Source organism: Myotis nattereri (assembly GCF_964212035.1).
Source record: "Myotis nattereri genome assembly, chromosome: 18".
Classification (NCBI taxonomy): Eukaryota; Metazoa; Chordata; class Mammalia; order Chiroptera; family Vespertilionidae; genus Myotis; species Myotis nattereri.
The window spans coordinates 13,021,851-13,082,798 of NC_138093.1; the positions used below are offsets into that span (position 1 = coordinate 13,021,851).

Genomic DNA, 60,948 nt, shown 5'->3' on the forward strand with positions numbered 1-60,948 from the left:
ATATTTGCAACCATAGTAAAACAAAGACTTATATTTTTGATACTTATTTTATATATTTAAATGCCATTTAACAAAGAAAAATCAACAACAACAAAAATGAGTTCGCGTGTCACCTCTGACACGCGTGTCATAGGTTCGCCATCACTGGGCTATGATGTCACTAGGCATTTGGAGTTTTCCAGCTCCTTTACAACCTTATGGGACTGCTATGGCATATGTGGTCTGTCATTGACAAAAACATCATTATATGGTACATGACTATACACACGTTTCTTCACAGGACTGTTGCAAAGTACAGGGAGAGCTAAGGATAGGGGTCTATGGACCAAGTAAGTACTTGACTTCAGTAGGGAGCATTTCTTAAGATGGACAGGATCCAGGGTGTAGTTGCAAGTGTAAGAGAATGAACTGTGATGATGATCTGTAAATTGGAAGAGGCCACGGCAGTGGCCGAGTCATCCTTGTGAACACTGAAGTCACCCAGTTGGCACGCAGAGGACCAGAGGACTGGGACACAGGTCCTGTCATTACTTGATGGGCAGGCTCTGCCAGAACATGATTTTGCTTGGGGAACCACACCCAGGCCCAGGAAAGCTGAAGTGACCATTCCCTTTATAACCAACAGCTGAAAAAGATTTCTAAGCCCTAGAAGGGCTGCTGCTTTCAAGTAATATTTGATTAGTCTCCCCCTAAATTTAGACACAAATATAGTGTCGAAATGGGACTCATCCACATGATGTAAGCACAAAATAAGTTTTCTAGCTTCATTTTGTAGAACCGTGTTTACATTCAGGCTTTAAGGTCTGACTTTGGGATATTGGAAAAGAAATTCACAGAATCTTGGCCCAGACAGAATAGCTCAGATCACCGGGGAAAGATGGGATTTCTCAATAAACAGTGTTATAACAAATGGTTTTCCATGTGTAAAAATTGAAATTAGATCCATGTACACAAAAATCGATTTTGGATGGAATAAGAAATTTCTATGTGAAAGTGAGAGATAATAGAAACAATAAATATTGGTCTCTGCCCCTGGTTCCTGGCACAGAACTCCTAAAACCCTTTTCCTAAGTGATAAGGACACTAGGATGCCCTGGCTGGGTATCTCAGTTGGCTAGAGTGTCACCCTGACACACCAAGGTGGTGGGTTTGTTCCCTGGTCAGGGCACATATAAGAAGCAACCAATGAATGCATACATAAGTGGAACAGCCCTGGCCGGTGTGTTCAATGGTCAGAGCACCAGCCCACATACCAAAGGGTCCCAGGTTTGATTCCCAGTCAAGAACACATACCCGGGTTGCAGGTCCAATCCCTGGCCCCCGTGGGAGCGTGTGCAGGAGGCAACTAATCAATCTCTCTCTCTCCCCCTCTACCTATATCCCTCCCACTCTCTTTCTGAAAAGCAATGGAAAAAATAGCCTCTGGTGAGGATTAATAAAAAAATTAAATAAATAAATAAATAAAGGACAACTTTTAAAAAGTGGAAAGATGGCCGAACCGGTTTGGCTCAGTGGATAGAGTGTCAGCCTGCGGACTCAAGGGTCTCGGGTTCGATTCCGGTCAAGGGCATGTACTGTGGTTGCGGGCATGTCCCCACTGGGGGGCGTGCAGGAGGCAGCTGATCGATCTCTCTCATCGATGTTTCTGACTTTCTATCCCTCTCCATTCTTCTCTGTAAAAAATCAATAAAATATATTTAAAAAAAAAAAAGTGGAAAGATGCCCTGACCGATGTGGATCAGTTGGTTGGAGCATCGTCCCGTACACCAAAAGGTGACCGGTTCAATTCCTGATCAGTGCGCACACGCAGGTTTCGGTTAAGTTTGATCCCTAGTCAGGGGGCATGCAGGAGGCAGCCAATGGATGTTTCTCTCTCACATCAATGTTTCTTTCTCCCTCTCTTACCCCCTTCCTCTCTCTAAAAAAAAAAAAGAAAAAAAAATCAATTAAAAAATTTTTTTAAAAAGTGAAAGGACAAGTAATAGATAGGGAGAACATATTTACAACATATATAACCAATAATGATTTAATAAAGCATTCCTTCAGAACATCAATATATAGACAACCCAAAAGGAAAATGGGACAAAAAATATGAAGAGACATTTCACAAAAAATGGAAATAAAAAGACTTATTTAGAAATATATGAAAAGATGATCAAGCTCAATCTCATTAGTAACCAGGGAAATACAGAGTAAGACCACAATGAGTTCTTCTATCCTCACTAGACTGGCAGAAAGTTAAAGCCTACCAACATCACGGTCTGGAAACAATGAGAACAGGAATTCTTACACTGCCGGAGGGCAGTTCACACAACCACTCTGAGGAACCATTCGGCATCACCCTGTGAAGGGCCCTGAAGAAACCTGTGCACAGGTGCATCAGGACAGATGTAAAAAACCCACTGTAACCCTGTTGATAACAGAAATACAACTGGCAGCAATGGAAATGTCCAACAACAGGAAAATAAAGACAGCAGTCTATTCACAGAATACTATACAGCCATGGAAAATGAAGCAACAGCTTTGATGAAACTCCAGAAACAAAACAGTTGTTAACAGACCAAGTCCCAAAAGTCTCACAGTATAAAAGTGTTTTTTATAAAGCTCAAAAGCAAGCAAAGCTGAACATATTCTGGTCAGGAAGCTATGTGTATATGAGAAAACTGAAAGGAAAAAATAAAAATTCAGGCTAATAGTTATCTTTGAGGAGGATGTGGAGAGGTGGCATAGGGGCCCAGCTGGTGTGGCTCAGTGGGAGAGTATTGACCTATGAACCAGGAGCTCAGGGTTCGATTCCCAGTCAAGGCACATGCCCGGGTTGCGGGCTCAATCCCCAGTGTGGGGCGTGCAGGAGGCAGCCCATCAATGATTTTCTCTCATCATTGATGTTTCTATGTCTCTCTCTCTCTCTCCCTTCCTCTCTGAAATCAATAAAAAATATATTAAAAAATAAAACAAAAAATAAAGGCAGAGGGCCCTGGCCAGTGTGGCTCAGTTGGTTGTAGCGTCGGCCTATCAAAAGATTGCAGATTTAATTTTGTCGGAGCATGTATGGAAGGCAACCAATCGATGTTCTCTCACATCTGTTCCTCTCTTCCTTCCCTCTCTAAAATCAATAAGCATATCCTTGGGTGAGGATTTAAAAAAAAAAAAGGCCTAGATATGTGACAAGGAAATATTCTAGCTCTTAAATTTGAGTGGCTTCAGGTATGTTCAGTTTGTTCTTATGTTTCATGCTTTATACGGAAGCATTTCATGTGTCAAATATTATTTACCTCTTTCATAAAATAAAGGGGGTGGGTAATGTGAATTCTGCATTCCATCCCACACAAAAAGCTTTCCTCTACATTTGGTGCTCCAGGGCGTCACAGAGCCCTTTGTGAGTCAGGCCTGAGGACCGCTGACCTTTGGTATTGACTGCTGCCTACTTCTCCATCTCTGCTGCCACTCACCCAAGCAGTCCTGAGCTACTCAATTCCTCCGAAGCACCTGCGCACCATCAGCACATCTCCATCTGTTCCTCGAGGATGAAAATCGTTTCACCATTAGAGGGCTCAAATGTTACCCCAGGAGCCTTCAGAGGCTGCAAGAGTTTGGCCCTTTCTTCTTGCTGACTCCAGAGAGCCTTGCTCACGCCGCTTTGGGTACATAGCAGACGTGTCTAATCGCTCATTTATGCGCCAGCCCTGCCCTAGACTCAGAGTCCCCAGAGGCCAGTACTGTTTTCTGTTCACCTCTGTGGCCCTAGAGCCCAACACAGCGACTCTCAGCAAAGCTTCTCTTAATACAAGTAAAACAGTCCCAGGGCAGGAGAAATGTGAGGAGACGGTCATGGACAGAGATGGGAAGGGGAGTGGGTCAGGATTTAGAGACCCCACATTGAAGACACTGAGAACTCAATAGGGAACGCGCTCCTTCATGCCATATCCTCTCTCTCTCACTCAGAGAACTACTATTTGAAGAAAAAAAAAAAAAAAAAGTTGCCAAGCTTTATTTAGTTGTATTGGTTAACATCTAGCCCTATATCCCACCCACCCTGTGCAGCCCCCGGGTAAACTCAGCTACCCTTCCCTCCAGTCTCATTTCTTGTCCTCCTCCTTCTTTTCCTTCTTGCCATCCTTGGTGGCCTGGGAGGCCAGGGAGCCCATGGCGTTTCGAATGGCCTCATTGTTGGGGTCCACACCTGGAAGGTTCTCCAGGACGCTCTGCAGGAACTCGGGGTCCTGCATCACGTCGTAATCATCCTCCTCCTGGAAAAGGGCAGTGTCAGCGTGGGGCGGGGGGGGGGGGGGGGCGGGGAGCACACTGCTGCCTGCGCCCCTCTCTCCAGTCTGGGGGTGAGCGACACCTCTGGCCAAAGGCAGGAAGGAAGATTCAGGAAAACACCCAGTATCTATATAGTATGAATGCAAACACGTGTCATCTCCATAGAGGAGAAACCTGAGAGCTTTGCTTCCCGGGCTCGAAGGGTAAAAACGCACCATCACTTTTAGGTTTCCGGCTATCACACACCCACTCCTCCTTTTTCTTTTTCCTGGACCCGCTTTTCACTGTCCTGGGAAGATGACATCCTAGAGAACTGTCCAGCCTGCTCCCACCAGCAGGGGAGGAAAATTACAGAGTACTAGGACCCTTCTCCAACCCCGATCACTAGCAAGGTTTACACGCAAGAAATGTTTATCCACGTGTTTGTTTCCATGTGCTCCTCAAAGAGCTCACCAATAACCCCAAAAGGAGGAACTGTCCTAGGCTGAGAGAGCCAAGGATCTGAGCAAGGGGCGGGGGGGGGGGGGGGGTGTTGTGTTAAGCTTGATGAGCTCACCTTGGCGGGTTCAGAGGTGTCCATGGCTGAACTGGCATCAATGTCAGATGATTCTGCCTGGCCAAACTCTGAGGAAAAGAGGCCAGTCTGTTCAGTTCCATTTCCCCACCCCAACCTCTCCGTCCGAAAACTGCCGCCCAGGCCTGGCTCACCTGCGCCCTGCAGGGACATCTGCATGGCATAAGCGATCTGCTCTTCCTCAGTCATGCTGCTTAGGTCAGGGAGCCCGGTGCGGCTGAACTCCTGCTGGCCGATGGTCATTTTCAGTAGGGCGTCGTCTGAGTCTGGGAAAGGAAGACAGTGGCAGGATGGAACTGGTGCCATGTGCCACACAGACCCACCCCAAAGCACTCCCTCCGCCCACATATTCCCATGCTGCCCGACCCCCCACTCCCATGAAGCACCCCGCAGTCCCGGGACTTCAGATTCCACCTCTTTCACCTTCAGTCCCAGTCGGAGCAATCCCAGCCTCAGCAGCGGAGGCTGCGGCTGCCCGACGGGCCTCCTCCTCCTGCCGCTGCCGCTGCTCTTCCATAGAAACGCGAAGGGCCTGGCGGAGGACAGGGCAGGGTCAGATGTTCTCCCACCCTCCCTCACTCGTGGGGAAGTCAGCTGAGGGGTGGCAAAGGAGCACAAGGGCACCTTCTGGTTTATGCACATGGAAAAGTCGGAGAGGTGATACAGGAAAAAAGGGCCCGGGAGAAGCCTGGGGTTTGATCAGGAGAAGCGAACAAGAGTCTGACACTGTTGCCCTTAGAGATCAGATGCAATTCTGCAGCAGAGGGACAAAAAGGGGGGTCTGGGAAAATGAGCGGGGTGTGTAGGCCTGTTAGCCCTACAGGAGCTGTGTGGCGTGTGGTGTGTCAGTAGAGGTCAAAGCAGGACCCTTGGGCTCTACCTGAGGTCAACGTTTGCTCACCAGGGCCAGCTCAGGATCAGCACTAGGATCCACTCCAAATTCAAAGTCACTGGCACCAAGACCCAGCATGGCACCGCCTTCACCAGCCAGAATCGGAGAACTGATGAGGGCATCAGCGAGGCTGGGCCCAGGAGGCACTGTCACCAGATGAGATCCAGTTCCATCTTTGCCATTCAACGTGTTCACAAAGGCTGTCAGCTTTTCCGTGTTCACTTCCTGGGGAGGAAAAAACATGGAGACTCTCCTTGCTGCCCGGCTCACTCGCCATTCTCCGCCATCTCGGTCCTCGTCTGCAGCGACTCTCCACAGCACAGGCCCCTCTGGGTACGGACTCTTCTCAGGCTATAACCAAATCAAGTCAATGCCCCCCAACTAGTCCTTACTCACCTCTTCCCCAAAATTGATAATGTCAACATTTACTTTCTCCTTCTTGAGGCGTTTTGCCAGTTTCACCAGCTGGGAAGAAGGGGAGATACATGAGGAAATCCGTCCGACACCATGAGGGCAAGTGACACACCTCACAAAAGCACACAGAACTCTGCTGACCTCCCCAAGGTCCCCCAGTAGAAACACTAAATTCTGCACATCCACCTTTCCCCAAAGTGATGAACCCACTGCCCCTGCCAGGCTCGCCTAAGGCTGAAAGACCCATTCCAGATACTTCCCACCCAAAACCCCAGCTGCCACGGGGACTCACATCCTTCTCGTTGTCCTCCACGGGGCTCCCCACAAAGGCAATGATGCGCATCTTGTGATTCTTGCCCTGTCGGTGCTTCAAAGCCAACTTGTAAAGGAAGAGGAAGTTCTCAGTCAGCCTGAGCAATCACTGGCCTCTCTCCTCTGTCACTCGGTTGTTGTTTTCTTATGGTTTCTACATAGCTCAAGTCTACCATCATGCTCACACAAGGTCTAACCCCTTTCCTTCACTCTCCCATTCTTGTCAGTCATCCCACCATATCCTTCCTACTCCTTCTCTAGGCCATCTCTCTTCCCTTGCTCTGGTTCTGGCTCAAGATTCCAGGGGAGAAATGAACAACGTTGGCGGCAGAACCTCAGAGCAAGGAGGAACCATCAAAGGGATCCAGGACTCACATGGGCCACTCGGATGCCAGTGCAGAAGGTGATCTTGCCCTTGGGCTGGACAGTATGAAGCTTGGACAGGATGCGGCCGGTGTCAGGGGTGAGTGTGGTCAGTACTTCACAGTCACTGGGATATGGGGAAAGCATTTCCATGATTTCAGGTCAAAACAAGTGTCTCTAAACTATGTTTGACTCATCTTTTCTTTAGGGAACTTTACAATAACTGTAATCTCTACTTTTCTTTAACATCTAAAAGTTGACAATGCAAGGAATAACAAGTTATAATTATATGAGATGTGGATGTTATCTTCTTATAATAATCATTCACAATACAGTTAACCCTTCAACAACGAGGGGCACAGTGAAAAATCCATGTATAAGTTTTGACTCCCCCAAAACGTAACTAATCCCTGAGTATCCATGGGGGATTAGTTCCAGGACACCCCACAGATACCAATATCTGCAGATGCTCAAGTCCCTTATAAAAAATAGCATAGAAGCCCTAGTCCAGTGGTCAGCAAACTGCGGCTCGCGAGCCACATGCGGCTCTTTGGCCCCTTGAGTGTGGCTCTTCCACAAAATACCGACTTCTGCGCATGGGCCACGAAGTTTCAATCGCACTGTACATGCGCGCCCACACGTGGTATTTTGTGGAAGAGCCACACTCAAGGGGCCAAAGAGCCGTATGTGCCTCGCGAACCAAAGTTTGCCGCCCACTGCCCTAGCCGATTGGGCTCAGTGGCTAGAGCATCAGCCTGCGGACTGAAGAGTCCCAGGTTCGATTCCGGTCACGGGCACATGCCCAGGATGCAGGCTCGATCCCCAGTGGGGGACGTGCAGGAGGCAGCCGATCAATGATTCTCTCTCATCATTGATGTCTCTCTCTCTCTCTCTCTCTCTCTCTCTCTCTCTCTCTCTCTCTCTCACTCCCCCTTCCTCTCTGAAATCAATAAAATATACATATTTTTAAAAAATAGCGTAGAACAGTGCATACAGTTGGAACCTCCAACCAAGATAAAAAATACTGGTTTTGATCCACAACTGGCTGAGTCCATGGATAAAAATCCTGGGGATACGAAGAGCCAACTGTATATTTATTTTTTTAAAATCTGTATCCAAGTGGACCCAGGGAGTTCAAATCCATATTGTTCAAGGACCAACTATATATACATTTATCAAGTCATTATGTGGTATATCTTAACCTTATACAATGGTACATATCAATTATACCTCAATCAAACCGGGGGGGGGGGGGGGGGGAGAATCCAGTACTCAGATGTGAGGCATAGGAAATAAGTAGTTGATTTTGTAAAAACCTGCTCTCTCCCTTCCAGTGCTTCCCCCTTACTTCTCTCATGCTATCTTACTGGCAGGGCTGAGACTCCTCCACAACTACTGGATGCTACTATGATTCTCTCTCACCGTCTCCATTTCCAGACTCATTTTCCCGCGAACAAGATGCATACTGGGATGAGTGGTTACTCATTTGCGGATTATCAATTCCTAAAGCAAATCACTTTGGACGTAACAGGCCTCTGACCCCAAATCACTTTACACAGACTTTAAAAACACTGTGAAATTTTACCCCAGGAGATTGAGCTTCATAACTGTATTAAATTCAGGTTGATATAAAACCAAGTTACTATTTATATTTACACCAAACAGTGAAGAAGGTAGTCTAGGAAGGTGATGGGCAAAAAAAGCCTCACGAAATCTACAAAAGGGTAGCAACCTGGACACCACAGTGGGTGACATGTGGGAAACCCCCTCCTCCTCTGTCCCACGTACTTGGCCAGTGTGATGAGGCCCACGTTGTTCTCAGGGTTGCTGCGGGTCTTGGAGTGACATACTATGTTGACAGCGTCCTGTTGGGCCTGCAGCCGGGTAGGTAAGAAGTCCCCATTCCGCATATACTCGCTGTTGTCCACGCTACCGATCAGGAATGAAGGAGAGAAAAGAAATTGTATAGGACCCCAGGCATCCTCTCCAGTTTCAGGGACCTGTGAGAGGAATTGTGGGGGGGTCTAAGAATAGCTCTCCGTCTTTGTGGAACTCAAAATCACCTCTAGCTCTTTCTTTTAATATATAGATGACCCGGCCCGAACTCAAACTTACCAACTCAAAATGACCAAAGGAAGAAAAAATATTTAAATCTCTACTCCACAGCGATTTTGATAAGCATCAAAGGTTGCAATCTATTGATATATCACAACCGTCTGCACGTGTTATTAAATATTGTCAAGGATGAATATTCTAAGTCTGCCATTAAAATGGGAGTATTCCATTTTAATGGTAAGAAATAAAGAAGGCAAATTAAAAATACGTATAAAATAACACACTTGGCAGCTCTGAATGCAGGAAAGTACAATGTAGTCATCTGATTAAATGTATAACTCCTGGACTGAACTGCAAAAATGAGGTTTCATGAATTTGGAGTCTTACCTCTCCTATCCCCACAACTTTTCATAATCTACCAGAATCCAGATCATATGACTACAAACTCCAGCTTCCCAGAGACCAAAAGAAGGCAGATAAGGGAAGCAGTTATACAAGCCCCAGAACAGAATCAATTCTTAAAACTCTAACAATCTCCCGACTGGAGTAGCTCAGTGTTTGAGCGTCGAACTACGAACCAGCAGATCACAGTTTGATTCCCAATAGGATCATATGCCTGGGTTGTGGGCTCAATCCCCAGTGTGGGGTGTGCAGGAGGCAGCTGATCAGTGATTCTCATCATTGATGTTTCTATCTCTCTCTCCCTCTTCCTTCCTCTCTGAAATCAATAAAATTAAAAACAAAAGAACTCTAACTATCAACGATCCCATCTGTGTTAATGAATAAAGCCGTGTCCTAGATAAGACACCTCATTTCTATTGCTGAGCAAAATACGGATAAGGCAATTTTCTTCTTTAGTATCCTTTCCCTGGCAACATATACAAACCAAAAATGATGAAGACAGGTCATTAAGTAGCTACTGGAAGGTAAGTGGAACAGAAGGGCAGTCATTGTTCTTCAGGCACAGGTTCAAATCCCCATTCTGCTACTTGCTAATTCTATGATCCTGAAGAAGTTACTTAATTTCTCTAAGGTCCACTTATTTCATGTATAAAGTGGGTTTTATTGTACCAACCCTATAGGACTGCTCTGAGGATTAAATGCATGGAAAGTACTTAGCGCAATACCTAACAGTAAGCATGAAACTCAGACTCATTCTTATACTGGAAACTCAATCTATATAAAGGGCACCAAGGGCTGACGCTACTGACCATGCATTATTATTCCTTTTCCCCCAATACACTGTTTCTGGTTATTCCCCCAACAGGGAAGTAATTGCCTCTCTAGCTTAAAGTACAGTGATGAGTCCAAATAAAAAAAAACAATGAAGGCTTTGAGGATCATCCAGATGGACTAGTTACTAAGTATAAGGATTGTGGGCAAGACCCACAAATGGATGAAAGCTGGAAGAAAGGTGTCAAAATGAGAAAAGGGCGCTTGACAGGCAGTGAAGAACATGGCAGTAGTTCTCACACTTTGTTGTGTATCAGAACCCCTGGGAGGGTGATGGCAGTGGTGGTGGTGTTAACAACATGGATGCTTAACATCTAGCTACGCATCCAAAAAAATCACATTGCTTAGTTTTCCCAATTTTGAACTTTATACGAATGGGATAATGTATGTGCTTTTTGTGACGACTTTTGCTCAACAGTGTGTAATTTTTCCCCATCAAAAATTCATATCAGCCGAAACCGGTTTGGCTCAGTGGATAGAGCGTCGGCCTGCGGACTGAAAGGTCCCAGGTTCGATTCCGGTCAAGGGCATGTACCTGGGTTGCGGGCATATCCCCAGTTGGAGATGTGCAGGAGGCAGCTGATGGATGTTTCTCTCTCATCGATGTTTCTAACTCTCTATCTCTCTCCCTTCCTCTCTGTAAAAAATCAATAAAATATATTTAAAAAAAAAATTCATATCAAAATAGAATTATCCAGCTATTCCATAAAAGTCTTCATTTAAAAAAAAAATACACATGCCTGGACTTCCCTGGCTGGGAGGTCTGACTCAGCAGATTGAGAGTAGAGTCAAACAGTAACAATTTTTAATAAACTCCTGAGAATTCTGAGAAAGCAAAGCATGAGGGCCCACACAAAAAAAAGGAGAGAAGGGGTGGCTTTCATCATTACTCTGTGCCTGAGCTATTCCAATAGGCCACCAATAAGCCAAATCTTTCCTCCTGTACCAAGCCGGGTCATTATGAAATGCCATTGTGTGTACTTCTCTGCCTCCACCATCCTCCGAACTTTTTCAGCAGTCCTCTATTGAAGGGTACAGGACAGAGTCCAATCACCCTCAATGCGACATTTGGGGGTCTTCTACCTGGGCCCATCTACCTTTCAGAATGAAAAGGAGCGCCCTCACACCAACCATCTGATAAGAAGCCACACTAGTCAGTTTCCTAATCCCTAGCATGCCTGGGGCATTTACCTCTCAGCAGCTTTATGCCCTTCCCCCCTCTTCTTCCCAACATTCACCTAAGTCCCTTCAAGGTCCCTCTTTCTTAAGGGCTCCTCAAGCACCAGTGCTATACTTTTTACAGAAAACCATCACATACATTTTACCCAACTGTGGTCTATGATCCCCATTTTATAGGCAGATTTACTACATTCTCGAGAACACACAGCTTGTAAATAACAAAACACACGCACAGGTTTTTGGATTCCAAATCCTGTCCCCTTTACACATGCTCTCTCCCAGAGGCTGCCAGGTTTAGCAAACAAAAAGACACAACTCCCAGCTCAATCTGAATTTCAGATAAACAGCAAATAACTTTTTGGTATAAGTGTGTCCCATGCAATATCTGGCACATACTTACATCCACTTTTTAAAAAAATACTGAAAAGTGTTATTGATCTGAAATTCAAAATTAACTGGACTCCCTAGATTTTCTCTGGCAATGCTATCCTCTCCCCGCAAAAAAACCCCTGTCTCCCCCAACTGACGATGTGTGTGTGTTTACGTACTATTCTGTATTACAGTCACTCTATGCTCACTCTTGAAACCTTGCAAAAGTGTGTCCTCGGCTTCTAATCCAACTCAATACATACTCGGCCCAAGTCTGGGGCTGGCTCACCTTGAAATCCTGGCCGCACCACTAAGTTAGCTGCGTGACTGTGGGTAAGTCATTCAAAATTGCTGAGGCTGAGTACCCTCGCCTGTAACTCAGTGCTGGGAGGCCGAAGGGAGATCAAGCCCGGGAATGCACATAGACAGCACCATAAACGGCCCCTCCGGAGAAGACACGGGGAGGTCACAGGTGCAGACGCGTGGCCGGGCCGGGAAGGGACCGATCACACAGCCCTGCCTCACATCTGCGGTGCAGGAGGGAGAGGAGGGCAGAAGACTAGCACGACCAGTCTGAGAAGCATGGCTCTGACCACAGACAGACCGGGGGCTGGTCTAGAGACGGCGACGCTGGGATAGGGAGAGGCCGCGGGGACCCGCCGGTCAGTGGCCTCCGCGGGGTGCGGGTCAGCACAGGGTACCCGGGCCCGTCCTCCTTCCCGGGGCCCGGGATGACTCAGGGAGTCGAGAGCTCCTGCCCTCCCGGCCCACGGGCGCGTCTCGTCCACCAGCCCCCCGGCCCTGCCCCCGGCTCACCCGGCCTCCGCGCGCCCCGGCCCAGCCCCGCCCCTCACGAAGCCCCTAAGTTGTTACTCACCAAACCATAGTGCTTTCCAACACCATCTTGCCACCTTCCTCCCTCCCGGACAGGGTCTCCTGGGCCTCCTAACACCGACTCCTCCAATTGGCCCAGCACTCATAACCAATCGCAGACCTCGGCTCGGCCAGCTGGTTCCGCCTCCACCCCGCGCTGCGTTCTGGGAGTTGTAGGCGCAGCCAAGATAAAAGGGATGTGAGGGAGGCGGGGTGGCCGAAGTAACACAATGTTACTACCCACCATTCGAGTTCTCTGGTGGAGTTCCCTGATGGGGGCATCTAAGCGAAGCTCTGGGGGAACCTTTGGAAGTGCTCGTGGATGTGCAGGCTCCAGCGCCCGTCATTTTCAAACAGTGGTGGGATCACTTTTTTTCAGCTTCCACTGTTTCCCACAGCACTTTGTTCATAATTACTAAACCCTTCTCTCTCTGAATTGCAATTATTTGTGATTTCTCTCTCTCCCATTTTATTAGGGCAGGAGACATGTCAATCATTGCAATCTCGGAGCCCAGTACAGAGCCTGACACATGGTAGGAGCCCAGAAAAAAGTTTGACAAATCAGTAATTTTTTTTAAAATATATTTTATTGATTTTTCACAGAGAGGAAGGTAGAGAGATAGTTAGAAACATCGATGAGAGAGAAACATCGATCAGCTGCCTCCCGCACATCCCCCACTGGGGATGTGCCCGCAACCCAAGTACATGCCCTCGACCAGAATCGAACCCGGGACCCCCCAGTCCGCAGGCCGACGCTCCATCCACTGAGCCAAACCGGCTTCCGCGACAAATCAGTAATTTTAACGAATCTCCCAAAGAATAGGAGACAAACACCAGTAAACCATTTTGATTTGTTAATCAAGAGTAACATTTAAGCCCTAACTGGTTGGCTCAGTGGATAGAGCATCGGCCTGTGGACTGAAAGGTCCCTGGTTCGATTCCAGTCAAGGGCACATGCCCGGAGTTGCGGGCTCCATCCCCAGTAGGGAGTGTGCAGGAGGCAGCTGATCAGTGATTCTCTTATCATTGATGTTTCTATCTCTCTCTCCCTCTCTTTTCCTCTCTGAGATAAAAAATATATATATATATATATTAAAAAAGAGTAACATTTAAAATGCTTTGAATTACTTTCCACCACTCACACACGTCTGGAAATCCCAGGTGTCTATCTTGGAGGGAAGAGAGAAAGAAGGAAGGGAACAAGCATGGCAACAGAACACCAAACTTGGAAACAGGGGAGAGGAGTGTTGTAGATATTACCTAGATATTGGTAAAGTTTCAATGGATATGTTCAAAAGTTACTGGTAACCATTACAGATTGTATAAGAGTAAAATCTCCGTATCACTAGAGGAGGGGAAAAGTCAATATAACTATAGACAGGAAAGAGGAAAAATTTTAAAAAACAACAACTCAGAAAAATAGTGTCAAGTTCAAACATAACTAAAATATTTTTAAAAACAATACAAGAATTATATTTTTTAAAGCAAAGAAAAAATATATAATGTAACTAGAGACACAAAACTAAGTGAGAAAAGGTAAAAATAAAGGGAGAGGAAAACGCAACATATCAGGCAATAGTAATAAAAGAAAGCATATGTAGCTATATTAATAGTACACAAAATAGGAATTAAAATAAATAGCTAAAATAAAATCAAGAGAATATTTCATAAAACATAAAATTAATCAACAAAAATGCTACTGTTTAATCAGAATAATGAAACTCCAAAGATAAGCTAAACATCAGGAATAACTATAAGTTGGTATTCTAAATGTAGAAGTAAATAAAGACAAACATTCAACGCAAACAAAGGGACTAGGACCTGAATGAATACTGTCATCACGGTTCTGGGAAAACATGATCCATGATATCTGTGCAGGGAAGTGTCACCATTTCAGCTTTAGTCAGTCATTTAATAAACTGCGAACAGCTTTTTGTTACCAAACTTTAAAAAGTCTATGGAGATATTGCAAAGAATACAAAATATAATAGCTGTTAAAAATAAGATAGTGAAAATTAGATCCTATAAGATTGATTTGATTCAACCTGAAGATCAGAGAACTACATGGGTGGGCAAACATAGGTTTACAGTTGTCAGTCCTAGAAACAGTTTGTTCTTATGTTATTATTTATTAACTAGAGGCCCAGTGCATGAAATTCATACATGGGGGGGGGGGAGGGTGTCCCTCAGCCTGGCCTGGACCCTCTCACAGTCCAGGAGCCCTCGAGGGATGTCCGACTGCCACAGAGGCGGGAGAGGTGAGCCTGTCTCAGGGCTTCTGGCTGAGCAGTGCTCCCCCTGTGGGAGCACACTGACCATAGGGGGCAGCTCCTGCATTGAGCATCTGCCCCCTGGTGGTCAGTGCACATCATAGCGACCAGTCATTCCGCCATTCGGCCTATTTGCATATTAACCTTTTATTATATAGGATTATTGTATTATTTTCCACACAACTGTAAGCCTACTTTTGTAATATTCTCTTCAAATAGAAAAAACATTCTGTTAGAACTATGTCAGAAGCTTTTCAAATAGCGATGTGCAAGTTGCAATAATACACATAAACACTGAAATCTGATAGGATCATATTTCAGTAAAACAGAAGCTCTATAATGAAAAGACCCAATAACAAAAAAAACCAACAGCAATGAATTCATTTACCTGTGGGCCAAGCACTATTCTGGGTACTTGGAAGGGAGCAAAACAAAGAAAGTCCTGCCCTTATGGAGCTTACATTCTTTGGGGACAGACAATAAACCAATAAGTAAATATAGTCAAATAACGGTAAGCACTGCAAAGAAAAATAAACGGGTGGTTCTAAGCATATAAATAGGATACCAGGGAGCCTTACATTAGAAACCTGAAGGGCACCTGGGGGAAAGCCCAAGTGCAAATGCCCTGAGTCAGGATGTACTTTAAGTGCAAGGAGACCAGCAGAGGCTGGAGTAGAGGGAGAGGCAGAAAGAGGATAAATAAAGCCAGAAAACATAGGGAGTTCAGAGGCTAGCTCGTGGACAGCCTCATGGATCAAGGACTCTGAGATAAGGATCTGTTGGGAAGTTTTCCGCAGAGGATTGATAGACTCTGACTTAATGTTTTGATAGGCCAGCTCTGGCTGCTGCATTGAGAAAAGATTACAGAAGGAGATAGATCAGTTAGGAGACTACAATAATCTGATGATATGATGGTGGCTTATTCCAGGGTGGTAACAAGATGTGAAAATGGTGGCATATAGTTGGATTTTGAGTATATTGTGAGATACAAAACTGATAGAATTTCCCAATGGGTTTGATGGAGGATGTAAGGCAGTGGGTTCTCAACCTTCTGGCCCTTTAAATACAGTTCCTCATGTTGTGACCCCCAACCATAAAATTATTTTCGTTGCTACTTCATAACTGTAATGTTGCTATTGTTATGAATCGTAATGTAAATATCTGATATGCAGGATGGTCTTAGGCGATCCCTGTGAAAGGGTCGTTTGACCGCCAAAGGGGTCGCGACCCACCGGTTGAGAACCACTGATGGAAAGGAAGGGATTATTAAGTAAGACACCAGAATTGGTTCTAAGCATGTTTCTGTACAAAACATGAGATTAAATCAAGCATAAGAAAAAATGGTGCAATCAAAAGACTCAGTACACCCTGACCAGTTTGACTCAGTGGATAGAGCGTCGGCCTATGGACTCAAGGGTCCCAGGTTCGATTCTGGTCAAGGGCATGTACCTTGGTTGTGGGCACATCCCCAGTAGGGGGTGTGCAGGAGGCAGCTGATTGATGTTTTTTTCTCATCGATGTTTCTAACTTTCTATCTCTTTCCCTTCCTCTCTGTAAAAAAATCAATAAAATATATTTTTTAAAAAAAGACTCAGTAAACAGGAGGTGTATGAGGCTGCTGCTAGCATAACACAGAATATTGTTTTATAGCAAACTTTTTGTTGTTAATCCTCACCCAAGGATATTTTTCCCATTAATTTTTTTTTAAAGAGAGTGAAGGGAGTTGGGGAGTGGGGAAAGAAAGTGCAATGTGTGAGAGAGAGAGATTGATTGATTGATTGCCTCCCTCACATAGCCTACCGGGGCTGGGGAACACAACTGCAACCCTTCAGTGCTTGGGCTGATGCTCTAACCACTTAGGAACATAAGCCAGGGCTATCTCAAACTTTTTTGAATAAGTAGAGCACACTCTAAAATAACAATACAAAGCATAGTATACTAAGTACATAAGCCAGTAACAGCTGTTTATCACTACCAAATATTATGGAATGTACATAATTATATGTGATATACTTTTACCCAACTGACAGTGCAGGTTTGTTTATACCAGCATCACCACAAACATGTGAGTAATGTGAGTGACATTATGATGGCTATCATGTCACTAGGCAATAGGAATTGTTAACTCCATTATAATCCATCCCATGGGGCCACCTTTATTTATGCAGTCTGTCATTAACTGAAAATGTTATGTGGCACATAATTGTATTTATAAAAAATTCATTTGTAAGACCACTGGCTAACATTGACCACTGACTGGATATTTTTATTAAGGAATTATTCATATTTTAAGGTGTAAGAACGTTATAGTTATGTTTTTAAAAAGTCCTTATCTCATCCTGGCTGGTTTGGCTCAGTGGATAGAGCATCAGCCTGCAGACTGAAGGTCCCAGATTTGATTCTGGTCAAGGGCACATGCCCGGGTTGCAGGCTCCATCCCCAATAGGGGGCCTGCAGGAGGCAGCTGATCAATGATTCTCTTTCATCATGGACATTTCTCTCTCTCCCTCTCCCTTCCTCTCTGAAATCAATAAAAAAAAAAATATTTTTTATTTTTATTTTTTATTATTAAAGGTATTACAAATGTGTCCTCATCCCCCTCAACCCCCCCACCCCCCGCCCCGCACACTCATGCTCCCATCCCCCTGTTGTCCATGTCCATTGGTCTGGCTTATATACATGTATACAAGTCCTTCGGATGATCTCTTCCCCTTACCCCGGCCCTCCCCTACTTTCCTTCTGGGGATTGATAGCCTGATCGCTGTTTCTCAGTCTTTGGATCTGTCCCTTTTCATCAGTATATGTTGTTCTCTATAATCCACAAATGAGTGAGATCATGTGGTATTTATCTTTCTCTGACTCGCTTATTTCACTTAGCATAATGCTCTCCAGTTCCATCCATGCTGTTGCAAAAGGCAAGAGTTCCTTTTTTTTTTTTTTTACCGCAGCATAGTATTCCATTGTGTATATGTACCTATATATTTTTTTAATATATTTTATTGATTTTTTACACAGAGGAAGGGAGTGGGATAGAGTCAGAAACATCAATGAGAGAGAAACATCGATCAGCTGCCTGCTGCACACTCCCCACTGGGCATGTGCGCGCAACCAAGGTACATGCCCTTGACCGGTATCGAACCCGGGACCCCTGAGTCCGCAGGCCAACACTCCATCCACTGAGCCAAACCGGTCAGGGCGAAAAATACATATTTTTTAAAAAGTCCTTATCTCTTGAGTTATATGTTGAAATATTTATGGATGAAAAGATAGGATGCCTTGGATTTATTTTTAACTTAATCCTTTGGAGTTGTAGAGAGAAAGTTGGGGAGGGGTAGGTAGAAAATATAGATGAGACAGATTGGTCTTATACAGATATTGATGGAAGTTGGGTGATGGGTACATGGTAGTTCATCATACTACTCTACTTTTTTTTGTTTTTTAATATATTTTATTGATTTTTCACAGAGAGGAAGGGAGAGGGATAAAGAGTCAGAAACATCGATCAGCTGTCTCCTGCACACCCCCCACTGGGGATGCGCCCGCAACCAAGGCACATGCCCTTGACCGGAATCGAACCCGGGACCCTTGAGTCCGCAGGCCGACGCTCTATCCACTGAGCCAAACTGGCTAGGGCCATAGTACTCTACTTTTGATTTGGAAACTTCCATAATAAAAATAATCTTACAGCCTTGGCAGTTTGGCTCAATGGACAAAGCGTTGGCCTATGGACTGAAGAGTCCCAGGTTAGATTTTGGTCAAGGGCACATGCCTGGGTTGTGGGTTCGATTGACCCCCAGTGTGGAGCGTGTAGGAGGCAGCCCATCAATGATTCTCTCATCATTGACGTTTGTTTCTCTCTCTCTCCCTCTCCCTTCCTCTCTGAAATCAATAAAAATGTATTTAAGCCGAAACCGGTTTGGCTCAGTGGATAGAGCGTCGGCCTGCGGACTGAAGGGTCCCGGGTTTGATTCCGGTCAAGGGCATGTACCTGGGTTGCGGGCACATCCCCAGTGGGGAGTGTGCAGGAGGCGGCTGGTAGATGTTTCTCTCTCATCGATGTTTCTAACTTTCTCTCTCTCTCCCTTCCTCTCTGTAAAAAATCAACAAAATATATTTTTTTAAAAAAAGTATTTAAAAAATAAATAAAAATATTACAGGAGATATTGACCTGCTTCTTGTGCACTTGAAAAACTAAAGAATAAACAGTTTAATTTGGAATCTATTTTAACTGGCAAATCTTTTATTTAAAAAAATGAAGGAGCCCTAGCCGGTTTGGCTCACTGGATAGAGCATCAGCCTGCAGACTGAAGGGTCCCAAGTTTGATTCTGATCAAGGACACATGCCCAGGTTGTGGGCTTGATCCCCAGTAGGGGGGCATTCAATCAATGATTCCCTCTCATCATTAATGTTTCTATCTCTCCCTCTCACTTCCTCTCTGAATGAGACTACTCCGATGAATAATTTTCAGAATAGCTGAGATTGACATGTTTAAGAGTAAAACATTAAACTATGATTTCCCTTTTAGTTGTAGACATTTTAATTAGTAGGCCCTGCTTGAATCTGAATAGATTGCAATGGACAGCTATATAATTAGTAGCTGCTGCTCACCACTAGAGGCACACGCTGACCATAAGAGGGTTCCTTCTTCACTCACCAGTTAGTTGCATGAAATTGATGAGGGAATGGCAAGAGTAGCAGAAAGACCATTTGTGCCTAAAACATGTTCGGATTCAATTCCTATTAGGGAAAGTTTTCTCCTTATCCAGCTTAAAGGAGGGCTCAGTCTGGGGCTTAACCTCCAAGAATCCCACTGCCCAGCCTCGCAGGCACAGCAGGTCAATGAGTCTGGGGTCCCGAGTTGTCTGACAGTAATCTGAACTCTTTTGGCATCCTAAACATAGATAAGCCTGGCCAGTGTGGCTCAATGGTTGAGCCTTGACCTATGAACCAAGAGGTCATGATTTAATTCCTATCAGGGCATATGCTGGGGTTGCAGGCACCATGGGCTCTACCTTGTTCTCTAAAACAGACCATTCTCATACCTCCAGGCCCTTGTGTTCCAGTGAAACTTCCCCAACACTTCTAGCCCACAGTAACCTGTAACTTTCTCTCACCTTTATGCTCTGTATCATTCAGAGGACTGAAACTCTTAACTAGATCTTATCTACATCTTATCTAACATGTTTTTGCGTATGCATGTGTGCGCTCCTCCTGGACGCTGTCAACTCTTGAAGGTCAATTACTTCTTTTGATTTCCAACTGCCCATGCATTGCTCAATAGCTGCGTAAATATTTGTAGAACGATAACATAGATTGTGGTATGAAAAGGAGCAATATTTAATTAACTTGATTTTCTCTAAAACTACGCCACCAGATGCCCTGGAATGAACACTCCCTCTTTTTGTCTAGTTCCCATTAAAGTAAAAGAGCCTAGCCCGGCCAACATGGCTCAGTGGTTGAGTGTCAACCTCTGAACAAGGTCAAGGTTGAATTACCGGGTTACAGGTGATCCCCAGTGTGGGGCGTGCAGGAGGCAGCCAATCAATGATTCTCTCTCATCATTGATGTTTCTTTCTCTCCCTCTGCCTTTCTCTCTGAAATCAATAAAAATATATTTTAAAACGAGCTTAAGCACACTAGGAAAACAGAGGTGAGGGAGTCTTCATGTTTTTCTAAGACTGACAACCTCAGGCAGTGATTTTTTTCAACTGATGTGCTGCAAGAATTTTTAAAACATGCCCTGGCGGGTGTGGTGCAGTGGTTAGAGCACCACCGAAGGGTCATGGGTTGATTTCCAGTCAAGGGCATGTACCTAGGTTGCAGGTTCCCAAGCTCCAATGGGGGCCCATATGGGAGGCACCAATTGATGTCTCTCTCTCACATCGATGTTTCTCTCTCCACCCCACCTCCCTTCCACTCTCTAAAAAAAATAAATGGAAAAATATCCTTTGAGGATTAACAACAAACAAAGAATTTTTTAAAACATGCAATACCTGACTAGTCAGGGCACTGACCTTTTTTCCCTTAGACTGTCAAATAAAAAAATGACAACAGCCAACACAATAGTCATCCAATGTGAACGCCCTGTCTTGAACTATATATATAGGTCATGTAATAGAGTTGCATCATATTGGTCATGTCACATAATAAGGCTGTATCTGATTCATCAGTTCTTGGTACCAGAAACCCTGCTTATATACAAGTAAGTATAAGCACCTGATTTTTTAAAAAGTCACTTTGGAGCAAAAAGGGTAAATAATTTTTGTGTGTAAATTGATCAAAATTATACCTAATTTTTGTCAGATCAGCAAAAAAGTAGAATATATTTTTGATATGCCACAGAATTTTAGTAATTAACTTATATGTGTCAGGAGATGTAAAAGGTTGAAAATTGCTGCTGTAGGGCCATGTCCAGGGAAAGCGAGGGAATCCTAGGATGAACCAATCTCAAGCTGGCTTTCCCCAGTGTCCCTCTGCTTTGCTCCGAAACCTGAGGAAGATTTTGAGCTTTGGATTCCCAATTCCCTCAGTTAAAGTGGGTTGCAACAAGGCGACAGACCTACAGTAATTCCCTTCATATTCATTCACAGCTTTTCCTTGTCAAGTTTAAGTTAAGATGAAGGGGGCCCTAGCTGGTCTGGCTCAGTGGATAGAGCATTGGCCTACGGACTGAAGAGTCCCGGGTTCGATTCTGGTCAAGGGCACATGCCTAGGTTGTGGGCTCGATCCCCAGTGGGGGTTGTGCAGGAGGCAGCCGATCAATGATTCTCTCATCATTGATGTTTCTTTCCTTCTCCCTTCCTCTCCGAAATCAATAAAAATATATTAAAAAAAAAAAAGATGAAGGGGGTGGCTGGAAGGGAATGAAGCCATTTCTCTCAGCCTGAGTTAGACTGAGGCTGGAAAGGATGCAGCATTTGTTCAAGGCAACATGAACAGAACTTGAGCTTGCGTGGGAGGCTCAAGTTTTGAGCAGATGGTATATGAAAAAGAACCAAGAAGAAACAAGAAATCTAAATAACTGATGAAAGTTTAATACATTAAAACCAGATAATTATCACTTATATTGCATTTGCCATTTCTGAACAATACAAAGTAGAGGCAAATAGTGACACTTCATAAAAATGTTCATTCCCCATTCCCTTCCCTAAGACCCAGCCTCCCTTGAATACTCCCTCCCACCCCCTTCAGAACTTTGTCCTGAATAAAACACTTAAATACATCATAAATAGTAAATTATGAAAAAAACTAGCAAGAATTCTTTCTTTCCTTCTTGTAAAAAAGAACATGGCAGCAAAGACAGGCAGCCAGAGTCTGGCTGAGGGTGTCTAATATAGACAGTTACTCGGGGTGTGGGCTAACCTACCATCAACGTGGGGTGGGATGAAGAGGATAGTCTGGGAATTCAACAATCTGCCTGAGATGCCAGGCCCCTTCTCCTCACAGGAGGAGGAGGACCAGATGGAGAACTGCAACTCTGAGATGGGGAGGAGAGGGATTATACAGCCCCCATTCCCAACTTCTCTGCATGAAGAGAGGGGCAGGCCATGCGGCACAGCAGTGGCCTCACCGAGGCAAGAATCTGCTGGCTCCCATGAGTTTAAGAGATATTCTCTAGCTTCATAGATATGAGCTGCCTGTTAAACAGACACAGGTGACCCTCTCTCCACCTCAGCCCCACAAACAGCATAACACTGTTAGAAAAGGTGGGAAGAATAAGGAAGAAATCTCCTTTGGAGAAGGATCTAAAATTCATTTGATGTCTTCATATTTAGAAAAAACAATCAGAATACATTTCAAATTACAAAACAGTAATAATCATTATGGCCCGGCAGTGAGTAGGATCATGCCTAAGAAGAGCCCTGATCGCCTAGCCCATGACTGTCCCACTGTTTTAACAAAAGGGGTAAAGATTACCCCAGGTCCCACTCTCTCCATTCCTTTAGCCTTAAGAAATTCATCAAGAGAGGAGGAGTTAAAGAGGAGCTGCTCCAGGCAGAGCGATCACCTCTTCCATTTCTCAAACACCAAGGCTCTCCAGAAGGAACCCTATGAATAGGCATCTCTCCAACACTTCTGGAGTTTTGATCTGAACTGTCTGGCTTAAAATTGTGTGCTGTGCATTATTTTTTTCTTTTCCTTTTTAAGGAAAAAAAGAAGGTTGGAAGGTGGTTAAACATCTTCACTCCCCCAAAACTTTTACAAAGCTTACAGGGGTCACCCCTTCCATAGAGAAAGAGCTATGGTAGGGATAATGTGGCAGCCAGTCTGTCCTGAGGAAATTGAGAGTCCAGCTCCTGGTGAAAGGTAGATAAGAGGGAAGAAACCACCAAGTCCAGCAGCCCTACTTGCAGCAGGAAGAATGGGTGTTTGAAAACAACTCAATTGTAGAAGCCCAAGTTGGCCAGCTAAAAACTCGTGCCACCCAACTCGGGAGTGGAGAGGAAGCTGGTTCCTCAATTGTCCAAGGCAATATGCCCACTCATGAGGAAGGGGAAGGAGAAGAAGTTCTTCAGAAAGGAGTTGGAGAGCTACCCTAGCCTCCATTATACTCCTTTTTTGATGACCAAGAAGAAAACTCAGCATTACTGGGGCAATGGCTGACATCTTGAGATCATAGAGACAGAATCTGGTTCCAGGTCTTCTGAGGTTTTCTGCTCACTGAAAAGAGAAAGGGTGTCAAGTTAAGAATGAGGAGTATGAAATGTGGAAGGAAAGGAACTCAAGCTAATTTCAACCTGCCTGGCCGAGTTAATAAGTTTTCTTCTATTTCAACCTCCATGTCCAAGTACAGGGTACCAAAAACAAAATTTTTAAAATGCAAGATTTAGGGGCACCCAGTCCTTCTAACTTTGCCAATTAGCACCTTGCTCCACACTCCATCAGTACATCCTCTTTATACCCTTCACCTCCCCCACATCACAGACACTTACGTGGGTGAACTCTGACTCTTCAATTTCAAGCTTTTCCAAGAGGGTTGAACTAACAGGAGGGGGAAAAACAGAGGTAGAGAAAGAATTAGAAGATAAAGGAAAAAACAACAACTGTCCTCTCAAGTTTATTCTCTGTATTTCACTTCAGAATCAATTCAGCATTCAGAAAGAAGAGGCTAAGATGCTACTAGATTTAGAAACATTGTTTTAATTAACTATTTAGTTTCTGGAAACTATAAACTATTTCCTAATACCCTCTTCTTCTGTCTTCAATCCCCAGGTATGGTAGGCACCCAAATATCACTGCTGCCTGATATTCATGCCATTGTGTAATTCTCTTCTCTTGAGTGTGGGCTGGATTTAGTGATTTTCTCCTAGTGAACAGAATCTAGCACAGGTGATAGGATGCCGATTCGGAGGTTAGGTTACAAAAAGACTATAGCTTCCTTTTGGGTACATGCTCTCTTACTTGTTTGCTCTTGGGAAAACCAGTTGCCATGCTGTGAGCTGTCCTATGTAGAGGACCATGTGCTAACAAACTGAATCCTGCAAACAACTACATAAGCTTGGAAACGGATCCTCCCCTGGGTAAGCCTTCAGATGAGACCACTGCCCTGGCTAACAGCTTGACTGTAATGTCCTGAGATACCTTAAGCCAAAGACACCCAGCCAAGCCACACCTAGATTCTTAGGCTACATAAAACATGAGACAATAAATGTTTGTTGTTTTTAGCTGCTAAGTTTTGGGATAATTTGTCATAAACAATAGATAATAATATAACAAGAAATGAAGTGCTGCTGTAAGAAAAATCTAAAATGTGGAAGTGGCTTTGGAAGAAAGAAGTGAGCTTCAAGGAGAGTTTTAGTGAAAGTTTAAAAGTGTCCTAAATATACTATAGAATTTTGGACTTTAAGTGGGTTGCCAATGAGAGCTGAAAGTGAGGGAAAAAACTCGTATTAGAAAATGAAAGGGGAACCTTACAATATAGTGGAACAAAGTTTAGCAACAATGTCATCTGCAGTTATATGTAAAGTAGAATATATGCCTAATACTGGATGATCTTGTTATGGAGATTTCTAAAGCATAGTGCTACCTGATTTCTACTCCTCCTTTTTGTTGTTGTTGTTAATCCTCACTCGAGGAATTTTTCCACTGCCTTTTAGAGACAGTGGAAGGGAGGGAGGGAGGAAAGAAGGGAGACATGGATTGGAGACATGAGCCTTGAGCCCCAACTGGGGCAAGGGATCAAACCTGCAACCCAGGTACATGCTTTCAACCGGGAATCAAACCTGAGACCCTTCCATGTGCGGGCTGACGCTCTAACCACTGGAAAATACTGGCCAGGGCCTGATTTCTTCTTAATGCTTATGGTAAAATATGAGAGAAGAATAATAACTTAAGGGAAGGGTTATTAAACAAAACGAAGCCAGGACTTGACAATAGTTTTGAAAAGTCTGAGCCTCTCTAGATAGCAAACACTGCTAAAATGTAGAAGCGTCTACAGCCCTGCACGGTGTGATCAGTGGTAGAGTGTCAGCCTGTGCACAGAAGGGTTACAGGTTCAATCCCCAGCTCCTGGTCGCCTGGGGAGCATGGACGAGGCAAACAATTGATCGGTGTCTGTCTCTCTCTCCCCCTTTCCCTTTCTCCCTTCTACTGTCTCTAAAAATCAATGGAAAAAATATCCTCCAGTGTGGATTAAAAACAAAAAAAGAAAAGAAATGGCTTCAGAGTAAGACTAAAATCCAATATCAGGAAAAAGTGGTCTAAAGTTGAAGCCATGGGTATGGACTATAAAATAATTTTTTTAAAAATATATTTTATTGATTTTTTACAGAGAGGAAGGGAGATAGTTAGAAACATCGATGAGAGAGAAACATCAATCAGCTGCCTCCTGCACATCTCCTACTGGGGATGAGCCCGCAACCCAGGTACCTGCCCTTGACCGGAATCGAACCTGGGACCCTTCAGTCCGCAGGCCGACGCTCTATCCACTGAGCCAAACCGGTTTTGGCTATAAAATAATTTTTTAATTAATTTATTTTTAATCCTCACCCAATGATATGTTTTTATTGACTTCAGAGAGCGAGAGAGACAGGGAGAGAGAGAGAAATACTGATTGGTTGCCTCCAATACAGGCCCCAACCAGGTATGTGCCCTGACCGGAAATCGAACCTGTGACCCCTGCAGTGCACAGGACGCTCCAACTGAGCCACACCAGCCAGGGCTGTAAAACGTTTTTTTAAGGCCACAGAAAAATCAAAGTTGATACTTCAGAGCACATTCAGTCATAAATAAAAGGCCATTCAAAACATTCAAAAAGATTAAGGGTATGCGCCTTACAGATCCTCTCAACAACAGGATCTCTAAGAAGCAAAGGGTTTATCTGGCTGGTGTGGCTCAGTGGTTGAGTGTCAACCTATGAACCAGGAGGTCAAGGTTCAATTCCCAGTGAGGGCACATACCCAGGTTGCGGGCTAGATCCCCAGTATGGCTAGTTCCCCAGTATGGAGACTGATCAATGATTTTTTCTCTCTTCATTACTGATGTTTCTATCTCTCTCTCTCTCCCCCTTCCTCTCTGAAATCAATAAATATATATATGCATATATATATATATATATAAAAGAAGGTACTTGTAGTTGAGGTTTTTGTCCAATAGAGTAAACCCAAATCACATTCACAGGAAGTCCACCAAATCTTTGAGAGAATTATCAGTAGAAACATCACCAGCTTAGACTGAAAAGAACAAAAGTAATGCAAAATGAAAAAGGACCACTGGATCCCCCAAATTCTACTGGCAAGAAGGAGGCTAAGTGTTTAGGAAGACTCAGAAGGCAAAACAGAGAGTCCAAAAGACAGAGCTGAGAGTCATGGAGAATTATTCCCATGCTTTGAGACCTGATAAAGAAACTCGAATATTTGCTATATTTTAGGTAGCTATGGATCGATTCCTCTGTGCCTCAAATTCAGAATCTTTTTGTACAGGAATGTGGATAGGGGTTATCTAACGTCTGTCTCACCACTGTACAGTGGGCGGGTGGTGAGAAGATAGCTTGTCTCTTCATTTCACAGGTCCACAGATTGGGAGGATCAGCACTCAAGGAGCAATACCTGGGAAGCTCACCCAAACATGGAGCGAATTTGGATAACAAAATTCTGGACTTTGAGCTGATGCTATAATGGGCTGAAACTTTAGGAGACCGGGAGGGGGAATGAATTTTGCACATGGAGGGATGAGAGTCACTAGAGGTCAGGGGGCGGACTATAATAGGTGACTCTTAAGATGGCTCCCAGTGAGTCCTGCCTTCCTGGTATTCACACCCTTGTGTTATCCTTTCCTCGAGCATGGGTGAGATTTAGTGAACAGCATGGAGTACAGGTAGGAGGATGTCAATTCTGAGATTAGATGACAGAAAGAACATGGCTTCTGCTTAGGTGCATGCACTGAGGGAAGCCAGATATCTGAGCTGTCCCGTGGAGACGCCCATGTGGCAAAGAACTGAGGGAGGCCCTGGCCAACAGCCAGCAAGGAGCTGAGGCTCTCAGTCCAGCAACCCACAAAGGACTGAATCCTGCCCAAAACCATGTAAATGAACTTGGAAATGAGCCTTCAGAAGAGGCCCTAGCCCTAGCCAACAGCCTGACCACCACCTCATGAAAGACCTTTACCCAGAGGACACAGCTAAGCTGCACCTAAATTCCAGACCCACAGAAACTGTAAGATACATTTTTAATTTTAAGCCACTAAGTTTTGGGATAATTTATTATGTTGTAACAGATAATTAACACACCAGGTAACAAAACTGAAAGACAATCTTTACACTGGATTATTCTGAAAGATTGTTCACTGTCTAGGAATCTCTCCAACCTTCCATCCTACGCGGAGAACTCACTTATCTCACCAGGAGATGCAGGGCTCGCTGGGGTATTTTTACTGATTATCAGAAAAGCCTGCACACAGCTTTCCCCACCCACAAAGGTACAGAGATGTTGGCACATGCTTTAAACCCTAAAGATGAACACTAAGGAAGGTGACCCTGAAAAAGTCTAGTGAAGAACAGAAGACAATGGTCTCTGGAAAAAACAGTTAGGGACGTTCCTAAGGACCTAAAGAGAGAGAGAGAGATTACAGAGAAAGGGGCCAAGGAACCAACCTTGTAGATAACATTTGCAAAGTCTCTCCAACTACAGGTGAAAAACAGGGGTCAGGAATAGTCGAGACCTCACTGATTTTCTCCAAAGGTGGAGTCTGAGGTAAAACATCAGGACGACCGAAGTGGACGCCTGGAAAAAAGAAAGGGGAAGAAAATCAATAAATAAAAAAGAAGAAAAAATGGGGTGGGGGAAACACAGGGAAAATTATGTAGCAACTTGGCTTTTCCTGGACAGGAATAGGAAGCAAAGGTCCTGAGCAAATAAGGACTCAGAAGGAAGGGAAGGAGTGCCCGATCACATGGGAGCCCCGCCCTGGCGCTGACCTGGCTCCACTTCCGCCTTTGTTGTCACTTGTGCCTTGTGCTCCCCAGAGACCGGTGGCTGGTAAGTAATGCAGGAGTTGCCGCTGGGGCCTCCTCGCCGAGAGAAAGATGAGCCAGACCGAAACTTTTTGGAAGGAGAGGGCTTCACTTCAAAAGGGAAAGAGAGAGCCTACTTAGCACCCCCCTCAGAAACCATCACCAAGACAAGGTACAAACTGCTAGCACCCCCAACACAGACACAAAGTTGTTTTTCTGCAAAGCAGGAAGAAGGGTTAATATCAACAAAGACGGGCTCTACGAACTGCTTTTTAGAGGAAGGGGCACTTCAGTTCACTTCACTGTGGAAACAAGAGGGGAGCTAGAAAAAGGAGACACATACATCTCTCAGCGGCCTCAATGGCTCAGCTTCCACCGGAGATGTTCTCTATTCCAGCGGTCGCCACCCGGTGGTCCATGGACCACTGGTGGTCCGCGAGGTCCGAAGGTTGGCGACAGCTGCTCTATTCCATGCGCCATTCTTTAATAGTATCCTTCAGTTAAAGCTGACAAAGATGACCCTTTCACTCTATATCCTTGAGGTACTTATGCACACGGCACTATGACGACACTTTACACACTTGTTTATACATCCCTTTGAGAAGACTGTAAAAGGATTTTCCCATATTTCTTAAGACTGTGTGGCAGACTAGGTCCTCTGACTCACTGAGGGATGCCTGTGATGAGGAGATGGGAAGGAGGAGGTGGAATTTATCAGTGGCAGCAGCATGAAAGGTTTGGAAAGAAGAACATTGGTACTTTCCTATCAAAAAAGTTGAGGGAAGAGAATAAGAACACCTGCTAAGCGACATCAGTAAATGCTTCAACCATTTGAACCCAGTCTGAGAACTCCTTGGCGTTAAATTTATAAACAGAAAATAGAACACTGGTAATATCCTTGCCTACTTCTGTCCATAGAAGTCTGACTCTGCTAGCTCGGCCTGTGACATGGATCCTACACCCACACTACATATTTTTTGAAATCCCGCCAATTTCCCCAAAAAATGCCCCTCACCTCAATGACACATGTAGGGAGAGCCAGGGGGAAAGCAGCGAGCAACTTGGAAACGACTGGAACAGACAGAGTGACTGACATAAAGACAGGCAGCAGCTATCATGGAATGTGGGTAGAGCAGGAGAAGCCTCTGGCTTTGGCAGTTCCCTGATAGAGGTGTCCTGCCCCTCATCTCTTGAAGGGAGCCCCTGGGGGTTCATCTGGTAGCGGCCACTTACAGGGGATCTTCTTGAACACTGTGTTGCACATGAAGCGCTGGAACCGTTCAGCGTAGAAGCCTGGGCGATGCACCGATACGGTGTCCTGCAGAGCAGAAGAGACGGCTGCAGAGTTAAGAGATGGAGGAGGTCCAGAAAAAGAACCTCTAGTCCAAGGGCCACTTTCCCTAGGCTGAGACCCTAGTAGAAGGGTAAAACCCACAAATAAAATGAGATAATAAGAAACTGAGGGGGGCGAATCAGAAGTGAGGGAGGCAGAGGGAGAGCCTCTAGCTAATTGCTACTCACCCCATCATGTACCAGTGCTTTCCAAGAGTGCTCCAACTTCTTAACAAACCTGCCAAAGAAAATGTGTATTATGTATACATAACCTTATACTTTTTTATTTTAGGGAGTTAGAGTCAATGGTAATAGAAAAACTTAAAAAGACAGAGGCTGGGGAAGCACTCCCACTAATATACTGGCTTTCCAAAGAATAGACACCGTAGTACTTACTCAGTATAGAGAGCAAAGATGTTTCTAGGTAGGTCAATTTTCCCAAGAGAAAGGGTAGTTAACAGAGAAAGGGACAAGAATATTTACTGTAAAAGAACAGCTAGAAGAATAGATGGGCAAGCCTCTGAGAGAGGAGTTAAAATTGGATAATATTCTGAATCTGCAAACTAAGCACTGTCCAGTCCTTTTTAGTAACTGAAACCTTACAGGAGCAAAATTGGGGTCTTGTACAGGGTGTCCCAAAAAAATGTATGTACACTTTAACAGCTGATAGCTCAATTTTGAAAATGAAATGTACTTTAATAAACACTGCCTTTGTAATTATTCAAAATATGTGTATATATACATTTTTGGACACCCTATATTTCTAGTGCTTCCCTCACCATCACTTCACTGCCTCTTAGTTCCACGGACCAATTAATAGTTTTCACAGAACACAGTGACCCTCTGTGGGTCATGGAAAAGGGGAACATGTTTCCTGCTGTAACCCAATGTGAAGTATGACTCACCTCACAGGTTTTTCAGAGAGTCAGACAAATGGTATATTTTACTCTGGTGCTTCCCAGAACTGACTCAGCTTTCCACAGACGTGCATGTTATGTTTGGGAAGGTGGTGGGGTAAAGAAGCCAAAAGACAGGCAAAGATCAAGAAAATAATCACTGCTTGACACCCAATGAGATAAGCAGCCAGATAATAACTCGCTGCTCTTGGATCAGTAAGAGTTTAGTGACAAACCCATCTTCAAGAGAAGTGAGGGGTTATCTACACCCACTTTGCCCCCTAATTTGGAATCCTTATGTTTCTCACCTGTACGATTGCAGAACGTCAATGATCCCGATATAAAGCAGCAGCCTTTCCCCTTTACTATTCCGGGCAGGGATGCCACCCAGACTGAGGAAGACAAAAGGGAAAGAGAAAGACAGTCTTTCGGCTAGCAGGTAACTAAACATAATGGTCCCATCTTCCATAAGCTGGGCAAGAGTAAGAGACTTCCTCTGACCCGACCACTCTGGAGTATGTATTATAACCTCATCCTCTCCAATCTCACTATCCTGCCTCTCCCACCCCAATTCCACCAAAGAGAATCTGAAATCACCTACTCAGCAATTTTGGGAATATTTACCCAATTAACTATAAACTCCTTCCATCAGTGCTTTCATAGTTAAATCTATGCCCACTAAGACACTCTTCTTGAGTCATATTAAAGGATACCTTAAAACCAAAACCAACTAAAAAACATCTCTGGTCCCTTCAGTAACTACACATCCTTGATAGATGCATTATGGTAAGATAGATGGAAATAAGTCTGTAATAAATTGCTTTTTATGAAATTCTAATATTATTTGCAGACGTGTCTAAGACTCTGAATGATCTTTTAAAAACAAGTCTTTTAATTTTGAATAGCTTTCCTTCCCAAGTGTACTACAAATCCCAAATTTAAGATACCATCCTTTCCTTTTAGGTTCTTAAGAAAGCTTATTCTAGGCCCTGGCTAGGTAGCTCAGTTGGTTAAAGCATAATCCCAATATGCCAAAGTTCGATCCCTGGTAGGGCACATATAAGAATCCAACAGTGGCCGAAACCGGTTTGGCTCAGTGGATAGAGCGTCGGCCTGTGGACTGAAGGGTCCTGGGTTCGATTCCGGTCGGGGGCATGTGCCTGGGTTGCGGGCACATCCCCAGTGGGAGATGTGCAGGAGGTAGCTGATCGGTGTTTCTCTCTCATCGATGTTTCTAGCTCTCTATCTCTCTCCCTTCCTCTCTGTAAAAAATCAATAAAATATATTAAAAAAAAAAAAAAGAATCCAACAGTGAATACATGAATAAGTGGAACAACAAATTGATGTCTTTCTCGCCTTTTCTTTCTTTAAAATTGATAAATTTTAAGAAATATGTTTTTATTGATTTTAGAGAAGAAGGGAGAGGGAAGAGGAGAGGGAAGGAGGGAGGGAGGGAGAGAGGGAGGGAGAGAGAGAAAGAGAAACACTGATCAGCTGCCTCCTGCATACCCCCTACAGGGGATAAACATTGCAACCTGGGCATGTGCCCTGACCAGGAATGGAACCAGCAACCTCTTGGTGCATAGGACAACACCCAAACAAATGAGGCACGAGCCAGGGCTAAAATCAATAAATTAAAAAAAAAAAAAATAGCCCTAGCTGGTTTGGCTCAGTGTATAGAGCGACGGCCTACAGACTGAAGGGTCCAGGTTAGATTCTCAGTCAAGGGCATATGCCCGGGTTGCGGGCTGGATCCACAGTTGGGGGTATGCAAGAGGCAGCCAACCAGTGATTCTCTCTCATCATTGATGTTTCTATCTCTCCCTCTCCCTTCCTCTCTGAAATCAATAAAAATATATTTTAAAAAATTAAAAACAGAAAGCTCATTCTATAATCTGTAAGCATTAACATTGTTGGCTTAACTGCTGAATCAAGGCTACTCCTTCGCAGAAGCTGCGTCCCTTCCTGAAGAAATGCTATTAGCCTATGCTCTCCTTTCCTGATGACCCTGAGCCCACTCACTGGTCTTCAGTCTCCATGGTGCCGCCTCGCCGAGCCTCGCCCTGGATAGATTCCATGGCTGTGGAATAGAGAGCCTTTTGGGGAGCTGGTTTGCGTGTATCAATTGAGTATAGTGTTTCATGGGCTGAGGGTTCTCGTTGTGCGTGATCTATGTTATGGATTGACATCAGGAGGCTATAGTCCATTATCTTGAAACTCTGCAGCACCTAATGGGAGGAAATAACATGATCTGAGCCTTGGGTGGCATGAGAAGTTTTTTCAGGACCTCGCAGCTTTTCTGGTCCAGTTATTCTTGATAGTGAACCTCTAGAGCTAACCACAGAATTATCCTTTTCTTCTCCTAGTCCTTGGAGAAAAGCTATCAGCCTCCTCTTGGCTGCTCTTCATTTGTATCCCCTCAGCTTTCTTTCATTTGAGTCAACACAAAATAGGCAACTGCCTAGCTCACAAGATACCCTTTGTTCTTTCCTTCTTTCTCTTCACAAAAACATCATTATATTCTCAAGGGAATAAGAAATACATATCTGTGCGGTAAAGAATCCACAAGGAGGGTCTGGTAAAGTATACTTTGTGAAAGAGCAGATCTGTTGCAAGACCTAATACAATCAGCTTCAATTCAGTTCAATATTTACTGAATACCTACCATCTATAGGCACTGCGCTTACTAATGGGGAATACAAAGATACTTAAGAGAGTTTCTGTCCTCTAGAATGTTATAATCTAGGAAGAGAAACAAAAGTGAAAATAAATACAGTCTAATGTGTACAATGGAAGTGCTTACATAATTGAGGAGCAGTCTATAGGTCAGGAAGTAATACATACATAGGGTTATGAAAGATAAATTACAGAGAAAATAAGTCTAAGTACATAAAGGAAAGAATATTTCAAGGTCTGGAGGCATGAAACAGCATGTTATGTACAGGAAGGTATAATTTGGTATTTCTAAAACATAAAATACAAAGGCGAGGTGAGGCAGATGAGAGAGGCTGGCAGGGGTAAGACAATGACAGGTCTGATATGTTGCATTAAGGAGCTTGTATCATATCCTGTAGTTCTCACCACTTGTCCCCTACCCAGAACAGGGTGAAAAAGGGTTTATTCCCACCAGTCCAGGAGCTCACTTTGGTGTTGTACCTCAACCACTTAGGTAGGTGAATGGAGTAAGGGATGAAGAGAACAGGATTGACTCTTATGTATAGTTTGAAAAAAACATTTGTTTCACTATGTTCCTAGTCCTTACAACCAAAGGAGTCAAACTAAAATAGGCATTATCCTGAAATAGATGCAGAATAAGCAAAGCCAGTTAGAGAAAAAAATACCAGAGATGTAGAAAAATCAATAGGGGAAGATGTCACCAAAAGAAGATATGTTAAAAAAGTGGAAATAGTTAATTGTCAAATGCTTCAGAAAATTCAACAAAACCTACAAGTCCTTTCTATTTGGCATTTCTGTAGTCAATGGGGAGAGTGGTTCAACTGAAGCGATGAGAACAAAAGCCAGGACACAGTAAGTTGAGAAATATGAAAAGAGAAAGAAAAAGAAGAAATATAAGCATCATTAAATGCAGACATTGAAAAAAATCCTCCTAATTTTAAGATAGAAGAAGTAAGCTTGTTTGTGTGTAGAAAGAAAATAGTCAGTAGAGGCTGAAGCCAAAAGTGGAAAAGGAAGCAAGTTATGAAGCATGACCTTAAAGAAATAGGAGGAAATGGATCCAGAGGACAAAAGGACCTGGAATAAGCCACCAAGTTGGTTAAGAAAGGAGATTAAGGATGGTTTATAAATTAGTGATGGGGCAGGACAAAGGGATGGAATGGAATAGGAAGTTGAGGTGGTTTCTTTTCTTTTTTTTTAATATATATTTTTATTAACTTTTTTACAGAGAGGAAGGGAGAGGGATAGAGAGCTAGAAACATCGATGAGAGAGAAACATCAACCAGCTGCCTCCTGCACACCCCCTACTGGGGATGTGCCCGCAAACAAGGTACATGCCCTTGACCGGAATTGAACCTGGGACCCTTCAGTCCGCAGGCCGACACTCCATCCACTGAGCCAAACCAGTTAGGGCTGAGGTGGTTTCTTGAGAAACAAGGCTGGGGGATGGAAGTTAAAAAGTGGTTTGACAAACATACAAAGGAACAAAAACAAACTCATAGATACAGCAAGATGGTTACCAGCAGGAAAGGGGGTTGAGGGGGAGAGCAAAGAAGGGAAAGGGGGTCAGATACACGGTGACAGAAGGAGACTAGATTCAGGTAGTAAGCACATAATAGACTGTATAAATGTCGTATTATAAAGTTATACATCTGAAATTTATATTCTATTATTAACTGTTACCCCAATAAATTTAATTTGTTTTAAATGACAAAAAAAGTGGTTTAGTCCGGCTGATGTGGCTCAGTGGTTGAGCATTGACCTATGAACCAGGTTCTCATGGTTTGATTCCTGGTTTGAGGCTAGATCCCCAGTAGGGGACGTGCAGGAGGCAGCCAATCTATGATTCTCTTTCATCTTGATGTTTCTATCTCTCCCTCTCACTTCCTCTCTGAAATCAATAAAAATATGTATTTTTAAAAGGTGATTTGAAGAGAGTGCCAATTATCTGAACTCTCTGAGAGAAACAGAAAATGGATTGATGAGGGAAACTGAAGGCCCAGGTGGAAATGGATATCATACATCTATAGAGATGCCAGTACACATAGCTGTGTGAGAGTAGCCAGCTTCCAAGATATAAATTTAGATTTGGCAGGCAGGACCAAGATCTGAGGAATGATGGTGCTGGTAAATATAAGACTGTATGATTATGAAGCCCAGAGTAGATAGAGAAGGAAATAAAGCCAGATGGGGGAGGAGTCACAGAGAGGAAGTTAAAATGTAAAAGCTTAACAATGATCTAGTGTAAAAATTATTTTAAATGAAGCCTGGGAAATATGAAGTGAAGGAACACTCAAATCTCCCATAGATTTAAAGCCTAAGGACAACCAAGCTGTTTCAGTGATTGATATTTTTGGTGTCTGTGAGAGAAGGGAATCTGACAAACTCACCAAACAGTCACGCTGCAGGGTCTTACAGAGAGCATTGTACATATCAGCATCCAAAAAGAGACCATCAGGGATGTCTTGTAGGAAGTCCAGGTCTTTAAGAGTGGGGAGAGGCTTCTCTCGCTCTTTTTGGGAAGCCCGTCGTTTGTAGGTTGAGCCCTTGAGGTCATATTTGATATGCATCTTGACTGACCGTGGTAAGAGGTTATTCATTACCACAATTCGAATATTCTTACCACCTGCCTGCACACAGTACAGTCCATAGAATTTGGGCAGCAAAGTCCGAGGGTTCTGGTTGAGGTTCTAAGGGCGTGAAAACAAAAAGTAGGAGAGTAACTTAGCTGACTTTCAGTGAAATTCAAGGGCAAAAGCTGCCATCCACCTTCATTCATCTATTACTTGGGATTCAAGTACAATCTGTGTGCCCATAACCAAACACCATATACCATATTTGTTTGAAATTTCCCAATGCATTTAATGACGGGATCAGACTCTCCAATATAGTAATCAGTTAGGATACTGAATGTATGATGAGTATATTCCTTTAAGAGAGGTTTAAGAGAAGACAGCATTGAAAAAGTCTTAACTCTTAGCCCTTGGTACAGTATATTCTTGTGTATGATGGGAGGCAAAGGGGAGTCTCCTAATTTCTCCAGAATCCCCAAGAGCAGTCAGTCGAGTAAGATCAGATAGATTACTGTCAAGCGAAGTAAACAACCCCATTCTCCAATGTAGGAGCTGAGCTAAGAAAAGAAAGCAAAATCATCATTGCATCCTTTTTAAAAAAAATTTTTAAACATTATTTTATTTATTTATTTATTTATTTATTTATTTATTTATTTATTTGGAGAGAGAGAGAGAAATATTTGTTGTTACAGTTTGTCCCAGTTATTTATGCATTCATTGGTTGATTCTTGTATGTGCCCTGATTGGGGATAGAATCTTCAACCTTGACATATCAGTACGACACTCTAAGCAACTGAGCCAGGGCCATCATTAAATCTTGCCTTTGGATAGGACAGTCTAAGCCAAATAACACTTAAAATAGGACAGCCTGGCTGGCATGGCTCAGTGGTGGAGCGTCAACCTATGAACCAGAAGGTCACAGTTTAATTCCGGGTCAGGGCACATGCCCGGGTTAGGAGCTTGATCCCCAGTGTGAGGCGTGCAGGAGGCAGCCGATTAATGATTCTCATCTGTGATGTTTCTATATCTCTCCCTTCTTCTCTGAAATCAATAATAATATATATTTAAAAGTGGTGACATTGTTTTGCCCCACAGAAGACAGCCTCCCCACCCTGTCCAGGAGTAAAGAGGGCAGCAAAGGTAGCCAGTGCTCCTCTTCCCCTCACCATGTAGTATCCTGGAAGCAGCTTCTGTAGAAACTCCGCCTCTTTATGCTGGACTGTTTTAATGATGAATTCGTCATCACTGGACACGTAGAAGAGGGAACCACTAGCCCCAGAATTGCAGAGTTCAATCAGCGGCTCACTGCAGAGGGAATACTGAGCCCCAGAGAGAAGAGAACAAGAAGTTCAGAAATACCAGGACCTGCCCAACCAGAAATCAACTGCAGATGAAATTCTGTTCCAAAAGGAAACTCGAGTAAGACTATGGAGTGAGGGGGCTCCAATATAGGAGTCACAGGGTCATGAGATGCGGAAGCTTACCAAGTAATCATCAGGCCGGATACCAAATAATTCTCGAAAGTAGCGGAAAGCAACAGGTGCGTAGGTTTTGAACCGAAAGTCATTGTAGTGATGAGCAGGGGTCAGGTTGCTCCCTTCACTGTGGGGTTAAATAGAAGAAGCCATAAATTACCAGTCCCTGTTATCCAGAGAGTCCACCCTGGGAGTCACCCAGAGGCAGAGTCAATACATCCCTTCTGATAGAACCAGAGGGATTAGATGAGTCAGTTACTTAGCGGGACAAAAGCGCAACATGGGATGCTAACCCGTTTGGCTGTGGATAGAGCATCGGCCTGCGGACCGAAGGGTCCCAGATCAGATTCCAGTAAAGGACACATGTTGGGGTTGCAGGCTTGGTCCCAGTGTGGGGCATGCAGGAGGCAGCTGATCAGTGATCATCTCTCATCACTGATGTTTCTATTTTTCTCTCTCCCTCTCCCTTCCTCTCTGAAATCAGTAATTTAAAAAAAAAATGTTTTGTGTTTTTTTTTAAAAAGCACAACATGGGGATGAAAACATGAGCACATGCATGGAATTGTTTTTTTGTTTTTGTTTTTTAGGGCTCTTTAGGCCAGAGGCTCATGGAAACATCCAAAGGACAGCATCTATTCTCCACATTCTAGTGTCCCATATCACCCTGATTAAAATCAGGTTAAGAATTGGACACATGCCTAAATTAGACCCAAACCCCTAAAAGTGGCCTGAGGTTAATATGAAAAGGCACACTTTCCAGGACACTGTCCTGAACATTAACCTCTTTACCTGGGGAAGAAGATACTCTCCACCACGTAAAAGTCTTGCATGAGGACATCCCGCTCTGGTTTGGTACTCAGACTCCCTACAGTGTGAGTAATGCCTAACTGAATGGCACCTTTCAAGGCTGATGAGGTTGTCTGAAAACAGAAAGGAAATAAGGGCAACATTTCTAGGATTAAATCTGATCATAGCAGTAAAAACTCAGGAGGGAGAGCCAGAAGGAGCACTTAAAGCAAACGCCTTCTAAGTAGTTCATCCTAACCCAGTTTCCCCATCCCCATGTTTTACATTGCAGTTTAGCTTGGCAAAAAGTGGAAGGGCCTAAGATACAGAGTAGCAAAGGTGGGACTGTCCTAGGCAGCCTAAGCTAGGCAAGATGTTCCCTCCTCTCCATATTTATATTTGGAAGATACATTGTATTGAGAGAACAATCTTAGGTCTCACTCCAAAAGTTCCTTCCCCCAGAGTATCTGGGGCCCTCCAAACATTTTATTCATCGGATATAGGATGCAGTTAAAATTAACTAACGTTCTGGTTATCTACCCAGCAATAGAAGCCTCAGTCCTCTAAGGCAGGGCTTGATTGGTGTTCTGAGGACAATAGAGTGGCAAAAAACAGCAACAAAAAATTCCTAACTGAAAAAGCCTGAAAAAACTAAATTTTAAATCTAAAAACTTCTCAGAAATTATCACACTATGGTTAAAACACAAACAAGAGCCCCACTCTTACAATCTAGGATTCCAATCCCATGGAAAAATTTCACATCACCTACATATATGCTGTCCAGTACAGTAGCCTCTAGCCACACATGGCTATTTAATTTTAAGTTAATTAAAAATTTGCTTCTTCAGTCTTACTAGCCACATTCAAGTATGACTAGTGGCTACCATAATGGGTAACAAACAGTACATTTCAATCACTATAGAAAGTACTATTAGGTAGTTTTGTTCTACATCATTTTCCTCATCCCTAACTCTCACCAGATATTACTTGTATTTCTACTTAGTCCTCACTGGGCATTAAAATTATAACTGGCATTTTTAAGTGTCTGCCTCTCTAATTAGACTAGAAACTCACCCTTTTGTCTCAATGTTCAGCATATAAAAAGAGCTCAATAAATGTTTGTTATGTACACGGCATCAGTACCCATTCCTGAAAATGAATCAGTCTACCTCTATTACTTGGGACAAATGCAATAAAGGCAGAGAACAGACACAAGAAAATTGTATGTGAGCCAGAAACAGAACTCCAAGAAATCTGCATGCCCTATATCAGACAAGGCACAGCTGCTAAATAGGAGGTTGAATACTGTCCCTTGGGGAGGGCTAGGCATCTCCAAATTAGTCCAGAACCGAAGACCTGAGATCACCCCAAGATGCTTTTCTCCAGTTTTCCCTTCATCAGTTCAATTTTCTATTCTTAGCTAGTACTACTATCTTTCCAATCCATTAGAAAGCTCAAAAAGCAGGTGTTCTAGGCCCTCTTCACCAGCTGAAACTACATTCTTTAAAAAAACACATGCCCTGACCAGTGTGGCTCAGTAGGTTGGAGCTTGGTTCCATACACAGAAAGGTTGTGGGTTCGATGCCTACAGGAGGCAACTGATCAATGTTTCTCTCTCACACTGATGTTTCTCTCCCCCCCCTCTTTCTCTTGCTTTCTCCCTCACTCTTCTTCTCGCTCTAAAATCAATAAAAACATCCTCGGGTGAGGATTAAAAAATAAAAAATTAAGGTAAAGAAAATCTTAAAAAAGCACACTCTTAAGAAGAAACAAAGGAAAACACTGACCCGATGTCAATCTGTATCACCAGGCTGGGGGAGATATGGCCTTGATTTTATGTACATCCAGCACCAGAGGAAAGATCAAAAGACTTAAAGAGACATGATTCCGCCCAGCTGGTGTGGCTCAGTGGTTGAGCGTCCACCTATGAACCAGGAGGTCATTGTCAGGGCACATGCCCCAGTTGTGGGCTCCATCCTCAGTGTAGGGTGTATAGAAGGCAGCCAATCAATGATTCTCTCTCATCAGTGATACTTTTATCTCTCCCTCCCTCTCCCTTCCTCTTTGAAATCAGTAAAAAAAAATTTAAAAAAAGAGAAACATGGTTCCCTGAAGCAAGGGAAGAATGACATTCAGGGCTTGAAAATTGTTTATACCTAACAGGGAAGCCCAGTTTCTTCAGCTCAGCGAAATAGCAACCACCATCAGATTTGTCCATGAACAACATTCTCATTTAGTCATACATATACAGATAAACGATATCTCACTTCACCCTTTGTGAAGTAAACGCTAAAGTCCAAGTTGTATAATAGCTATTGTGCAAAGGCTTAAGATATCAAGAAATGGGAGAGAATAAGGAGAATATCAAGGGGACAGGACTACCCCTTCCTGAAGATGAAAGGGTTCCACCCAGACACACCTTTTTATATGTCGTCTCTCCTGAGGAATCAACACCTCTGTGGCCTATTTTCTTGATGGACATGCCAGGGGCATAAGGCACCTAGAAAAAGAAGAGTCAAGATTAATATATAATTCCCATGTAATACACCAAACAGCTACCATGACGACAAACCAAAACATTCAACATACCCTTTTTAGGTTATGAACATTTATAAAATCTTCAGAAGACCCACCCTATGCAAACACACAGCTACAGTGTTGCTTCCCAGTGAATTAACTGGCTGAAAGAATACAGAAGAAAACCCAAGGGATGCATATTTCACCTTTGGTCCTCAGAATGACAACACAGAAAGTAAAAATGAGTATAATTAAAGAAAAGTGGAAACAGGGGAAGTTCAAAAAAGCAAGACAGGTTACAAGTAGAGTTCCACAGTTCCCCTCTTTTTTTCACCAGCTTCCTTTCAGACATTACTACCTCTCTAACCTTCAATCTAATCTGAATACCAACTGCTCAAACTGAATTTACCATGAGAAATTATCTTGCCACTGGCAAATGCAAGTACTGCGAGGCCAGGAATGAAAAGGCTGAGGCAATAAGATGACTCCTCTGAGATAGTGTATGGGCCTCAGTGCCTTGAAGAGATTCCTGAGAACATAATATGCCTTTGTTTTCTACCCATATATCAGCCCCTGAAATAAGGAAGAGGTAAAACCAGTAGAGCAGAGCCTAGAAGGCTATTCCCCACAGCCAAAATGCCAGCACAACAGACAGGAAGGTCTTCTTCATGATGTCAATGCTAATTAAGTTAATAAACCAGAAGGCAAGAAGGCTAGTGAAAATAGGATGTCATGATCTTAGAACTTGATATTCAAGTTCTACTTCTTACTAAGGCTCTTAGTGCTAGAAAACCATCTATAACCTCACAGTTCTTAGAACAGTGGTTCTCAACCTTCCTAATGCCACAACCTTTTAATACAGTTCCTCATGTTGTGGTGACCCCCAATTTCATTGTTACAAATTGAACATAATTAAAGCATAGTGATTAATCACAAAAACAATGTGTAATTATATATGTGTTTTCCGATGGTCTTAGGCGACCCCTGTGAAAGGGTCGTTCGACCCCCAAAGGGGTCGCGACCCACAGGTTGCCAGGACAAAAGGATCCACATTCTGAAGCCTCCTCATACAACCCAGGAGAGAGGCAAGAAGAGGGCTGAGAAGCAAGTTAAGCAAATGGAAAACATTCTGCACAGAAAAAAAAAAGTAGGAAATTTAACTTCTGTATGGTTAAATGAAGATATTCAAATTCACTGAAACTGTGCAACCAGAGGCAGTAACAGCAAAAAAAATAAATAAATAAAGAGTAGGTTTTAGTGTTGGATTGTCTGGGTCTGAATCCTACACTTATCAATCCCACTTATTAACTATGTGACTTTGGGCAAGTTACAGAACCTCTAATCCTCACTTTCCTCATCTGTAAGACACGAATTACAGTACTTCCCTCATAGGAGTTGTTTGCAAGATTACAGGTCACTTAGGTACATTATTTATTCTTTGGTACATTAAAATGTATTAAATTGCCCAGCTGATGTGGCTCAGAGGTACAGCATCGACCCATGCACCAGGAGGTTACCGGACAGAGCACATGCCCAGGTTGCAGGCCTGATCCCCAAGAGAGGGCATATAGGAGGCAACCGATCAATGATTCTCTTTCATTGATATTTCTATCTCTCCCTCTCCCTTCCTCTCTGAAATCAAGTATACTTGTGTGTGTGTGTGTGTGTGTGTGTGTGTGTGTGTATAAAAGAATCAACCAATGAATGCATAAATAAGTAGAACAACAAATTGATGTTTCTCTCTCTCCCCCTTCCTCTCTCTTTACAATTTATAAAAAATTAAAATAAATAAACTGCAACAAAAGTAGAATTGCATAATTTCTAGCTCACCAAACAGATTTAAGAACTCTGTCTAGTTCCTGAGACTTAAACAGGGGGGAAATAAAGATGTCAGAACCAGCCCTAACCGGTTTGGCTCAGTGGATAGAGCTTCGGCCTGCGCAATGAAGGGTCCCAGGTTCAATTCCAGTCAAGGGCATGTACCTTGGTTGCAGGCACATGCCCAGTAGGGAGTGTGCAGGAAGCAGCTGAATCAATGTTTCTCTCTCATTGATGTTTCTAACTTTCTATCTCTCTCCCTTCCTCTCTATAAAAAAATCAATAAAAATATATATTAAAAAAAAAAAAGATGTCAGAACCAGGTATCCTTCTGGTTTTAGAACCAATGTATCAATAAGAAACTTACCTCAGATGCCATGGCTCTCTTGTTTCCAGAAGCTGTTAAAAAAATAAACAAAACACAATTATAAGTGTGTACACACACCCACTCAGATATCTCTATCCTGCACACTGAAACAATCAGGGTCTGAGTCAAATTAAACCTAACAATGAGCTCTGGCTTCTCGCTCTGTGATACCATTTGGACAGAGATTTTAAAAGTCCCTTCCTCGTTCTCCCTAATATTCATAGAGCCCTTGAGTACACTCCATTCCTGTTTTAGTCCCTTTTCTTACTCAAGTGTTCATATTTTCTCTGGGAAATAGACCTGTTCTTGATACATCAGAGTCAGAGGGTCTCATTTGATACCATGGCTGAAAGAGAAAGGGCAAAAGAGGCCCAAGACTAATTGGAAAGTCTGGGGCTTGATTAATATTTTTTTCCTGTAGAACTAAAAGGGTGAGAATTTTTAGAGCATATCTATGGTGATTTACTCCTCTTTAATTATTTCAACTCTTCAGAAAGAGCTGATCTGTGAAGAAGAAAGAGGCTAAGGATGAGAAAATGCAAAATCGAAATAATGAAAAGGCATTCAGTGCAAGCAGAAACTGATTCTGCATCCCTACAGCCTCATCTTCATTTCTGCTGTAAACTCAACAGGAATTTATTGGCATTTACTTACTAAAGTTTTACTTACTATTTAATCAGTGCAGGCATATTTGTAGTTAAATGTCATTATTATTTATGACTTTAATCCATTTAATTTTAGAAAAGATTTTAAGAATAAGTATGTTCAGAGAGTGACAAAAGATTATCTACTGAAAAATGTATTCTGATTAAGTCAGTTCTTCAGGGGTTGCCATCCCCATAACCTTCACCCATGATCACATCAGAGATGCATCATCACCCAGGAAGGCAAACCTTCCTTCCCATTTCATATGGGAGAACGTAGGCTTCTGTCTTCACAGATTACTGATTATCACGTCAACCTAGCTCTAAAGAACTCAAAAGGAATAAAGATTAGCCATATTACAGAAAATTAAAGAGGAGTCCAAATGGGATGAACCTTCAATAACATAATACCTGAGTAGGAAGACCCTAGTTTCAGTCCATATATAAAGATTAATGTTGAGGCAGCAACAGGGACACATGGGATCGAGGATAATCAGGTAAAGCCCTAATTATAATTGTTTAAGACAAGTGGTCAAGCACCCTGAGAATTTCAGAATATAGCTGGGCTCAGAGAGGTTAGAACAGCTCCTAGTAGCACAGACCAAGTACTGCTGGTACAATAAGCAGAGCAGCAAAATTTCCTTCCTCATGGTGAGTCAGAGTGGCAAAAAGTGAAGAGCACCATAGTTTTCATTTCTCTTCCAAAAAAGGAGGCAAGGGAACTGTCACTTAGCTGTGAGGAGACATACTGCATAAAATAACCCCCCAAAAATGGGAGGAAAAAACATCAGTGCCCAATAATCTACATCTTTTGTAGGATGCTTCATCTTCAATAATGCTGACTTCAGCTGGGTGAAAGAGTAGGCAAATTAGGACTGGAACCCTAAGCAAAAGCCAGGACGACTCAGATTTATAATTAAAACTCTACTGACTTACTACAAAATTTAAGGTGTCTGCCAACAAAAACAATAGTCAAACCTTTTATATATTACAACCTTTTAGCCAAGAGCAAGTCAACATGCTGAACTATTAAAAAATTCGAAGACCTGGGTTCAAACCCTTGTTATATCAGGCAAATTGCTCTCTATGTTTAACTAAAAGAAAAGAAACCTAAATTAGGTTATGTAAAGATGAGATAAGGTAAATTCAAAGTACTTTATGGACTATGAAGTGCTAAACAAATATATTGCCAGATGTGATTTCTAATGCAAGAGCAAAGTTGAGTCCACAGTAAGGTTTAATGTTCAATTACCTAGAACATCATAAAATGTTAATTTGCATTTCAAAGTACTTGGCTCCTCCCAACTCCCCCCCACCCCAACATACCCTCCTGAAAGTACACACACATAACTATGGAACCAGTGATTCTCAATGAGGAAATCAGTATACTTTCAGTTGTGAAGACAAACACTGATTCTGGACTCCTTGATCGGTACCTGGCCGACCCACTTTTCCCCCCAAGAAAGGGGTTTGGAAGGGATCTGGAAGAACCAAGAAAAGCCAATATCTAGTCCTAGTTTGACAGTCTCACCTACAAAATACGCAAGGAGTAATTGGACAAGTTAAATAATGGAGGGGGAAAAGCAGATAAATGATTTCAAGGCAGGGTCTAAGTTTGGGGCTTTCTAACTTCCAAAAGTTCTACTTTGCTAACTTTCCTGGTTTTATGACACAAACATATAGCTCTAGGGTTGTTAACTCTTGCAAAGTTTGCAGAATGAGGGTGGGAGAACTTCACTCAATGGAATTTTGGTGCCAACTACTTAACTATCTCTAACTGCAAAGCTGGGATTAACCCAAGTACACTATAGCTGAAGCAGTTAGAAAGATATTGGGGTTTAAATAATAATAGAATAAATAATAGGGAGGAGGAGAATCAGGACCCAAGACTCACTCTCTTTCTTGCCTTAAGTTTTGCCCCTTGGGCACAGATCAGAGCTCTAACCTACCAAAGATGAATGGAAGGGAAGAGAAAAATGCTTAGAGAATTTTGCCAGTGTTGGTAAAACACCCAGTGCGGTACAGAAACCCAATGAAGAGCAGAGTGACATTTCAGGAAACCAGGTACCATCCGCTAAGGATTGACCAAATAGCCCAAAGCTCTGCCAATGAGAAATTGTCCACTGAGGAAGTACATGAGACTAAAGAGTCACCAGCACTGTACCTGTTCACCTCATAATCAAGCTCTCTTCTTTACGTGCAGTGAAAGAAAGGGCGAGGGGAGGGGGGGAGGAGAGAAGTGGGGGGGGGGGAGAGAAAGAGGTAAAAGACCAACTCAGCATGGCAGTAACCGGCTTGGTAATAATGCCAGCCAACCACTGAGATTCATCCCTATGAATAACACTAAAATATTATTCAAAAGAAAGTTTGTTTTCTAGCATCTCTGTGGAAAATACTTTCTTTTTTTTTTTAAATATATTTTATTGATTTTTTACAGAGAGGAAGGGAGAGAGATAGAGAGTAAGAAGCATCAATGAGAGAGAAACATCGATTAGCCGCCTCCTGCACACCTCCCACTGGGGATGTGCCTGCAACCAAGGTACATGCCCTTGACCGGAATCCAACCTGGGACCCTTCAGTCCGCAGGCCGAAGCTCCATCCACTGAGCCAAACCGGTTTCGGCGGAAAATACTTTCTGATAAGGATATTGCACCACTTTATAATCCCTATCCATGATCCATATATATCATCCTCTTTTGGGGTAGGGAAATTGAATGGAGAGTAGAATTCCAATGTTGAAATTAACTTTTTTTTGAAGAAAAACCTTTTTTCCTGAGTAATTTTGGAACCTGCTTCTCCCCTTCTAAGTCAAAACTCTGGAGGACTATTATCAATATGGCTACATTATCATTAGTTTACTCTAGGAAATGTGGCATGTGCTGTAAGAAAGAAAGAGAGCACATTACCCAACAGTGGGTTATAGAAGCTGACAGCTTAGCTATAAAAGCTATTGAGAAGGTTCTACACTAGCTTCTCCTCGTTGGCTTAATTTTAACACATCTCAGCACAGCTCGATGCAAAATTATTTCTGCTCCTCTCCATTCACTTATTCAACAACTACTTATTGGTCACCTGTTATGTGTCAGGAATTATGCTAGGTACTCTTGGAAGTTATGTTCCTGACCTGGAGGAGCTCATAATATTTCTATCTTTTCTCCATCACTTGGGCATCTCCATATTATCCTACTTCACCTTAATGGTGACTGTAAGACTACAATGAAATGCTGACACATTTTTAGAAAGGCTAGTTCTCTCCACTGACCAAACAATGTATTTTTTTATAGCACTTTAAAAGTTTACAAACATATATCTTGTTTGGCCCTCAAAATAATACAACAGGATGTGGGAATTATTTTTAATTAAGAGCTTAAGAGAGGTATCCACCAAATATAATGTGTAAAAGTTGTTTGGATGCTGTTTAGAAAATAAGCTACATATGCCGAAACCGGTTTGGCTCAGTGGATAGAGCGTCGGCTTGCGGACTGAGAGGTCCCAGGTTCGATTCTGGTCAAGGGCATGTACCTGGGTTGCGGGCACTTCTCCAGTGGGAGATGTGCAGGAGGCAGCTGATCGATGTTTCTAACTCTCTATCTCTCTCCCTTCCTCTCTGTAAAAAAATCAATAAAATATATTTAAAAAAAAAAAAGAAAGAAAGACAGAGGCCTTGAGAGGAGAAATTAAATAACCTTTTTTAATTTTGAAGATGTGACACTGCTACCATGGTAATATTACAACTCCCTCTCCCCTCAAAATAGTCCTTATCTGCAGAGATACATTCTGAACTATTTATGGCTGAAATCACATGAAGACTGAGTTCGCTTTAAAAAAAATCCCAGGGGGTGGAGGTGGAAGACTGGAGAATAATAGATGCAAATTTGGCAAAATGTTGCTGTTGAAGCTAGCTGATGGGTAATGGTGGTTCATTACACTATTCTCTATACGTTGTGTATGTCTAAAAATTTTTACAATTAAAAGTTTAGTGAAAAAATACCATAGAAGAAAAGAAAGCAAGTCTAGATAATCAAGCTTCTTCATCTGAGCTGGCTTCTTTCTGAGAGGTTTTCTCTAGTAAATGTAAGCATCAAGGATGAAGCACCAACAGAAATTGTTTTTTTATTTTACAGAATTCCCAATTCATGTCCATAGTTTATTTCCTTCATGACTATGAGACTCCTCCTTATTAACAGGCCCTGAACCAAGAAGCACTGTAAACAACTAGCTAATGTTGCTCTACTGGAAAGCAAAAAAATAAAGCCATGACAAACAGGCTTCATCAGAAATAATAATGGTTCAAGTAACTTATTTTTGAGTGGGTCAATAGATGATATAGAGCTAATCATAGTAATTTCAAGCCCTACTTCCTCTACAGAAAGAAGACAATGAAAAAGACCTAAAGAACCATTTTTGGGGGGGATTTTATTTTTTTAACTCTAGCCTGGGTATGTTCAGTCTGGCTAAAATCTATAACTGTTAATGAAAGTTGATTTTTAAATAGAATAAGTTAAGAACTTAGCTTTTCAGCCCCCAAGTGAAGCTACTGTCCACTTTCAAGCTAACAAATCAATAACCATTTATATTAAGAAAAACATCATTCAGAAAGGACCTTTATGATTTTTAGTCTAATTTTTTTTTTAAATAAATAAAAGCAGAGCATAAGGATGTGCTCAAAATCAGAGAGCAAAGCTGGTGACCAGGCCAGAATTGGAATCCATATTCCTAACCCCCAATCAACTCTCTTTTTCCTAAACCATCTTTTTGTTTTCATTTCCTGGTGATCTTGAGTCTAGGAGGGACAAGAAAGCACCTAGAGAACTAGAACGCTCTAACAAACACATCTCGAAACTGCTAATGGACAAGATGAACATATATTTTCTTCCCTGGAGGTACCCCCTTCCCTTGGGACAAGAAAATGTATTTTTCACATTCCCTGATAGAGGGTTAAGAGCAGAGTCCTCCTCCTTCAGTTCTTCTCAAGTAGATTAACAATAACAACACTGTTCTCCTGGTAACAGTCATAATGTCACCAGCAAAAATACGTCTCACCTCTCTTAGTGAGATTATCCTTGTTCTGAACCACACAATGCCAGTGTCTAGAGGAACAAATCTGTCTTTCAAGTCTGATACTTGAAAGAGCAGCTTCACAGACATTAAGGTCCTCACTAAGTAGCAGAAAGTATGTCTTTGCAGTAAGACCTCAACAACTTTAAGGGGGGGGGGGAGCTCCTTTTATTTCAGACTAGTTTTCCTCTTGGTGTATGAGGGACCTTGACTTGCTCTGATTAAAAGCACTAGGCTTATGATTACTGAATTTGCAATGGATAAAAAGAGGGCATCTGATAGGCAAACTCTTTTGTTTGTTTAGTTTCAGGGATCTTGGAATTTTACTGCAGAATCAGTTACCAATCCTTGGCATGAATTCACATTAAAACTTAAAAAATATTTCCTGAAAGAATGATTAATAACTCCACATATTATGCAACAGGAGGTCAGAATTTTGTTGCTTTTTTAAGGAGAGTTAAAGTCAGAAGGAAAAAAAAAAAGGGGGGGGGGAGTCAGAAGGAGAAGTTCCCTTCTGTACTAGTCTCTCCTTCACTAAGGACTACTGGTTCAGTCAGTACTCATTCAACAACAAATATTTAATTTGGTTTAAAGTCAGGTTAGTTTGCACACACTTTCAAATTAGCGAGGGAGCAATTATAGCGTAGTGGGTAGGATGGTGGGCTCTGAAATCTGAACACCTAGGTTTGCTACGTTTGAATATGAGATCCATTCTTTACTAACTAGGTAACCTTGGACAAGTTTATTAAAACTCTCTGGGCCTTGGTTACCTTATCTATAAAGTGGAGAAATAATACCGTACCTCATGGGCTGTTATGAGAACTAAAGTAAGTCATGCATAGCACTTAACATATAATATATACTCTATAAATATAAGCAATTATTATCATTGTGAATTATGAAAACCCATCTACACGATAGGAAGGGTCAGGGGAGGGGGGCAGCAGAGAGGGAAAAGAAAAAGAATTGAGAGACTCATTTACTGCCCAGCCGGTGTGGCTCAGTGGTTGAGTGTCGACCTATGAACCAGGAGGTCACAGTTCGATTCCCAGTAGGGGCCAGGCTGCGGGCTTGATCCTGTGTGGGGCGTGCAGAAGGCAGCCAATCCATGATTCTCTCTCATGACTGGTGTTTCTATCTATCTCTATCTCTCCCCCTTCCTCTCTAAAATCAATAAAAATATTTTTTTTCCCAAAAATATTTTTTTTTAAAGAAAAAAAAAAAGAGACTCATTTACTAAAACAAAAAGACATGAAGTTATGGGAAGATTTTGAAGGAGACAAAAAGTTAGGGAGTTGACTGATTCATATGATACCGTGAAACTGTGAGAAATACATTTCTCTGTTAAGAGCATCTTTTTTGGAGAGGGCGAGTAAGTTACGTTCAATAAGAAACCCACAGCCTTCTCAGAAGAAGACCATGCGCTACCACTGCACACAATCTGCAACTGTTAAGGGGAGAGCCGCTGGCTGCTAGTTACTGCGGAGCTCATGCTTCTTCAGCACAGATACACATCAGATCTACCTCTCTTACTCCTGACCCCACAGCACAGACAGTTGAAACCTAAATGAGGAAAAACAGAAAGTTATCACTTATTTCTAGGATTGTACTTACTTACAGCAGAAAAAGCGTATCTTTTTGAAAACTCTAAAGTTTAAAATTATGAACAGGATCTGGCCTGATCCCCAACACCATACTGTGAAATGTGAGATGATTTTTTTGTAGTTCTAAGTACTAGTAAATGTCCAAAAAACAAGAGAAAAGGAAGTTCTGGCAAAAAAAAAAAAAAATTCCAAGAGTAGTGACAAAACTTGTAACCCAAATCATTTCTCTCTGGAGTGATTTCAGATTGGCAATGAATTTTCAGGTATAAAAGGTCTTTTGCATGCAGGCTTCTGACCTTTTAAGAAAGAATAGTAGCCCTGGCTGTTTTGCTCAGTGGTTAGAGCACCAACCCTCCAACCAAAGGGTCACAGGCTCAAGTCCCAGTCAAGGGCACGTACCTCATTGCAGGTTCCACAGCCCTGGTAGGGGTGCGTGCAGGAGGCAACCAATCGATGTGTCTTTCTCACTTTGATCTCTCTCTCTCTTTCTCTCTCTCCCTCTCTCCTTCCCTCCCACCTCCTTTCCACTTTCTCTAGAAATCAATGGAAAAAGTATCCTCTGGTGAAACAACAAAAGAATATGCATACATTTTACTTGAGGATCTTCCTTTCATTCTTAGAGGGCAATATGGCAATATCTAGGCAAACAGTCTTAAAAACAAAAATGTATAAATTGACCTAGAAGTGGGAATTTATCCTAAGGAAACAATCAAGTGGACAAAGATGGATATACAAAGATATCTAATGCAGCACTGTATATAATAACTATAACTGGAAAGATACCATAATTGGAAAGACTCTACATGAACAACAGGGTGATATAAATTATGGTGAAATCATAAAATGGAATAGTATATAACCATTATTTTATTGTATACCTATAGATAGGATGTCACAGTAAGTTGTTGGAAAAGGTAAAAAAATTATATAGTACCATATTTTGAAAACATATTATCTATAAATTCACATGTACTTACATACATAAAAAAGATCCAGAAGAGCATAGATCAAAATGTTAAAATATGACTATCTTGGATAGTGGGGTTAGGTTAATTTGTAAATTTAAATTTTCTCATCTATATAAATTTTCTATATAGGTGTCTTTATTATAATTCTCTTTACTTCATAACCCATTTTTTCCCAGTAAATCACAACTCAATAGTCCCACACATACAGACTCATATCACTCCCTGCCCAACATATTAACTCAAGCTCATTACAATTACATTATGCTGCTGCAGAGACAGACTAGAAGGAAAAGATGAAGAGAAAATACCTCAAATGCTGCTAACAATCCCAAGGTACAAATAAGCATGACTTCTTTAAAAAAAAAAAATGTTTTCTTTAAAAGGACAATAAACGTGTTAGAAAAAAATAAAATAATTTTTTTTCTTTTTTTTAAGATGTATTTTATTGATTTTTTACAGAGAGGAAGGGAGAGGGATAGAGAGTTAGAAACATTGATGTGAGAGAAACATCGATCAGCTGCCTCCTGCACACTCCCCACTGGGGATGTGACCGCAACCAAGGTACATGCCCTTGACCAGAATCGAACCTGGGACCCTTGAGTCAGCAGGCTGACGCTCTATCCACTGAGCCAAACTGGTTAGGGCAAATTTTTTTCTTCTTAAAAGCATGACTCCTAGCCCTGGTCGGTATAGCTCAGGTGGTTGCAGCATCCTCCATACACTGAAAGGTTGCAGGTTTGACTCCTGGTCAGGGCACATACCTAGGTTACGGGTTTGATCCCCAGTTGGGAAGCATATGGGAGGCAACTGACTGATATTTGATGTTTCTCTCCCTCTCTCCCTTTTCTCCCCTCTCTACCGATCAATGAACATATCCTTGGGTGAGGATTTTTTAAAAAGCATGACTCCTATATACTCACTTTCTCCACTAAATATTACTTTGAGATGCCTATTCAACCTGAAACAAACCCGTATCAGCATATATGATGTTCCTTCTGAAGTTTATTTTTTATATCCTTCAGAATATCATTTCTCCTATAAAACTAGGATACCTTATTTCAGCACATCTCCTGGATGACGAGACTTGAAAAATATCAAAGATCTAACCTCTAACTTATAAAAATAAGCTGGGAAATCTTTAATGTTGCTAAAATAATTTCAAAACAGCTGGACCAGTCAAGTGCCAAAGTGGAAACCAGTAATTCTTGCTAAAATACAGAGGTGAATCATCACATCACATCAGAATATTTTTCTGAGTAACCCTGGACTAGACTTAAGGAAACACTCCATGTTGGTCCTTGGCCTAACCCTAAATTGTGTTTATGGTGAAAAGGTACTGTAGGGCCTAGTTTCTACTCACTAGTTAAAACATCACTGTGGCTCTCCATAAATTTGCTTGCTACTACTAAACCACCAGAGACTAAGATCAAAAATGTAGAGGAAGAGAAAAACCATCAATATGATTCTGCAAAATGTGAAAAAGGCAAATTTCAGAGGGAAGAATGAATGGGGAATGAGAGATCATTGACACAAAGATATTTTCAGATAGGAAACAGCTCCAAAAAGAGAGCTCCCACCCGGTGTGTGGAACAAAACAGAGTTGGCCTTAATCCCAGAGCCTCTCCCAGCACTTTCAGAGCAGAAACATCCCCGTCGGAGATGCGATGACATCATCCCCAAATGAGAAACGAAGAGGTAGCATGTGACTGACTTCAGTGTTTGAAGTACACATATAATTTGGGGACACTACAGGCTGGCCGGATGTGCATTCCTCAGACAACTGGAATTGTGCCTGAACAGATCATAGAGAAGCAGTCCCCGACACCCAACTCAATGACCTACCAATACTACTACAGAAATATGTCAATAATTTCTACATAGAGCACAGAGAGACAAGCAGGCTTTTCAGAAGCAAAATGTTAACTCTTAGGGGATGTCTTGGTTGATAAGATTGAGAGAGACACACACACAATCAGCCAACTTGTCTGCTGGACTATCTGAAGCAATCTCTCTGGTCCTCTTAATTTGAAATACTGCAAGCCATTTATACTACTGTATAGTCTAGCAAGTGGGAAACACAATGTATTCTCCAAATGAAAATACTCAGAAATTGTCTAAAACAGTGGTTCTCAACCTTCCTAATGCCGCGACCCTTTAATACAGTTCCTCATGTTGTGGTGACCCCCAACCATAAAATTATTTTCGTTGCTACTTCATAACTGTAATGTTGCTACTGTTATGAATTGTAATGTAAATATCTGATATGCAGGATCGTCTTAGGCGACCCCTGTGAAAGGGTCGTTCGACTGCCAAAGGGGTTGCAACCCACAGGTTGAGAACCGCTGCTTTAGCCTAATCAACATCACTGACCCTTTGGGGCAGTGTTTATTCTGGATTAATTCCATACTGCCCTGGCCAGTGTGGCTCAGTATTTACAGCATTGGTCTGAACACCGCAGGGTCGAGAAGGATCAAGTATTTGATCCCTGCCTGGGCAGGGCTTAGTGGTTGAGTGTCAAGCTATGATCCAGGAGGTCACGGTTCGATTCCCGATCAGGGCACATGCCCCGGTTGAGCGCTTGATCCCCAATGTGGGGTGTGCAGGAGGCAGCTGATCAATGATTTTCTCTCACCATTGATGTTTCTTTCTCTCCTTCTCCTCTTCCTCTCTGAAATCAGTAACAATATATTTTTTAAAAAGTAAAAAATATCCTCAGGTGAGGATTAACAACCACAACAAAAAAAGAAAAATATAAGGCAAATAATAACGTATTGAACTATCTACTAGGAACCTGCCTTCCTCTCTTTTTGCCAAAATCTTCCTCAGACTCCAGCAATAAGGAGACTTTCTAAGAATCAGATGTTTATCAATTAATACATATTGTATACAGTCATTACAAATGAACAAAGCGAAATTTCACAGAAGAAAAATGATTGAAGAAAAAGTTTAAAAATATGGAGGAGTTGCCGAAACGGGTTTGGCTCAGTGGATAGAGCGTCGGCCTGTGGACTGAAGGGTCCCGGGTTCGATTCTGATCAGGGGCATGTGCCTGGGTTGCAGGCACTTCCCCAGTGGGGGATGTGCAGGAGGCAGCTGATCGATGTTTCTCTCTCTCTCTCTCTCTCTCTCTCTTCCTCTCTGTAAAAAATCAATAAAATATATTTAAAAAAATAAAATAAAATAAAAATATGGAGGAGTTGAGAAAATAAGTTCACTTCACAGAAAACAGTTAAAAGAAACAATAAGGCCCTGGCCAGTTCGGCTCAGTGGATAGAGTGTCGGCCTGTGGACTGAAGGGTCCCAGGTTCAATTCAGTCAAGGGCACATGCCCAGTTTGCGGGTTCGATCCCCAGTGTGGGGCGTGCAGGAGGCAGCTGATCCATGATTCTCTCTCAAAATTGATGTTTCTCTCTCTCTCCCCCTTCTCCTTTCCTCTCTGAAATCAATAAAAATATATTAAAAAAAAACAACAATAAGAAGCTCATAAGAGATATAAACACATACGTAGAAACTAAACAATGCTCTCTTTTCATAGTAAAGAGTGGAGAAGTGAAGTGCAATAGGGGAAATGGGCTAGGAAGGGGTTTCCTTTAGAAAACACCATCAGTCCACTCTCTGAGACTGAATGTTTCGCTGATGTTTGGAAAAAAGAGAAACAGAGATTCCTCTGCCAGGCTATCAGAAAATAGCATACTTCCTGAAGTATACTTTTATCCTTGATCAAGAAAATATGTCCAGTAAAAAGAAAAGAGAATGACAACTTTGGTCTTGTTGCTTTATGTCAAGTAAGAATAGCCCCAAATCTTAGGAAATACATAGCTTAAATGATAAAATAACCACCTTCCTTCTCTCCAGTTCTGTCTTTGACCTAATGTTATCTCTGTTGTTCACAGGCTATAGCTTCCATTATCAAAGGAAAACAGGCTTTATGTAATAGCTAGTAGCTAGCACATATCTAAGCAAAGTTATTAATCAGAAGAGTTTTATATCAACCCAGAACAGCACACAGAAAGTAACAAGCAAACATACTATTTTGATATTCAAAAGCTTAAGCAACCATGGCAGAAATAAATAACTGATCAAAAGCAATGACATTCCGCCCTGGCCATGTGGCTCATCTGTGTCCTATACACCAAAAGGTTGCAGGTTCAATTCCAGCGTCAGGGCACATGCTGAGGTTGCAGGCTAAATCCTCCACCCAGGTCTCTGGCCCAGTCGGGGTACATGGGGGAGGCAACATCTCACATCAATGTTTCTCTCTCTCTCTCTTTCTCTCTTCTCTCTCTCTCTCTCTCTCTCTCTCTCTCTCTCTCTCTCTCACTCCCCCCTCTCTAAAAATCAATATGTTCTTGGGTGAGGATTAAAAAAAAAAAAAAAGACACAAAACAATGACATTCTGATATCAGAATCTACCAAGGGGACAAAAGAAAAAAGGAGGGTGTGGGGTGGCCAAAACCCCCTAAAAAGAAAGCAAACAGAAAAATCTCTTCCTCCTTGTAAAGTATCAACCAAATAGAACTTAGAGATATTCTGACTACATGACAGTCTGTTCTATCTTTACATTCCCAAATTTCCGTTTACTCACTCCTGTAAACTGGTTTAAGTTGCATTACTTTTCACCAGTATAGAAGAATTGAAGGGAAAGGGATCAGCCTACAAACAGCTTAACACTGTATACAAAGAAAACAGACAAAAAACCCTCAACAAAAATCCCTACCATCTGGAGTTATCAGATATAGCATAATTTACTGGTGGGGCCCTGCTTAGGAAGAACAAACTCACCAGAATCAAGGTCCTAGGCAAAAATGCTTCAATCCTGCCTGACCGGTTTGGCTCAGTGGACAGAGCATCGGCCTGCGGATTCAAAGGTCCCAGGTTCGATCCTGGTCAAGGGCATGTACCTTGGTTGCAGACACATTCCCAATGGGGAGTGTGCAGGAGGCAGCTGATCGATTTTTCTCTCTCATCGATGTTTCTAACTCTCTGTCCCTCTCCCTTCCTTTCTGTACAAAATCAATAAAATATATATATTTTTAAAAATGCTTCAATCCTGTGTCCTCTGAGGTTTCCCTCAGTAGTTAAGAAAAAGTCAGGAAAGAAGCTGCAAAATTATCTCCAAATCATTGTGCTTATGATAAAATCATGTCATAAGGATGATAATTTCAGAAATGTTCTGGTGTGAATCAAAAGGAATTAGAAGTTCATGATCTTCTAAGGTTTCAAGTTATCTTTCTTGGAGAGTCACATGATTTTATCACACAGCTCTTATTTCAGGGGTGCAGTGTACACCTTAGCATTCTAACTTTACTTTCTAACTCCTCCACTGACTTCAAATCAATTCTCAAAAATAGAAATACTTTACTGCCTTCATGGCGGTAAGAAGGGGACTCAGTAGCTGAATTTCAAGTTTTTGATGGACTAGTCAAATTAGATGGTCACACTGTCAACAGCACTTTATCAGGGCTGATTTTATTTTTTAAGTGGTGCCACCATTGTCCAAATGAGTATGGGGACAAAGGAAGAGAAGGAATAAATTTCTTTTACTCTCCAAACAGCTGACACTAGATGGCAAACTGCATCACCTTTTATTAACAATCAAAGTTTAAGAGCAAGAATACACTGATGGATACTGCAAGCTGATATTCATTTATAACTGCTTCCCCCAAAATCCAAACATGGTAATTATACCAATGGGAAAAGATGTCAAACATCACTCAGAGCATATGGTTTGTTCTACCCTTGGCATTTCATTTGTCAGCATAAAAGACCAGCTCTGACTTAATGGCAAAATAATCAAGACAGGGGTTAATACTGGCAGGGAACAACTGTTTTAAATCACCTGTCCTTCCTAATTTGAAGGCCAACAGATTTTGAGGCTCCAACGGTTATGAGTGGCTTATTTAAAACATCATTCTGCCCTGAATCCTGACATTCTTATTTTGTATCCATTTTCAACATTGCCAGGCAATCTTACTTTTAGTTTTAGAATTCAGAGTTTCACCAAAATTTAAGTGAATTCAGCTAAGCATCTAGAAAAATAAATTGGTTTTAGGATGGTTAACACACACACACACACACACACACACACACACACATCCTTTCTTTGAATTTCCAGCTTTTAACAATTTAGGAAATCATAAACCATCACTTATTCCTGCCAATGTCCTATATTTCTCCAGGTACCATCCAGAACACCACTATCCTCTAATCACAAATAAAACTGATTCTTATAGCCTCTTTTGCATCAGAATCAAACATCCTATACTTTTCAAAAACATATCCTTAAAATGAAATATTGTATTACATTAAATTTGCTAAGCCCAAACCTAAGTGAAAATGCAGATACACAAAAGGCAATGTTGTAGAACAAAAAGTCAACATTGCAAATTTGCACACAATAACCCATAATGTTTTCAAGAATGTTTATGTGCCCTAACTGGTTTGGCTCAGTGGATAGAGCATCCGCCTGCAGACTGAAGGGTCCCGGGTTCGATTCCAGCCAAGGACACATGCCCAGGTTGCAGGCTCAATCCCCAGTAGAGGACGTGCAAGCAGCCGATCAATGATTCTCTCTCATCATTGATGTTTCTCTCTCTCTCCCCCTTCCTCTCTGAAATCAATAAAAATTATTTTTTAAAAAAAGAATGTTTATGAACAGAATTTTTCTTAATTTCTTAATCCAACTGTTTCAATATTTGCCAAAGAAGCAGAGAAGGTGGGTGTAAAAAACGAAAAGTACAAAAAAGAACTCTAAAGTTATTTATTTTGGACATTTTTACACCTTGACTTCAGATATCAACATAGTAGTCAAGGTTTTGAAACCTAGTATTTGATTTTCTGGTGAAAGCACAATAGGAAAAAACATTTATACGATCTGAATTACTAACTGCAAGCCTTAGGATCTGGCAAAAAACATACAAAAATATCAAATAGTGACATCTAAAATAGACAGGACTGCCCTGGCCAGGTAGAGTGCCATCCCGATATGCCAAGGTTGTGGGTTTGATTCGTGGCAGGGTACATACACGAATCAACCAATGACTGTATAAATAAGTGAAACAACAAACTGATGTTTTTCTCTCTTCCTCCCTTCCTCGCTCTCTCTAAAATCAATGAATAAGTAAATAAACAATAAATAAAAAAGACAGGACTATCTGAAGTTGTAGAGATGGAGGAGGAGGAAGATGTATCAGTAAGAGACAAAAAAATACTTCCTTTTACTCCTAGATCTGTCCACCTGGCCAATACTTCCCTGAGCTGGAGGCTGAGTCAGATTCTGGGATATAAACACATGGCTTTTAAGATTAACCTGGTTAAAAAAAAAGAAAAAAAATTAACCCAGTTTCTAAAGAAAATACCTGACTTAATAGGTAAGAAGTTTAAGGACCACACATGACCATTCTTCTTTCTTGAAGGTGTGTGTGTATGTATGTATGTGTATATATATATATATATATATATATATATATATATATATATGTATTACAATAAAAGGCTAATATGCAAATATCCCCTCAGGAGTTCGACAGACTGGGAGTTCAACCTCTCACTATGATGTGCGCTGACCACCAGGGGGCAGCGCGGAATGAAGGAAGGCGAAGGCACCGGCCAGCAGCCAGGAGAAGGAAGGCCCTGATTGGCCCTGATCACCGGCCATGCCTAGGGACCTACCTATGCACGAATTTCGTGCACCAAGCCTCTAGAGTGTGTGTGTGTGTGTGTGTATATATATATATGTGTGTATATATATATATGTATGTGTATATATATATATATATATATCTGTCATTTTTACTTTATCCTTCTTCACACTTAGATGCAACATGAGATGCTTTGGCTCTCTAATGCTTTTACAAGAAAGGCAAAAATTACCTCTCAAGAAACTAAAAATAGATGTACATAAATAAAACTGCAGCTTATGAAGAAGATATTTGTGACCAGTATTAACTCAACTGAGCTGGAATATGAAAGGTGGAACCCTCTACTTAGCCAATTCAAAATGGCAGGAACTCAATCTCCGGTCTAAGGAATGTCAGCAGCTCAAGTAAAGCATCCAACCTCTGGTAGCCCATCCAGTTCAGTGCGGAGGCAACTCGCTACGGAACAGCAGACGTTTGTGATGGAAGCTCTAGAGCAGTTTCTGACTCAAGCTCCCCCCACACACATGACACCACCACCCATCTTCCCTCCCACACACCATCTGTAGCTTTTCTCCATCTTCAATAGCTGCTCCCTGCTCTGAGCAATATGCCTGGCTCTCTTCTCCAAGGGCCGCTTTTCCTGATGCCACCTAAGCATTCTTCCAGCCCATTTCCTATTATGCAACGTCCCCCCAGCACCCAGAGCCTCCCCGCTCATTACCAACATCACCCCTCTCGGCCTCCACTGCAACTCCAGACGTCATCACTCCACCTTCTCCATCTATTTTTTGGGTATTTTAACCCTAATTTTCCACATTCTTCAGTCTTCCTTCAATACTGCCCATTCCTTCCCGAAGTTGGTCAGTCTAGAGCTAGGAGTCATCAAGGGAGGATGTTTGATAAAATGTGTCTGTGCGAGCGCCCGCGGGGGAGGCGGAGGGGAGAGGAGGAGGAGGGGGAGGAGAGGAGGGGGAGGGCGGGGGCCCGCAGTGAGAAGGAATGACGCATTAGGGGGAGTCTCCAGGGAAAAAGACGGTTCCATCAACTCCCACCCCCAACAAAACTCCCAATTCCCTCAACCCCCAGCGATCGGAAGCACCCCATCACTCTTCAATTCCAAGGCTTCTCTTCTACATTTTCAATTAACTCCAGAACCAACTGGGATTCTACCTGCCTCTCACACTAAGTAATTCCTATTTGTAAGGCCTCCATTCACTTGACTTTTCTCTACTCCCTTCGATTTCCCTGCTGTTCCCCTCCTATCCCCACTGTCATCTCCACCCCTCCGGACCCTACTTCTTTCAAGTCCTCAACTCGGCCTCCTCCAAGACAGACAACGTTCTTGATAGCTTCCCTTTCCTCAGTTCAACCCGTCTTTTCCTCAGAACCCCCTGCCCACTCGGAAAGCCTATTTAGAACCCTGTTTTCCTCACCGGCAACCTCGGACATCCCCAGCTACAGGTGCCCTCCCAGGTCTCGCTCTTGCTCCCACCGCACGGCCGCCATCAGCCCCCCGCCCACGCCCCGCCCTGATTACCTGAGGACGAGGTGCAGGAAGGACCCCCGGGATCCACGGATGAAAACCCGGCCGCCGACGGCCCAGAGGCCGACGCCATCTTGGCAGCCCCCTCCCCCTCAGTGGCCTCACTCCCTTTCAATCCGGCTCTTCCTCTTCTCCGAGTCGAATCTTCCCGTCTTCACAAAAACTGCGTTCCGACAGCCACCTTCCCGCCCCTCCGAGGCCTTTCTCAGACACGTCGGGCAGGCTCCGGGACCAGCTCAGGGCCGCACCACTTGTCTGGCATGGGGACAATCCACGTCTCGTACCCTCCCTGCAACTTGAACCGCTTTCCGCGGGAGCTGCTTTTCCCTTTCACAATGGAATAGGCTCCAGCTGGCTGCCGGGACCCCGCGTCCGCACCAAACCACACTTAAAGCAACAAGGGGGCGTGAGGAGTCCCGGCAGAGCGAACGCCCCCTCCCCCTACTCCTAGCCACAGCCTGTTTATCGCCAACCCCACCGTTCCACTCCCGGCAGCCAGCGAAATCCAGGCACTGCGCATGCGCCCAACCTCTCGTTCCATCCCACTCAATGGGGGTGGGGAGTAGCCCAGAGCGGAGCAAAGCCAATCGGGAGGCTGTTCCTGGTCACATGATGCAGGTCCCTTACGGCCTAACGACTCCACGCCGGGGCAAACACTCCCTATGGTGGCTCGCTGGGGTCAAGTTAGTTCGGCTCTTTTAAAGAACTGGGTTGCGTTGCCTATGCTCATTAGGAGTTGGTTCGACGTGTCCTCTCAGTTTTACAGCTTAGAGAAGAATTCCCGACAGACTCGCTAGTGT

General features: G+C 42.7%; 2 protein-coding genes across 12 annotated transcripts; both read right to left on the reverse strand.

Annotated features, from left to right (window-relative positions):
• Window positions 1-2,449: 2,449 nt before the first annotated feature.
• Window positions 2,450-12,619, reverse strand: PSMD4 (proteasome 26S subunit ubiquitin receptor, non-ATPase 4). 9 transcript variants are annotated; one of them, XM_081112439.1, is made up of 10 exons: window positions 12,535-12,619; window positions 8,610-8,750; window positions 6,834-6,948; window positions 6,439-6,525; window positions 6,129-6,197; window positions 5,742-5,957; window positions 5,264-5,372; window positions 4,975-5,106; window positions 4,823-4,890; window positions 2,450-4,250 (listed from the first exon to the last, which is right to left on the reverse strand). In XM_081112439.1, exons 1-10 carry the CDS (start codon window positions 12,558-12,560, stop codon window positions 4,080-4,082), a joined length of 1,134 nt encoding a protein of 377 aa, XP_080968565.1. In that variant the 5' UTR covers window positions 12,561-12,619; the 3' UTR covers window positions 2,450-4,079. The 9 variants fall into 9 exon arrangements, with proteins under 9 accessions (XP_080968565.1, XP_080968563.1, XP_080968562.1 ...); XM_081112437.1 differs by having other exon boundaries at window positions 3,976-4,250; window positions 5,742-6,074; window positions 6,162-6,197; XM_081112436.1 differs by having other exon boundaries at window positions 3,976-4,250; window positions 5,742-6,083; window positions 6,162-6,197.
• A 9,194-nt stretch (window positions 12,620-21,813) lies between these two features.
• On the reverse strand, window positions 21,814-60,645 carry PIP5K1A (phosphatidylinositol-4-phosphate 5-kinase type 1 alpha). Of its 3 annotated transcripts, XM_081111796.1 has the most exons (15): window positions 60,143-60,645; window positions 42,692-42,723; window positions 40,409-40,489; window positions 37,993-38,123; window positions 37,213-37,330; window positions 36,895-37,047; window positions 35,546-35,845; window positions 32,502-32,707; window positions 30,788-30,871; window positions 29,773-29,821; window positions 29,485-29,569; window positions 28,216-28,362; window positions 27,892-28,021; window positions 23,735-23,783; window positions 21,814-23,462 (listed from the first exon to the last, which is right to left on the reverse strand). In XM_081111796.1, exons 1-15 carry the CDS (start codon window positions 60,219-60,221, stop codon window positions 23,460-23,462), a joined length of 1,647 nt encoding a protein of 548 aa, XP_080967922.1. In that variant the 5' UTR covers window positions 60,222-60,645; the 3' UTR covers window positions 21,814-23,459. The 3 variants fall into 3 exon arrangements, with proteins under 3 accessions (XP_080967922.1, XP_080967921.1, XP_080967923.1); XM_081111795.1 differs by lacking the exon at window positions 60,143-60,645 and having other exon boundaries at window positions 42,692-42,896; XM_081111797.1 differs by lacking the exons at window positions 27,892-28,021; window positions 28,216-28,362.
• Window positions 60,646-60,948: the final 303 nt, after the last annotated feature.

Bases quoted from the DNA above. Each gene is read 5' to 3' on its own strand.
- PSMD4 (XM_081112435.1), bottom strand. From the start codon at position 12,560: ATGGTGTTGGAAAGCACTATGGTTTG. The intron at 8,751-12,534 runs GTGAGTAACAAC...CCTGATCGGTAG, and splicing joins TTGGAAAGCACTATGGTTTG to CGTGGACAACAGCGAGTATA. The intron at 6,526-6,833 runs GTGAGTCCTGGA...TTCCTTTACAAG, and splicing joins CTGGCATCCGAGTGGCCCAT to TTGGCTTTGAAGCACCGACA.
- PIP5K1A (XM_081111795.1), bottom strand. From the start codon at position 42,865: ATGGTATCACAGAGCGAGAAGCCAGAGCTCATTGTTAGGTTTAATTTG. The intron at 32,708-35,545 runs GTGAGTTTGTCA...TCCTCCCATTAG, and splicing joins CCCTGCAGCGTGACTGTTTG to GTGCTGCAGAGTTTCAAGAT. The intron at 28,022-28,215 runs GTCAGCGCCAGG...TCTTTTTTCCAG, and splicing joins AAAGGCGGAAGTGGAGCCAG to GCGTCCACTTCGGTCGTCCT.